Source organism: Castor canadensis, chromosome 19, assembly GCF_047511655.1.
Source record: "Castor canadensis chromosome 19, mCasCan1.hap1v2, whole genome shotgun sequence".
Classification (NCBI taxonomy): Eukaryota; Metazoa; Chordata; class Mammalia; order Rodentia; family Castoridae; genus Castor; species Castor canadensis.
This window is the reverse complement of record NC_133404.1, coordinates 21,437,657-21,509,745: the sequence shown is the minus strand read 5'-3', so window position 1 is coordinate 21,509,745 and position 72,089 is coordinate 21,437,657.

Here is a 72,089-nt window from a genome sequence, read left to right as displayed (position 1 = left end):
CATTCTCTACATGACTTTGCCAGAGAACTAAATCTGTTATTAATGAAAGAATTCTGTTTTCCACCAAAATAAAAGTACTCAATGAAGAATAATAGTATCTCTCATGCATGTATAATCCATGGATAAATGCAAAGTGGCATTCTTTTTAAAGTAAAACAGATTAAATTCAGAATGACTAGAGATATATTTGTACTACTACTCAAGTGTTACAGTTGCACCATGCAGTGTGTTTTCTGTATGCCAATTACATAGGAAAGATGAAAGGAGATCTTCATATTATCAAAAATTACACAGATGTATTTTTTTCTATTAAGTGAAAAAGTAGATATATTATAAAATCAGAACCCCATTTTTCCTCCTTAAAATAATTAAATTTCATTTCTATAACAATAAATATAGACTGATAGGGGGGTGAATTCATCTGATATATTGTAAAAACTTTGTAAATGTCACAATATACCCTAGCACAATAATAAAAATAAAAATAAAAAAAAGTTTAATTGCAATTGGCATTTTTCCCATGAATTTTGTTGTTTTGCTCTTCTTGACATGTCTTTAATTAATGGAGTTTATTTTTTGTAAAAATAAGATCATGATTTTATTGTGTTTTCCACATTGTGAGTCAATTATTTTGATATTATTTACAAAATAATTCTGTATTAGTCTTCTATATTTTTTCCATTTTTATTAGGATTTATTCATTGTATAGGGAGGATTCATTGTGATAATTTTGAATAGTCTTAGATTGTACATTGGTTAGATGGCTCCCACAATACCCCCCCTCAACCTGCTCCCCAATCCACTTAAAGCAAATGCAAGCGGTTTCATCATTCTATTTCGTATGTGAATATGAAGTCCATCAGCCAAATTCCCTTCTCTTCATCTCTTCCATTCCCCATCCCCACTGTACCTGTTTTACAGTCCTGTCTTTCATTATTAATTCAAAAGTCAAAGGGGTTTCTCAATGAATCCCCACTGTGAGTCTACTTTACTATGGTTTTTCAACCCCTTCCCTTCAAAGCCATTAATTTCTTTCATTAAAGACAACTAAATTAATCTTTCCATATTGGATGCTACAAAACCCAAAGTAGTTTCAAGAGATACATATTATTTGAAGGAAAAGTATATTTAGAGAAAAAAAAACTATAATCTCATATATGAACATTAAATATTAAGTATTTGATTCCTAATTTCTTTTCCTTATTGAAATTATGATAAAATTTTCTATAAATTATCTTTTTTTGAGACAGGGCCTTACTACATAGCCCAGACTGACCTCAAATTATCAATTATCCTGACTCAGGCTCCTGAGTGCTGGAATTATACATGTGCATAACCACACTAGGTTTCTCTTTTGCCCATTACTAATAATTACAAACTCCATACTGTGTAGGCCAAAAAACACACCCTATCTTAATCCCTGGAACCTGAGAGAGTAATAGGTGCTTAAAAGCTGCTTTTGTGAGAAGCACTGACTCCTTACCCAGACCATGAATTAACTAAAAGCAAGATAAAAGCTTGGTATCCCAACCCCCTCTTTTGTTTCCATGACTTTTGCTCTGAGTCGTTTCCTCCTGCAGCCACCTTGTAAACCAAGAACAAGACTGATTGTTAACATTTTTACAACAAGAGATGGAGGAACTGCCTCCAAGAAAAGAAATAGCAGAGCCTCTGTAAGACAGACCAACTGCCATGGGTCAATGACTCTTTTATATATAAATATATATAATGTATCTTTTTAATGTAGCACTGGGGATACAGTGTGGCATTTATAAAAGTTCTTAACAATATATCATACTTGAATTCACCCCCTCCATTATTCTCCTCTATCCTCCCTCACCCCCATTCCTGGAACAGTTGCAACAGGTCTCATTTTTCAATTTACATACATGTGTACACAGCATTTGGACCATATTCACCCTCCCACACCCTTTCCCCACATTCTCCTCTCTCCTACTGGTACCAACTCCTGAGAGACACGACCTGTTCTGCCCCCTGTTCTCTGATTTTGTAAAAGAAAAAAAAAATGACATTTTTGCTTGCTTAAGATAGCTATACAGGGAGTTGTGACATTTTCATGCATATATGTATTATCACGTGAATTCTTTCATCTCCTCTATTTTTCTCCTTTCTATCTTAGTCTCCTTCCTATGGTGATTTTGACAGGTTTAAAGATTCTATATTCATTCTTGTATAGAGAGTATATCAACCATGCTCACCTTCTTACTTCCCTCTTTTACCCTCCCCCTCTTGTATGTGACTTTCCCTTAACATGACCCATTTTTTATAATATTGCTGTATTTTTATTAGGCCTGTATTCCACATGTGAGAGAAAACATGTGACCTTTGGCTTTCTGAACCTAACTAACTTCACTTAAGATGATGTTTTCCAGTTCCATCCATTTACCTGCAAATGACAAAACTTCATTCTTTATGGCTGAGTAACATTCCATTGTACATAAATACATTTTCTAAATCCATTCATCAGTAGTGGGGCATCTTGGGCTGTTTCATAGCTTAGCAATTGTGAATAGTGCTGCAATAAACATGGGTGTACAGGTGCCTTTATCGTAATCTGACTTACATTCCTTTGGGTATATCCCTAGAAGTGGCATTCCTGCTACCTATCTCAATGACTTCTTGTAACGATCCTGAGATAATGAGTTAACAGACCACCTATGGCTGCTGCAAGTCACATCTGATCACCAGAATACACCTGTGACTGGGACTATGTAATAATTATGATACCTCTTCTCCTGCCCCAAATTCTTCCTCCTATTTAAACCTACAGTAAATGTCTGTTTGGGGAACATGGATTGAAACTCTAACCTTTCTCTTCTTGTGTCACCATTAATCATCTTTTGTATTTGACATGTTGGGGTGAGTAGCTAGACCTGGGTTTGGCTAGGGCCAAAAACATGCTGTATGTAACATACAAAATAAAAAATACCAAAACACATTACAAAATAGGAGTGATAAAGGTCTTGTGTGGAGAAGTTTATCCTGGATAATCACTTGTGACTTTATAAGAAGGAAGCAGAGGGCGTTCTATCTCCCACACTCTGAAAAGTGGCATGAATATGGAGCAGAGAGATTTGAACACCTTGAAGTTGAAGATTGGAGTGACCCAGCTGAGAGCCAAGGAATACCAGCAGCTACTGGAAACTGGAAGAGACAGGAAGGGTCCACCCCCAGTGCCTCTGGAGGAAGTGCAGCACGCTTAGCACTTGGATTTTAGCCCAGAGTCCTGGTTTTGGATTTCTGGACTCCAGAACCATGAGAGAGCAAATTTCTGTTGTCTTCAGTCACTAAGTTTGTAAGAGCAGCCACAGGGAAGGATGACTTCCTGGCACATTCTGTTAAGGATTGAAGGCTGCATTTACAGGGCATCTTGCTGTTCCTTTGTCTTACTGTTGAATGAAGAGTGGTGGGGGATTCACTCATAGACTGCGGCTGTCATTTAGGGAGAAGACCACTAAAAGGGCTGGTGTCATATTTTTGAGAGGGAACAGTGCTGCCTGGAAGTGACAGAGATGTCATGGTCTCTGACTCACACTGATTTCATCATTAACTGCTATTCACTTTCACAGGGCTGTTTCCCACTTAGGGAATTGGACATGGATAACTGCAGAGAACAAGATGGAGGTTGTGTCCTAGTGGCATTATTTTATTAATAAACTAATAAAAAGTAATCATAAAACATGTAACAAAGGGAGAGGTGCTGTGAAGAATCAAAGAGCAACATTATAGAGGGCTGGGGGGACAGGGTCTGGTACAGTAGGATGGGTCCTGGGTGAGGGGAACTCAATACAAAGATGACAGACTTTCCCCATGAAGGTCTAGGAGGAAAATAATTCCAGAAAAAGGTGACAAAAAGTGTAAAGGGCCTGAGGCTGGCACATGCTTTACCACATGTGTCTGGAGCACACAAAGTGAGAGGGATCAAGACTCCACGGGGGCAAAAAGGTGACTGGGGCCAGGTCCTGCTGTGCCTTTCAGTCTGTGACAGAGGTTTGTGTCATCTTTCCGGGGAGCAATTGAAGCACAGAAGTGGCATGTCTGCTTGGTGTTTTGAAAAAAGAGGATGACAGATGTGATACCCTGCACATTAGTAATTCCTGTTTGGCTTGACAGGTCACTGAAGGAGGCAAAGGATTCTCTCTCCTTCATGGTGTGTGCCACCAATGTGCTCCTAGTGTGTGCCACCTGGGCACCAAGTTAGAGGAGCTGAGACTATGAGGCTTAAACACACAGCATACCCAAAATCCTGTGGACGTGACCTTTTGGAAAGTAATTGTCTTCTTTGGATTAGATTTTTGGAAGACCAATAGATCATTCACTGGCTAGTGTTTTCCTGGAAGCTAGGAGCAACAGTCAACACTTACACCTGTCTCTTGAGAGTCCCCTATTTTAAAACAGACCAGAAAATAGGTTCTTTCAATTCTTCATGCCCTCGGGTTTGAAGACCGGGCAGTCTTTCAAGAAAACACCTTTCTTTGATCTAAGAGATGTAAACAATTTTAGGGTTTTCTGTTGTAACATTCCTCAAACTTTTCTATGCATAACACAGGGCTGTTGTTAAAATAGAGATTCTGACTCAGACAAGGTGGAAGAGAGGGAGGGTGGTGCTTCAGGTGGGGCTGATGTTGCTGGCTCTGGTGATGGGTCCAAGTCCATTTCTACAGCAGGGAAAGTTCTTTCTGAAAATATGTAAAGAGTGGTTGCTATTTTGTGAACTGTGTTCTTTATGCCTTTACAATCTTTTTGTTGCTTCTTTCTCTTGTTTTCTATTGAGCTATTGTGTTGCTTTGCCACAGGGATTCCTTTCCTTTTGTTTGGGTTCATTGTTTATACATATTTTTGACAACTACACAAATTTGCTGTTTTATAAAAGGAGGTAGAGAAATGTTCTATGAAGAACATGAATAATGAAAGCTGATGGACACATTTCTTATATTCACAATATGAACCAGGTATCAGAAAGGGCTGTGAGTTTGTTTATATTGTGTATGTAATGGGGGCTTAAAACTGCTTTTGCTGAGGAGCACTGACTCCTTATTTGGGCCCAGGAAGTAACTAAAGGCAGGAAACAGATTATTGCAATGTCTCTTTTCCTTAGAAATGGAAGGAAAAGATTGATAGCTGGAAAATGTTACCAGGGCTACAAAAGAAAAAAAAAAACCAACTTTTGGAGTAGCCAGCATGTGTACTGGCCAATTAATTCTGCTTGCTAATTAAACTGACATTTTTCCCCTTTTTGTCTATGTGCTGGAGAGCCCAAGGTTGTCTCCCTCTTCTATTCAATTAAACCAGGCAGTCTTCTACTCCTTATTTCTCTCTGACCACCAGAGATATAAATCTGTCAACAAAGACATACATTGTCATACATGTGTCACCAGACCACTGGAGAATCAAGGCAGGCACCTGTTGTGCAACATGCATTTTGTCAAGCAGTCAAGTTGAGCCCCTGTGCTCCCCTTTAAAAGGTGGACGTTTTCTCTCAGAAGTGGGACAACAGAGCTTTGAGAGGCTGACTCTCCCTGTCCCCCTCTTTGTCTAATGAATAATAAATCTTATTTCCTTTCCTTCAAAACCCTGCTCTTTTTATTTGTGGATTGGCATAGAGGCCATGGGGCTGACATTCTGGTAATATATGTTTATATGTATTTTTACAATTTTTACTGCTCAACTTTTACTGTAAAGTTTTTTTACTTTAAATTTTTACAAGTAAACTTTGAAACTTTTTTTTAAATGAAAACCTCTCATTTGGTGATGTTGGGGTCCGAGGCTGACCACCCCTCAGAGGAACAAAAGACACTCACGATAATGTAAGCTACAAAGCAAGGTTTATTTCCAGCCAGCTGGGGTCCAGGTATCCGCCCGACGCAGTGGATTTCAACACGGACCCTGTATAGAAAGTTCAGGCTGCTTTTATATTTTTTAGACATTAGTCATGGTTACACAGCAATTTTTATGGTCCCTGGGGCCACATATTTCTGATATCTCCCACATCCTGGTGGTGGGGCCAGATTACTTGAAGATTATTTATCAGGAATTTGGTAAACACCAGGTGTCTGAACTCATTGACTCACATACCGTTTTAGCAAGATTAACCAGAAACAGTCCCTGTCCCCGGAAACCGTCCCACCTCCCTTAGTTCCAGTAAGTGGTGGCTTGGGTCATGTTAGCCATGGCGGGTTTCAGTCTGAATGGGCTGCAAGCCTCAAAGGTACCCTAACATTTGTACCCTAACATTCCCCCCTTTAGTTGTTCATAATGAGGAATCACGCTCATCTGGGCAACGAGCATAAACATCCTCAAGGCTAGGTAACTGTTCATATTGCTGCCTCAGGACCATTAGTTGGACTGTACTAACTCGATCTTTCATGAAGGTCACTAGCTTATTCAGAATATAAGGACAAAAGGTTAAGATAAGCAGTAGTATGACCAGAGGGCCCACCAGGGTAGAGACCAAGGTAGTGAACCAGGGGGACCTATTGAACCAAGCTTCAAACCAATTTTCTTGGGCTTCCCTTTCCTGTTTCCTTTTTGCCAGTCTTTCCCTCACTTTAGACATAGAATCCCTAACTACCCCTGAATGGTCAGCATAAAAACAACATTCCTCCCCTAAGGGGACACATATTCCCCCTGCTGAAGGAACAATAAGTCTAGGCCCCATCGGTTCTGAAGCACTACCTCAGATAGAGAGGTAAGGGATTTTTCTAGGTGACTAATGGAGGCTTCTATCCTCTCTATATCCTCGTCTATGCCTGCGCGTAGTGAGGACATCCCTTTATGTTGAATAGCCAGGGAGGCTATGCCAGTTCCTGCCCCAGCCACCCCTAGGCTAAGTAGGGTAGCAAGGGTTAATGCAGAAATAGGCTCTCTCTTCTTTCTCTCACCTATTCCTGTATTCCAGTATGAATATAGGCTCTCCTCAGAATGATAGATGATGCGGGGCAGCACAGCCACTAGGACACAGAATACTTTAGAGCCGTTAAACACATTAGTTGATAGGCAAGGGGTGAGCCCGGACTGTGAGCATATCCACCATCCATTGCCTTTTGGAATTACCCACTTAATACCATCGCCCCAGGTGGGGTTGTTTTCTACAACAGCACATAGGTCCTGTTTTCCCACCGGCACCTTCCCTAAGCAGGTTCCTTGCCTGCTCACTTGTTGTATGGTCAGACCTCTCTTACGGTCTCCCCAGGAACATTGAGCGGGGTTTTCACTAGTCGAGATATCGTAGGTGACATTTAGCCCTATTGCCTTATAGAATGGGGGCCTCACATCATAGCACAGCCAGCAGGAGGTAGTCATATTAGGGTTGGTGTGGTTCAATGTTAGGAATGCAGCATTAACCAGATTCCAGAGGGGGTCTGTGGATGCGGTCACGAGACTGGGCTTCACCAAGGGAGGGCCGGTGCCTAATGGTCCTGGAGTTTTAATACTAGCCTTTGTGTGAGGCTGGGTAGGGACTGGGGTTGTGCAAGGTCGGAGAGGTGGCTCTACATAGGGCGGCTTAAGTACTTTGTTGGGGCCTACCATTTTGGATGGTGGCCCCATGGGCTCAACTTTTAATCTGATTACTACGGTCGAGCCAGAATGTCCACCATATTTATAAAACACAAGTCCCCACACCTTACCTTGTATCACCCAGGGGTGTCATCTTTGCCACTGTCAGTGAAAGTGACCTTGATTCTATCTGTATCTGTGGGCTGGCATTCATGTGTGGGTGACGGAATTCTGTGTCCCCAGGGTACCCCATTTACAAAGGCAAATTTGACTAGGTCCGGTTTTGATATCCCCCACTTCCATTCACCATCGTTGGATGTGACACATGCCCATGACTTACAGAAGGAGTGTTGTATCCCCCCACAGTCCTTGTTCTTTCTGTGGCCAGAGCAAGCATAAAAACCATAATGTCAGGCTGACTCCGGGGCAGTAGACTTGTAGGCAGGATTGATGTCTCTGAAGCAGAATTGAAGCTCCGGCCACCAAGTTCCTACGGGGGCAGTGCGAGTAGTCTCGTTAAGGGTGGTATGAGTCTCCCTATTGGTGAGTATCCAGGTTTGCTTATAGGGCTGGAGAGGGTTGGTTTCTGCGAGGCTCCTGCTCTGGGCATTGAGCAAGATGAGAGCGACCAGCCAACCCATCCGTGGCTGCTCCTGAAGACTCTGCGTGTTCCCGGGGTCGCAAAAGCTTCAGCTTCAATGGGTTATCTGGGTGCCGATGTGCAGTCCACTCTCTAGCCCCTTCCTGTTCCTGATGATTGGCTTGACGCACGTGGGAGTGATGGACCCAAGGCCCCATGCCGTCAACCTTAAGAGCAGTGGGGGTAACCAGAATGACCAGGTAAGGGCCTTTCCATCTTTCTTCCAGAGTGCAGGCTCTGTGCCTCTTTACCCATACCCAAACCCCTGGGACAATGCCATGTTCCGGGTTCGATGTGTCCTTTGTCTCATACAAGGCGCGCACTATGGGCCAGATTTCACGTTGGACTTCCTGTAGTGCTTTTAAGCTGGCCAAGTAATTTGGGACCATACTGGGGTCTTGGTCCGGTAGGGTTCATACAATAATGGGGGGCGGAGCCCCGTATAGAATTTCAAAAGGTGTCAATCCATGTACATATGGTGAATTTCGAGCCCAGAAGTTGGCATAGGGTAGGAGGGCCACCCAGTCTCTGCCAGTCTTGATGGCTAATTTAGATAAGGTCTCCTTATCTAAAGAATCTCCGATTCATTCTTTCTACCTGCCCTGAGCTCTGGGGGTTATATTCACAATGCGGTTTCCAATTAGTCCCCACTGCCTGGGCCAGCCCTTGTAGGACATTACTGATGAAAGCCGGACCGTTATCAGAGCCTAGAGTTTCGGAGATGCCATATCTGGGTATGATTTCCTCCAGCAAAACCTTAGCTACAACCTGAGCAGTCTCTCATTTTGTAGGAAAAGCCTCCACCCAGCCTGAGAAGGTATCTATCAGAACCAACAAATACCTATACCCATACCTTCCCGGCTTCACCTCAGTGAAATCCACTTCCCAGCTCCGTCCTGGTGCCCTCCCCCATACCCATGTACCTGTATGTAGGAGTCCCCTTTTGCTGGGTTTCATAGCCTGGCACCCAGTACATTGGCCCACAATCTTTTGAATCTGGGCTGTTTGATGTGGGAACCGGAGGCGGGCCAACTCGAGAAGGGTGAGTAGTTTCTTCTTGCCTAAATGGTTGGCTTGATGTAAATTGGAGAAGAGAAACAGTCCTAACTTTTCAGGAAGGATCAGCCGCCCTTCGATATCACGATACCAGCCTTGCTGATTGGGCTCTGGGCATCGGTGATCTTGGATCCACTCTTTGTCATCCAGGGTATACTTGGGTCGCGGTGGCAAGCATGGAAGCTCGGGCACGGGTAAGGTCAACGCTAGGATCATGGAGGCCAAAGTAGCATTTCGGGCTGCTGTGTCCGCTCACTGGTTCACCATAGCTTCTGGAGTCTGGGCAGATTGGTGACCAGGAACATGTACTACCGCCACAGCTTGGGGCTTCTGCACCGCAGTCAGTAGTCTCTGGATCTCTGGGAGGTTATGTAACTCCTTTCCTTCCACTGTAATGAAACCCCTTTCCCGGTAGATGGCGCCATGTACATGGACGGTGCTGAAAGCATAACGGCTGTCAGTATAAACAGTCACTCGTTTTCCCTCAGCCTGCTCGAGTGCCTCTGCCAGTGCGATCAGTTCGGCCTCTGGGCTGAGGTCCCCGGGGGCAGCGGGGCACTCCATATTATGTTCCCACCTTGGTCCACCACCACTGCGCCCGCCTTACACACCCCATCCGAGACGAAACTACTCCCATCTGTATACCATACCAGCTCACTGTTGGGTAGGGTTGAGTCCTGGAGATCGGGGCGCATTTGGGTGATTTCAGCTATAATCTCCTGACAGTCATGTAGAGGGGCTTCCAGGTCCAGATTTGGCAGCAAGGTGGCTGGATTTAGAGAAACCGGGTCAGAGAAGAGGATTCGGGGAGCATCCAGCAAGAGCCCTTGGTAATGAGTCAGTCGGACGTTGGTCATCCATCTACCTGGAGGATGCTTTAGGACTCCCTCTACTGCATGGGGGGTTACCACCTTCAGATATTGCCCAAAAAGTGAGCTTATCTGCGTCCTTTACCATTAGGGCAACTGCCACTATGATCCGCAGGCATGGGGGCCAGCGCACTGCAACTGGGTCTAACCTTTTGGATAGATAAGAAACTGGCCACTTCCAGGGCCCTAGGCACTGCATTAGTACCCCTTTCACTATCCCCCTTCTTTTGTCTACAAAGAGGGTGAAGGGCTGTAGAGGGTCTGGCAGCGCCAGGGCCGGGGCTCTCAGTAGGGAGGTCTTGAGCTCCTCAAAGGCCTTTTGTTGATCTGGTCCCCAGGCCCAAGGGGCCTTGTCCTTAGTTGCCTCGTACAAGGGTGTTGCCAGTTCAGCATACCCCAATATCCACAGCCAGCAGTAGCCTGCCATCCCCAGGAACTCGCAGACTTCTCGAGCCGAGGTTGGGGACAGGGAGTCTGAGGATAGTTTCTTTCATAGCATTCATTAACCATCTGGTTCCCTCTTTTAGTTCATACCCCAGGTAGGTGACTGTTTGTCTACAAATTTGAGCCTTCTTTGCACTGGCCCAATAGCCCAACTTCCCCAGCTCCTGGAGGAGGTCTCCAGTGGTTTGCTGGCACTCAGCTTCAGATGCAGCTGCCAGAAGCAAGTCATCTACATACTGCAAAAGTGTGACGGAACTGTGGCTCTGGCAATATGAGTCCAGATCCTGATTAAGAGCCTCATTGAACAGAGTAGGGGAGTTTTTGAAACCTTGTGGAAGTCTAGTCCATGTTAGCTGTCTGGGGGTTCCCATATTTTCATCATGCCATTCAAAGCAAAAATGTGTTGAGTATTGGGTGCCAGGGCTATGCTAAAAAAAGCATCTTTCAAGTCCAAAGTGGTATACCAAACATGGGAGGGGGGCAAATGGCTCAGCAAGGTATAGGGGTTGGGGACTGTGGGGTGGATGTCCTCAACCCTCTTGTTTACTTCCCTTAAATCTTGGACTGGCCTATAGTCTTTTCCCCCAGGTTTCTTAACGGGGAGGGGTGGAGTGTTCCAAGCAGAACGGCAGGGTCATAATATTCCAGCCTCCAGGAGACGGTTTATGTGAGGTGCAATGCCCCTCCGTGCCTCGGAAGACATGGGATACTGACGGACTCGGATGGGCTGAGCCGAAGCCTTGATCTCTACTATACTAGGGCTCGATGTTCCGCCAGCCCCACACCTGCTATTTCTGCCCAAGCCTGGGGGTAGGTTTGAATCCAATAAGCCATTTCAGGGGACCACTCAATAGGTTTCGGGGGAGGGTCCCACAAGGAGAACAAGCGATGTTCATCCTTGAGAGACATGTTCAAGACTTGGAAGGGCTGTCCTTGTCCATCTGTCACTTTGAGACCATCTGGCTCAAAGTGAATATGAGCCCTCACCTTAGTTAGCAGATCGCATCCCAGAAGGGGGCAGGGCACTCAGGAATGACCAGAAAGGAATGGGTCACCTGATGTCGGCCCAAATCCACCTGACGTTTGCTAGTCCATTGATATGCCTTGGATCCAGTGGCTCCCTGCACAAGGCTAATTTTCTGGGACAGTGGCTCAGTAGGTTTATTAAGGACTGAATATTGGGCCCCTGTGTCCACCATGCATCTCACGGGCTTCCCCTCCACATATATGGTTACCCAAGACCCGGGGAGGGGGTCCGAGTCCCGTGCCCTCTAGTCACTGTCCATTCCGGCTAACAGGACTCGGGCATCATTATTAGGGCTGCTATTTGGTACCAGGCGACCCTGGAGTTTGGGACATTCCTTCTTCCAGTGTCCATATTCCTTACAATAGGCACATTGTCCCTGGTCCAGCCTGGGTCGATCTCTTCGGGGACGTGTGGGGCCGGTCTGTCCAGAACTCGGTCTGGCCAGACCCTGGACTCCTGCTAGCAATATCTTAGCCATCTCTTTTTGCTGTTTCTTGTTTTCCTTACTCTGGTGTTCCCTGTCCTCCTTCCGAATCCTTTCTTGTAGTTCCTGATTCTCCTTCCTGATTCTATCCTCTCATTCTTCCGGGGTTTCTTGGGTGTTAAAAACCCTTTCAGTTACTTTCATCAGATCCCAGGTAGTCATCTCCCCAAGCCCTTCTTGCTTATATAGTTTCTTCATAATATCAGGGGCAGCCTGATTTATGAAGGACATTATCCCAGCTGACTGATTCACCTCTGCTAGTGGGTCTAGGGGGGTATACTGTCTGTATACATCGTAAAGATGCTCAAGGAACGCGGCCGGGCTTTCATTTTCCCCCTGCATTATTGCCTTTACCTTAGCCAAATTGGTAGGGCGGTGGGCTGCCGCCCGGAGGCCTGCCATAAGAGTCTGGCGTTAGACCCGGAGACACTCCCTACCTTCTGCAGTCCCATAGTCACAGTCGGGTCTGTTTAAAGGAAAACGATCATCAATCAGGTTTGGCAGGGTGGTCGGTCGCCCATTGTCACCGGGGACATTCTTTCTGGGTTCAGTGAGACTGAACCTCAGTCTTGGTGGTAAATATGGTCCAAAGGAGCTGCTGACAGTCATCCCATGTGGGACTGTGAGTATGCAAAATGGACTCAAACAGATCAGTCAGGCCTCTAGGGTCCTCAGAAAAAGGAGGATTCTGGGCTTTCCAGTTGTACAGGTCACTACTTGAAAAAGGCCAATACTGATAGGTGCGTCCCCCATCAGGACCAGCACCACCCAGGGCCCGCACCGGGAGGATGGGGGGTCCAGTGGAAGTGGAGAAGGGCTCCTCCTCTGGGGTTTCTTCTCGTTGCCTACAGGGCCTGAGTCCCCTCGCCGGTCTGGAGACTGGGGCAGGGGGTGCAGACGGGGAGGCTGATGAATGGGGAGGCTCAGAGGAGCCATCTGCCTCTGGCTGGACTGGCACGGCAACGGCATATGGCAGGGGATTTACTTCACAATCTAAGTCTATCAAGGATGGATGGAGAGTTTGGTCTTCCTGCAGAATAGGCTTCTTAGGGGAATTAATGGGAGTGGGGGTGTTCCGTGACATGGCCAGTATTGCCGGCCGGTCTATAGGTGCTCCATGGATAAATGGCCGCAGCCAGGAAGAGGGGTCTTCTACTAAGGTCTGCCACATAGGACGTAGGGATATTGATCAGGGTGGCCATGAAGACCGGGTCTATTAATGACATCTCGGACCTTCTTAATCATGTCCAAGGAGAAGGTACCTTGAGGAGGCCAGCCTACATTAAAGGTTGGCCATTCAGCTGAGCAAAGGGTGTCAAACATACCTTTCTTAATTTTCATGCCATAATTGTGTCCCTTAGCATGGAGTTCTGAAAAATGACTCAGAAGAAGGGTCTTAGGATTTACCTGAGCCTGTCCCATGATGATCAGGAGAGAGGGACAGAGGAGATAGCAAAGAACAAAAGAGTCAATTCCAGCATACAAACAAATTTGCACAGGACTCTCTAACATATACAAATACCAGCTGGTCAACCAGACTACTCTCACAGGCGCAATTCCATTCACACCAGATTTAGGATCCTTACCCAAAAACCGCCCAAACGGCGTACACTGAGGACGCCGGCGTGGCTCCTGACTGTTGGGGATGTCTCCCACCACTTCCAATAGTGAAGCCTTCAGGGCTGTAACCCCTTCCTTCCACTCAATGAGAATTCTCAACCAAATTCAGATGGGGACTCTAAGTCCCTCCAAACGGAGGTGGCCAATCCTCCTTCCGCGGTCTTTCTCAACTAAACCTCGGTATCGGAGGCCGTTTGTTCCTCTCAGGGAGGGGCTGAGATCTCAGTGGAACCTCCAGATGTTGGGGTCCAAGGTTGACCACCCCTCAGAGGAACAAAAGATACTCACGATAATGTAAGCCACAAAGCGAGGTTTATTTCCAGCCAGCTGGGGTCCAGGTATCCGCCCGATGCAGTGGGTTTCAACATGGACCCCGAATAGAAAGTTCAGGCTGCTTTTATATTTTTTAGACATTAGTCATGGTCACACAGCAATTTTTATGGCCCCTGGGGTCACATATTTCTGATATCACCCACATGTTGGTGGTGGGGCAAGATTACTTGAAGATTATTTATCACGAATTTGGTAAACACCAGGTGTCTTAACTCATTGACTCAAATACCGTTTTAGCAAGATTAACCAGAAACAGTCCCTGTTCCCAGAAACCATCCCACCCCCCTTAGTTCCAATAAGTGGTGGCTTGGGTCATGTTAGCCATGGCCGATTTCAGGCTGAGTGGGCTGCAAGCCTCAAAGGTACCCTAGCATTTGTACCCTAACAGTGATTAATGAAAATGAAAATGTATGCCATGGCTAAGACAAGAGAATCAACAGCCTCTAGTGATCTCTGCTCATTGAGAGTTGGGTCAGATTTATTATGGTACCATGATGTAACCTATCCTGACAATACAGTGAGCCTGGCCTTGTTCGTCGGCTTATTATGCATGGTTTTGACCAAGCGTGGTCAAATAAATAAGTAAATAGAAATTTAAAAAACAAAAACTTTAAATTCTAATGCATGTGTTATACTGCTCAGTGGATGTGGAGAGGTTCTCAGTCAGTCCTGCATTATTGTCAGTTATGTTTTAAATCATCGTGTGATCTGTTGAGTGTTTCCTTATTCTTAATTTTGTGAAAATCTGCCTCCCCAAAAAACAAATGGTACCCATAAAAAAGTTAATGTGCTTAACTGAAATGATAAAGTGAATGTTTGAGATTTGTTGGAAGGTGGCATGTCTTTGGTAGAAGTTGGGTGGAGGCATTAGGGGAAAAGGAATCAAGCATCTGCAGTACAGCACTGAACTCTGCAAATTGTGCATTCATGGTTTTTCCTCGTCGGTGGTCTGATTGGAACCATACACCCACAGATACTAGGGTGTCACAGATACTGAGGATGCGACAGGCAGTGAGGATTCTGATGCGAGAAGTCTTGAAAAGGGCTCTCCTGGCTAGGCATCGTGGCACAAGTCCATCCTCTCAGCACTCAGGAGGAAGCTGAGGCAGGAGGATCGCTAGTTCTAAGCCAACTTGGGCTGCATAGAAAGACCCTGCCACAAGAAATAAAATGAAACAAAAAACTAGACAAAACAAAATGCTCTCATTATGCAGTGGCAAAATATTTGTTAAAATCCTCACTTGCCGTAGCTAAGGATGAAGTTATATCCAGTGGACCTAATGGACCACATAATTCAGTAGCATTGTTAATTGCTAAACAAAGCTGTCAGCTTTGTTTCGGAAGGTATTACAAGATAAGGAAAGAATTGAGCAGTTTTCAACCCAAGTAAAAAGAAATATAGAGCATCCAAAACTTCAAGGTAGACAAAAATGTTCTTGACATTATAGGAAAAGATTGAGAAAGCATTCAGATTGAAATGCCAGAGAAAATCTCTTGACCATTCAAAATGCTTCAAGGAAAGGATGAAAAGTAGAATGTGGCAAGATGTTTTTGCAGTTGGATTAAAGTCAGGCGAGAGTGTAAACACAGCCTTTGTGGCCTTCTAGACACACGCTATGTGGGCTCAGAGTCTCTGTGACTAGATTCAGAGTTCCCTCAAAGGAAAGAAACCAAAGAATACAGATGCTTCTCAACTTACAGTGGCATTGTGTCCTAACAAACCCATGGTAAGTTGAAAATACTGTAAATGGAAAATGCATTTACTAAACGTAAACTATAGACCATCATTGCTTAGCTACATCCCCTGACACATGCTCCGACCACTCACATTAGCCACAGCTGGGCAAACTTGACGAACACGTGGCTATTTTGTAAGAGACATGACTGTATCATGTGACTCATTGACTTCTACGCTGAAAGTGAAAAACACAATAGGTGCATAGGTGTACTTTCAAATTATTATAAAATTTAAAAAAATTGTAAATTGAACCAAGAAAGTTGGGGAATATCTGTACACAGCTCTAGAGACCATCTGAAAAGGATTGAGAGGGTGGCTGCTGACACACACTATTTTCTGGAATCAAACAGAACTGGTTACATTTTTGACAAAGGAACCACTTGGTTGAGCTAGTTCCAGTTGTAAGATTAGTCTAGTGGACATCACCATTCCAACAGGCTGTAACCCATCCCTCACCTCCTCCCTCCTGAGGCGGCTTACCCCCTAGCAACTTCTTCAGCTGTGGTTCAGTAAGACACACCATGCTGAAGCCAGGAAAGCTGGACATAAGAGACTGTTTTGAAGACAGGGGTGGAGAGCCCTTCCTGGGAGAGGAGTTAAGATAGGCTCAACCTCCCCATTCATGGATCTCTTCTGTGGCCTGCCCAGTGGAGTTCAGAGGTGCTCTGGACCAGTGACTGGGTGATTCCTATTCTTTCCCCTTTGTAAAGGGGGAGAAAGGACCACGGGGCCTATCCTTGTATCAGTGTGTAGTCATAGTTCAGGGGAGAGTCTGTTTCTTCAGCTCATCGATTTTTGTATCATCCACATCTGATGAGGACACTACTGTGTGCCATTGTGATGATGCACAATGAGACTTAGTAAAGAGATGTCAACTAACTGCATGTGGAGAGAAGCGTAAACAAAGCTGTGGGCTGTGGTAGACAGTGAGCTATGATTGATTTTCTCCTCCTCCGTCTCTTGAGGTTAGGGTTGGCCTTGCTACTTTTTTGATTAATAAAATGTGAACTAAAGAAGTGTGTCACCTCCAAGGGATGTTCTTAAGAACCAGCGTTCCACACCATCTCCCCTCAATATGGTGAGCCCTGAAGCCTGAGTTGAGGTAGTAGGTGAATCTCTGCTAGCCTATGTACCCAAGCGACAATCAATGACATCAGCAGAGACCTCGTGTGAGTGACAAGTATTTGTTTTTGTAAGTCATTTGGGTCTTGAATTATTTGCTATTGCAGCGTGACCTCACTGGACTAATCCAGCACTCATAGAGTGTGGGTCATAGCAACTTGTCAAAGCCTATCCTAAATTCCTAGGAATCCAGCTTAAAATGTGAAATGTCAGAAATAAGTATTTACTTCCGAAGAGCTTTGAGGTCTGTGACATTCATTTGGTATTGAGCCCACACAATTTTAACTTTCAGTTCAATTTTTCACTATATATTCTATCTTGTCAATTGCTATGTAAGTATCTTGTGTGGGTTTTTACAGCATGCTTAAAAAAACTTAATAAAGCTTAATAAAAAACTTCATTATACAAAGCTGCAAGCATCATCCTCATTAAAAAAAAAGAAATCAGGGGAATTTAAGGAAATCCTAAGTACTTTCTTATAGAGGATTTTTCAAACAAAGATAGCAATAAAACAAATATTTGAAATTGAGATTCATAGAACTGAGATGGAAAATTCTTCTACTATAGCTCACAGAGTTTTGGGCGTGCAGGGGCTACAGGTGACATGGGTCACGTTGTAAGTACTGGTTCACATGTAAATTCCCCACTAGACTCTGAGATCTTGGAGCTGTGGAAGTGTGCCTCCCCTGTGTGTCCCCATTACCTGGCACATTCTATATCACAGACTCCCAGAACTGCACCAGGAGCTCACGTTACTACCTCACTTGCTCCTCACCATAGCCTTGCAATGTAGGAAATGTCCCCACATGACAAAGATGGACACCTAGGCTCGGAGAGTTGAGGTCCTTGTCCAGAATTAAATCACAATAGAGTGAGAGAACCAAAATTTTTGCTTAGGAATGTCTCACTTTAAAGTTCTGATCATTTATTTTTCTAAGAACTGAATGTTCTTATCATTTATGATTCAAAATTGATGAATGAATAACTGTGGTAGATAGAAAACATAGTTTATAGGAAAGCAAGGAAAAGGCAGGAGGAAGTTCCTTAATTGTAAAGATCTAAAAAGGACACTGTTTTAGTATTTTATTTTTGAAGCCATGATGGCTTTGAACTCAAGATCCTCCTGGTTTTGCCTGCCTCCTGAGTGCTGGGATTATAGACATGACCCACCATGCCTGGCTAAGATGGAGGCTCTTTGGTTAAGCTTAACTAAACTTAAACAATATTTCCATTAATACAGATTGCCTCCCAACTTGACTTCTTTATTAATGAGTGACCTGGTGCAAGGAGAGGTCTGCAATCACTGCATGAGTGCTGATGTCTCCTCTTGACAATGCCATGTTCTTTGCTCCTCTATACTTGTTGTGCATTCTTTTCTGGAGAGACAGATCTTTTCAGGCAAGCAGAATGCCCTCCATCAAGGGCTCTGGACATGCAAATGTTTAAATTGGGGGACATAGGTCATTTACAAGAAGAGGACAAGTATTTCTGGCAACATTTAGAATGCATTGTGATGAGTCAAGGCTAACGCAAGGTGAACCCTTGCCTTCACCATCCTCTCTGCACAGCTACATTAGCTCAACTGTGTATTAAACATTGGGCCTCTTGGACAGTTAGTTGGCAATTTGATCATGTATAAAACCACAAAAGAGATCTATTTCAGTGCACACTGCTTTTCACTTCAACTTCCCGTGAATGGGTTGGATTGTATTGTAAAATGCCAGACATATGTTCAAACAATAATAATGAAAATCCAACACAGTATTCATTTTCATTACCATTAGCCAGATTTGTCAATAGTCAGACTATGTGAAGAGTGGCTCCCTTTCACTGGATTGATTTGCTATGTTGTCATCTTGAGAAGCAAATATATTCATATAAGATGCTCATTTTATTTTTCTTTTTGCATATTTCCTCCTCTATCAATCTTAACATCTATGAAATGGGCTGTTTCCAAGCCACCTGGGACAAAGGGTCTTTTTTAAGCTGTTGTGCCTTTTTGGAAGCAAGCCTGTATGGAAAGAAACAATGTGGACCATGGCGTCCCTGTGACGCCCTCCCACCTCATTCTCTATTAATTCACCAAGTTTGCCACAGCCACCATTCCCGTCCACCCCACAGGCCACCCCTGGAAAGCACCTTGGATCCTTTGTTCCCCAGAATCATCACCCGTGATGAGTGAGGAGAAACCTCTCAATCAAACGTGCCCTTCTCTACTTTAAGGACTTCCAGAAGGTAACAGCTTCTTCCTTGTTTATTGAAAGTCTGTTAAGGGTCATGATATCACAGCGATGTTATGATGATACAAAGAGAAAAAAGAAGGAGAGATCTATTTTAAATTAAATCCTTTGTCTGTTAAGAAACTCCCAGAAGAGTTTGTTTTCAAATCTTTATCATAGATGAAGACAATGATCATATTAATTTCTATTATTATGCTCTTAGATTTCATAAGAGCATAATATTCAGAGAGGAACACTCTCAATTCTCCTCCAGCTTGTGGGGGTGGAGGGAGAAGACTGAGTAACTATGGAGGCAATAGGTTAAGGTGTGGATGGGGTTAAGGAGGTATTTGCTTGATGATATAGGAGCAACCCCATTATAAAGTTGCATTATCCTGGAAGCTGGAATGGGATGTGCCATCTAATTTGAGGATAATGTCCAAATGGGAGCAATTTTATATACAAGTTAGTGTTCTTTTTCTCATCCTTCAATGATTCATCCATATCCATTGTTACTGATTCCTAGAAGCTTGGTTAGCCAATATAAGAAATTCAGACCAATTGTCTGTGTTTGTCATATTAGAGGTACCTCCAACTATACTTCCATTTCTAGAATATTTTACATCTTCCTTCACAAGAGGATTTTTGCTTGTTCTTACATCTGCCATAACCCCCTTCATTTTCTTAGAATGAAATTATCCAAGAATCTTATGAAGAGTTCTCTATCCCCTCAGAATTCATTTCTTCCACTCTTAGCAGACCAATAGTAGATATTTTGTAACTTTGTGTGTGATACTTTGATCCCATTTGTGTTCAGTTTTATGGGTTTGGTTCTTAATTGGGATGCACATTAGAATGAACAGGGCAACTAAAACACACAATTGTCTGGGTCAGACTCCAGAACAACTGAATCAGACTCTGAGGTGGGGCCAAGGCAATGAGTTTAAAAAAAGGCAATAATGACAAAAAATCAAAATCTCCCTGGGTAATTCTAATGTGTGCCCAAGATCAAGCTAGTTCAGTTATAATGTTAATAGACCAAATGTTAACACCCATACATCTCATTTATTTTTAAACAGCAACAATCTAATCCATTGTTTTTTTTCAAAAAAAAAAAAAGCCCTTATGAAATGTCCTATAATGAGAGCCATTTGTCACAAGGCAGAATAGGCACATACAATAGAATTGTTTACTATTACTGGGTACAGCAAGGTCCTCCTATGCCAGATCAGAATTCTTTTCATGTGTAAAGCTCTTCTAGTTTACCAAGTCATAGATTTGGTTATTAGAAGTGTGAGTCAGATTGTAGACAGCTCAAACCAATAGTTTGGGCAGAAGTTGGGATCATGAAAAATTACTCACAGGAATGACTAAGGGTGGGTTGTGTTTGGGTCAGACCTTTAAGGACATAAGATCTGAAACTGCACAGTCAGCTCAAGATAGGAAGGAAAGGTAAGTTGTGAAGATCAATGTGAAGTCTCATTCAAACAAAGATCCAGGATTGGTCATCAGAGGTGAGTAATGGAGACTTAAGCAGTAGAAGTTCAGCTTTCAGCAGGTAGGCAACACATGTCAGGCAAGTCAAGTGACCTTTGAAGAAGATCTGAACACCATCCATGGAAGGACTGGCTTTGAGGTTGAGCTGATCACATACAAGATGTCCAGGTAAATTTGAATTTCAGATTAAAACCAACTTTTTGTATATCCCAAATATGGCATGAAATCTGCTGCCATGATTAGGGTGTTTGTGGAATGGGAGGAACTGTTCAGCTAAATCACTCCTGGTGGACAAGTCCTTCCTGCAGAGAGCGCCCTTCTTCTCCCATGCCCCACTTCCAGCTGGCTGTACCATCTCCCAGTTGCTTCCCATTAAATCAATTCAAATATCATAGGAATGTTGTTGTAACAGATGGGCTTGAACACTTCATTGTGGGAGTCTAGATTCAATTTTCCAATAGAAGAAGTAAAAAAAAACTGAGCTTAAATCAGTTCTGGCTGCATGTCTAAAATTCACTTAAGCAAATTTTTATAATTCTGCAGGAAAAAAAAACATTAATTTTTTTCCCCAAATTTCCATGTGTAAATGTGAGGAAATATGTGCTTTAAATTTCTAATAGTGGTTTAGCCTTTTAAGTCTCAGGTCTCTAATTAATAAAGATTGATAGAAATAATTTTTAACTTTCTATTGATTTAGCATAAAATTGCCTTCTAATCAAAGCTCTTGGGAGTATAACTTTAACCTCTTTCAGTCATTTATGAGTAAATCCCAGACTCCTAGAGAAATGTTGATACAAGGAATGCTGGAAAGGTACAAGGTGTCTTAAAATGAGAAAGCTTTCACATGCTGATGGGGACACTGCAAAAGTACCTAGGAGTTCTGTTAGAGTAGAAAGGAACACATTTTATCAATGAAACACACAAGTTCATTGAATTCAGGAAAGAGAATGCCAGAACAAAATGATTAAAATTCACACTACTGCTTCAGAAAGTGCTGTCTTTATCTCACTTTTCTGATTGGAACTATAGGTGAGGTGGCCAAATTACCTTACGTATAAAGAAAGCTTTTTGTTGTATGTGAAAGCAGCAAACAGTGATAGGAATTAAATGATATAATTAGGAAAATCACTCTTATGATACCCCTCAGGGCAAGGATTATTAAGTGACGTTAAAACCATTCTGTATATCATTCATGGGGAACTGTGTGTTTGTACCAAAGTTATCACACAGAGATTCTAACAGTACATGCAGTGGTCAACTGTTTACCCTATCCAGTTCTCCATGATCAGTGACATCATGCCTCTGGCATGATACTATATGAAGTACCTAGCATCACAGAGATGGGTGTGAACCAATAATGTTTTGCACAAATCTGTCAACTTCAGATCTGACTGCCAGTTTGTAGAACCTACAGGAGATAGAGGTCAAACTGAAAAAGACCACAGGGGACATACCACACAAATCCAGGAGGTGAAATATTGTCCTCAGGACTTTTTTTTTTTCAATAAGTTTTTTTTTTTTTCAGTAAGTTGGTGTTGTGAAAAAAGAAGGAAGAGCAGGAGGTAGATTGTGCCAAATGAAAAGTAGAACTGGATACTGATTTGATTAAAACAATTGCAAACAACAGTTGTGAGACAACTGAGGAAATTTGTTATTACTTAGAGAATGTATTTTATGTAAAAAGTACATTGTTAGCATTAAAATATTTACAGCATGACTTCATTTTGGTATAACTGTAATGGTGTATGTGTGCATATGTGTAAAGAAATGTAGGCATATCCACTGGGGGACCAACATCACCATCTGTCTCTGTGTGGAAGAACACTACACCACTTTCTTAGTGTTGTTTTTTTTTTTTTCCTAGTCTTGTTAATCTCTGTTTTCTATTTTTATATAGGCATCACACAGCTTTTCAAATGATGAAAGCTTTAATTAAAAAGTTAAAATTAATTATTCTATTTTACTTCCCAGAAGTTTGAGGTAGATTTTGAGCTGAGTGCATTCTCTTTAGAGTTCCTGAAACTCTAAAAAACATGTTCCCTTTCCTTTTGATTTCACAAAGTTTCCCAACCTAGCCTAGAAGAAACCCTTTCTAAATCTTTTGAGAAAACTCCATTTTCACTGAACTTTTGATCCCACCAGAAGCAATATTTGTAAAGTGAAATCTGTTGCTTCTCCTTACAAATTCAGTCTGATGTTAGATCAAAGAAATTCTGATAAATATTGGGGCGATAAGTTTCAAGTTCAAGATAAATTTCTAATTTAAACTTCTAAAGAAGTTTTGAAGCTTTGACACAACTATAACAAGAACTTCGGAAAACAGAATAAAAGACAAGTTTAATAATAACAGGAATAACATTTGTAAATGTAGCCAAAACTTTTATCAACTTGATTAACATGCTTAATGATGACTTGGAACTGAGGCAAAAAGCCAAATGGATTCAGAAATATGTGAGTGAATCACAGATTTTCAGATCAACATAAACATTTTGGGGGGGAGGTAATAATTTTTTAGTGCCTGTGTAGTCAATAGTATTCATCTTCTAACAATAGCTAGAACAAAGTGCCTCAAGGAGGATGTACTCAATACATAGTCAGTGAGTTTGTTGGGGTCCAAAGTTGACCACCGCTCAGAGGAACAAAAAGACACTCACGATAATGTAAGCCACAAAGCAAGGTTTATTTCCAGCCAGCTGGGGTCCAGGTATCCGCCCTACGCAGTGGGTTTCAACACGGACCCCGAATAGAAAGTTCAGGCTGCTTTTATATTTTTTAGACATAAGTCATGGTTACACAGCAATTTTTATGGTCCTGGGGTCACATATTTCTGATATCTCCCACATCCTGGTGGTGGGGCAAGATTACTTGAAGATTATTTGTCAGGAATTTGGTAAACACCAGATGTCTCAACTCATTGACTCACATACCATTTTAGCAAGATTAACCAGAAACAGTCCCACCTCCCTTTGTTCCAGTAAGTGGTGGCTTGGGTCATGTTAGCCATGGCGGGTTTCAGTCTGAATGGGCTGCAAGCCTCAAAGGTACCCTAACATTTGTACCCTAACATTCCCCCCTTTAGTTGTTCATAATGAGGAATCACGCTCATCTGGGCAACGAGCATAAACATCCTCAAGGCTAGGTAACTGTTCATATTGCTGCCTCAGGACCATTAGTTGGACTGTACTAACTCGATCTTTCACGAAGGTCACTAGCTTATTCAGAATATAAGGACAAAAGGTTAAGATAAGCAGTAGTATGACCAGAGGGCCCACCAGGGTAGAGACCAAGGTAGTGAACCAGGGGGACCTATTGAACCAAGCTTCAAACCAATTTTCTTGGGCTTCCCTTTCCTGTTTCCTTTTTGCCTGTCCTTCCCTCACTTTAGACATAGAATCCCTAACTACCCCTGAATGGTCAGCATAAAAACAACATTCCTCCCCTAAGGGGGCACATATTCCCCCTGCTGAAGGAACAATAAGTCTAGGCCCCGTCGGTTCTGAAGCACTACCTCAGATAGAGAGGTAAGGGATATTTTTAGGTGACTAATGGAGGCTTCTTTCCTCTCTATATCCTCATCTATGCCTGCGCGTAGTGAGGACATCCCTTTATGTTGAATAGCCAGGGAGGCTATGCCAGTTCCTGCCCCAGCCACCCCTAGGCTAAGTAAGGTAGCAAGGGTTAATGCAGAAATAGGCTCTCTCTTCTTTCTCTCACCTGTTCCTGTATTCCAGTATGAATATAGGCTCTCCTCAGAATGATAGATGATGTGGGGCAGCACAGCCACTAGGACACAGAATACTTTAGAGCCGTTAAACACATTAGTTGATAGGCAAGGGGTGAGCCCGGACTGTGAGCATATCCACCATCCATTGCCTTTTGGAATTACCCACTTAATACCATCGCCCCAGGTGGGGTTGTTTTCTACAACAGCACATAGGTCCTGTTTTCCCACCGGCACCTTCCCTAAGCAGGTTCCTTGGCTGCTCACTTGTTGTATGGTCAGACCTCTCTTACGGTCTCCCCAGGAACATTGAGCGGGGTTTTCACTAGTCGAGATATCGTAGGTGACATTTAGCCCTATTGCCTCATAGAATGGGGGCCTCACATCATAGCACAGCCAGCAGGAGGTAGTCATATTAGGGTTGGTGTGGTTCAATGTTAGGAATGCAGCATTAACCAGATTCCAGAGGGGGTCTGTGGATGCGGTCACGAGACTGGGCTTCACCAAGGGAGGGCCGGTGCCTAATGGTCCTGGAGTTTTAATACTAGCCTTTGTGTGAGGCTGGGTAGGGACTGGGGTTGTGCGAGGTCGGAGAGGTGGCTCTACATAGGGCGGCTTAAGTACTTTGTTGGGGCCTACCATTTTGGATGGTGGCCCCATGGGCTCAACTTCTAATCTGATTACTACGGTCGAGCCAGAATGTCCACCATATTTATAAAACACAAGTCCCCACACCTTACCTTGTATCCACCCAGTGGTGTCATCTTTGCCACTGTCAGTGAAGGTGACCTTGATTCTATCTGTATCTGTGGGCTGGCATTCATGTGTGGGTGACGGAATTCTGCGTCCCCAGGGTACCCCGTTTACAAAGGCAAATTTTACTAGGTCCGGTTTTGATATCCCCCACTTCCATTCACCATCGTTGGATGTGACACATGCCCATGACTTACAGAAGGAGTGTTGTATCCCCCCACAGTCCTTGTTCTTTTTGTGGCCAGAGCAAGCATAAAAACCATAATGTCAGGCTGACTCCGGGGCAGTAGACTTGTAGGCAGGATTGATGTCTCTGAAGCAGAATTGAAGCTCCGGCCACCAAGTTCCTACGGGGGCAGTGCGAGTAGTCTCGTTAAGGGTGGTATGAGTCTCCCTATTGGTGAGTATCCAGGTTTGCTTATAGGGCTGGTGAGGGTTGGTTTCTGTGAGGCTCCTGCTCTGGGCATTGAGCAAGATCAGAGCGACCAGCCAACCCATCCGTGGCTGCTCCTGAAGACTCTGCATGTTCCCGGGGTCGCAAAAGCTTCAGCTTCAATGGGTTATCTGGGTGCCGATGTGCAGTCCACTCTCTAGCCCCTTCCTGTTCCTGATGATTGGCTTGACGCACATGGGAGTGATGGACCGAAGGCCCGATGCCGTCAACCTTAAGAGCAGTGGGGGTAACCAGAATGACCAGGTAAGGGCCTTTCCATCTTTCTTCCAGAGTGTGGGCTCTGTGCCTCTTTACCCAAACCCAATCCCCTGGGACGATGCCATGTTCCGGGTTCGATGTGTCCTTTGTCTCATACAAGGCGTGCACTATGGGCCAGATTTCACGTTGGACCTCCTGTAGTGCTTTTAAGCTGGCCAAGTAATTTGGGACTGTACTGGGTCTTGGTCTGGTAGGGTTCAGACAATAATGGGGGGTGGAGCCCCATATAGAATTTCAAAAGGTGTCAATCCATGTACATATGGTGAATTTCGAGCCCGGAAGTTGGCATAGGGTAGGAGGGCCACCCAGTCTCCATCAGTCTCGATGACTAATTTAGATAAGGTCTCCTTTAGGGTCCGATTCATTCTTTCTACCTGCCCTGAGCTCTGGGGGTTATATTCACAATGCGGTTTCCAATTAATCCCCACTGCCTGGGCCAGCCCTTGTAGGACATTACTGATGAAAGCCGGACCGTTATCAGAGCCTTGAGTTTCGGAGATGCCATATCTGGGTATGATTTCCTTCGGCAAAACCTTAGCTACAACCTGAGCAGTCTCTTGTCTTATAGGAAAGGCCTCCACCCAGCCTGAGAAGGTGTCTATCAGAACCAACAAATACCTATACCCATACCTTCCTGGCTTCACCTCAGTGAAATCCACTTCCCAGCTCCGTCCTGGCGACCTCTCCCATACCCGTGTACCTATATGTAGGAGTCCCCTTTTGCTGGGTTTCATAGCCTGGCACCCAGTACATTGGCCCACAATCTTTTGAATATGGGCTGTTTGATGCGGGAACCGGAGGCGGGCCACTCAAGAAGGGTGAGTAGTTTCTTCTTGCCTAAATGGTTGGCTCGATGTAAATTGGAGAAGAGAAAGAGTCCTAACTTTTCAGGAAGGATCAGCCGCCCTATGATATCATGATACCAGCCTTGCTGATTGGGCTCTGGGCACCCGTGATCTTGGATCCATTGTTTGTCTTCCAGAGTGTACTCGGGTCACGGTGGCAAGCATGGAAGCTCGGGCACAGGTAAGGTCAACGCTAGGGTCGTGGAGGCCAAAGCAGCATTTTGGGCTGCTGTGTCCACACGCCGGTTCCCCGTAGCTTCTGGAGTCTGGGCAGATTGGTGACCAGGAACATGTACTACCGCCACAGCTTGGGGCTTCTGCACCACAGTCAGTAGTCTCTGGATCTCTGGGAGGTTATGTAACTCCTTTCCTTCCACTGTAATGAAACCCCTTTCCCGGTAGATGGCGCCATGTACATGGACGGTGCTGAAAGCATAACGGCTGTCAGTATAAACAGTCACTCGTTTTCCCTCAGCCTGCTCGAGTGCCTCTGCCAGCGCGATCAGTTCGGCCTTCTGGGCTGAGGTCCGCGGGGGCAGCGGGGCACTCCATATTATGTTCCCACCTTGGTCCACCACCACTGCGCCCGCCTTACACACCCCATCCGAGACGAAACTACTCCCATCTGTATACCATACCAGCTCACTGTTGGGTAGGGTTGAGTCCTGGAGATAGGGGCGCATTTGGGTGATTTCAGCTATAATCTCCTGACAGTCATGTAGAGGGGCTTCCAGGTCCAGATTTGGCAGCAAGGTGGCTGGATTTAGAGAAACCGGGTCGGAGAAGAGGATTCGGGGAGCATCCAGCAAGAGCCCTTGGTAATGAGTCAGTCGGACGTTGGTCATCCATCTACCTGGAGGATGCTTTAGGACTCCCTCTACTGCATGGGGGGTTACCACCTTCAGATGTTGCCCAAAAAGTGAGCTTATCTGCGTCCTTTACCATTAGGGCAACTGCCACTATGATCCGCAGGCATAGGGGCCAGCCCGCTGCAACTGGGTCTAACCTTTTGGATAGATAAGAAACTGGCCACTTCCAGGGCCCTAGGCACTGCATTAGTACCCCTTTCACTAACCCCCTTCTTTTGTCTACAAAAAGGGTGAAGGGCTGTAGAGGGTTTGGCAGCGCCAGGGCCGGGGCTCTCAGTAGGGAGGTCTTGAGCTCCTCAAAGGCCTTTTGTTGATCTGGTCCCCAGGCCCAAGGGGCCTTGTCCTTAGTTGCCTCGTACAAGGGTGTTGCTAGTTCAGCACACCCCAATATCCACAGCCAGCAGTAGCCCACCATCCCCAGGAACTCACGGACTTCTCGAGCCGAGGTTGGGGACAGGGAGTCTGAGGATAGTTTCTTTCATAGCATTCATTAACCATCTGGTTCCCTCTTTTAGTTCATACCACAGGTAGGTGACTGTTTGTCTACAAATTTGAGCCTTCTTTGCACTGGCCCGATAGCCCAACTTCCCCAGCTCCTGGAGGAGGTCTCCAGTGGTTTGCCGGCACTCAGCTTCAGATGCAGCTGCCAGAAGCAAGTCATCTACATACTGCAAAAGTGTGACGGAACTGTGGCTCTGGCGATATGAGTCCAGATCCTGATTAAGAGCCTCATTGAACAGAGTAGGGCAGTTTTTGAAACCTTGTGGAAGTCTAGTCCATGTTAGCTGTCTGGGGGTTCCCATATTTTCATCATGCTATTCAAAGCAAAAATGTGTTGAGTATTGGGTGCCAGGGCTATGCTAAAAAAAGCATCTTTTAAGTTCAAAGTGGTATACCAAACATGGGAGGGGGGCAAATGGCTCAGCAAGGTATAGGGGTTGGGGACTGTGGGGTGGATGTCCTCAACCCTCTTGTTTACTTCCCTTAAATCTTGGACTGGCCTATAGTCTTTTCCCCCAGGTTTCTTAACAGGGAGGGGTGGAGTGTTCCAAGCAGAACGGCAGGGTCATAATATTCCAGCCTCCAGGAGACGGTTTATGTGAGGTGCAATGCCCCTCCGTGCCTCGGAAGACATGGGATACTGACGGACTCGGATGGGCTGAGCCGAAGCCTTGATCTCTACTATACTAGGGCTCGATGTTCCGCCAGCCCCACACCTGCTATTTCTGCCCAAGCCTGGGGGTAGGTTTGAATCCAATAAGCCATTTCAGGGGACCACTCAATAGGTTTCGGGGGAGGGTCCCACAAGGAGAACAAGCGATGTTCATCCTTGAGAGACATGTTCAAGACTTGGAAGGGCTGTCCTTGTCCATCTGTCACTTTGAGACCATCTGGCTCAAAGTGAATGTGAGCCCTCACCTTAGTTAGCAGATCGCATCCCAGAAGGGGAGCAGGGCACTCAGGAATGACCAGAAAGGAATGGGTCACCTGATGTCGGCCCAAATCCACCTGACGTTTGCTAGTCCATTGATATGCCTTGGATCCAGTGGCTCCCTGCACAAGGCTAATTTTCTGGGACAGTGGCTCAGTAGGTTTATTAAGGACTGAATATTGGGCCCCTGTGTCCACCATGCATCTCACGGGCTTCCCCTCCACATATATGGTTACCCAAGACCCGGGGAGGGGGTCCGAGTCCCGTGCCCTCTAGTCACTGTCCATTCCGGCTAACAGGACTCGGGCATCATTATTAGGGCTGCTATTTGGTACCAGGCGACCCTGGAGTTTGGGACATTCCTTCTTCCAGTGTCCATACAATAGGCACATTGTCCTTGGTCCAGCCTGGGTCGATCTCTTCGGGGACGTGTGAGGCCGGTCCATCCAGAACTCGGTCCGGCCAGACCCTGGACTCCTGCTAGCAATATCTTAGCCATCTCTTTTTGCTGTTTCTTGTTTTCCTTACTCTGGTGTTCCCTGTCCTCCTTCCGAATCCTTTCTTGTAGTTCCTGATTCTCCTTCCTGATTCTATCCTCTCGTTCTTCCGGGGTTTCTCGGGTGTTAAAAACCCTTTCAGCTACTTTCATCAGATCCCAGGTAGTCATCTCCCCAAGCCCTTCTTGCTTATATAGTTTCTTCCTAATATCAGGGGCAGCCTGATTTATGAAGGACATTATCCCAGCTGACTGATTCACCTCTGCTAGTGGGTCTAGGGGGGTATACTGTCTGTATGCATCATAAAGATGCTCAAGGAACGCGGCCGGGCTTTCATTTTCTCCCTGCATTATTGCCTTTACCTTAACCAAATTGGTAGGGCAGCGGGCTGCCGCCCGGAGGCCTGCCATAAGAGTCTGGCGGTAGACCCGGAGACACTTCCTACCTTCTGCAGTCCCATAGTCCCAGTCGGGTCTGTTTAAAGGAAAACGATCATCAATCAGGTTTGGCAGGGTGGTCGGTCGCCCATTGTCGCCGAGGACATTCTTTCTGGCTTCAGTGAGAATCTGCTTCCGTTCCTCGGTGGTAAATATGGTCCAAAGGAGCTGCTGACAGTCATCCCATGTGGGACTGTGAGTATGCAAAATGGACTCAAACAGATCAGTCAGGCCTCTAGGGTCCTCAGAAAAAGGAGGATTCTGGGCTTTCCAGTTGTACAGGTCACTACTTGAAAAAGGCCAATACTGATAGGTGCGTCCCCCATCAGGACCAGCACCACCCAGGGCCCGCACCGGGAGGATGGGGGGTCCAGTGGAAGTGGAGGAGGGCTCCTCCTCTGGGGTTTCTTCTTTCTGCCTAAGGGGCCTGAGTCCCCTCGCCGGTCTGGAGGCTGGAGCGGGGGGTGCAGATGGGGAGGCTGATGAATGGGGAGGCTCAGAGGAGCCATCTGCCTCTGGCTGGAGTGGCGTGGCTGCGGCATATGGCAGGGGATTTACTTCACAATCTAAGTCTATCAAGGATGGATGGAGAGTTTGGTCTTCCTGCAGAATAGGCTTCTTAGGGGAATTAACGGGACTGGGGGTGTTCCCCAACACGGCCAGTATTGCGGGGCCGGTCTGTAGGTGCTCCATGGATAAATGGCCGCAGCCAGGAAGGGGGGTCTTCTACTAAGGTCTGCCACATAAGGACGTAGGGATATTGATCAGGGTGGCCATGAAGACCCTGTCTATTAATGACATCTCGGACCTTCTTAATCGTGTCCAAGGAGAAGGTACCTTGAGGAGGCCAGCCTACATTAAAGGTTGGCCATTAAGCTGAGCAAAGGGTGTCAAACATACCTTTCTTAATTTTCACACCATAATTGTGTCCCTTAGCGTGGAGTTCTGAAAAATGACTCAGAAGAAGGGTCTTAGGATTTACCTGAGCCTGTCCCATGATGATCAGAAGAGAGGGACAGAGGAGATAGCAAAGAACAAAAGAGACAATTCCAGCATACAAACAAATGTGCACAGGACTCTCTAACATATACAAGTACCGGCCGGTCAACCAGACTACTCTCACAGGCGCAATTCCATTCACACCAGATTTAGGATCCTTACCCAAAGACCGCCCAAACGGCGTACACTGAGGACGCCGGCGTGGCTCCTGACTGTTGGGGATGTCTCCCACCACTTCCAATAGTGAAGCCTCCAGGGCTGTAACCCCTTCCTTCCACTCAATGAGAATTCTCAACCAAATTCAGATGGGGACTCTAAGTCCCTCCAAACGGAGGTGGCCAATCCTCCTTCCGCGGTCTTTCTCAACTAAACCTCGGTATTGGAGGCCGTTTGTTCCTCTCAGGGAGGGGCTGAGATCTCGGTGGAACCTCCAGATGTTGGAGTCCAAGGTTGACCACCCCTCAGAGGAACAAAAGACACTCACGATAATGTAAGCCACAAAGCGAGGTTTATTTCCAACCAGGTGGGGTCCAGGTATCCACCCGATGCAGTGGGTTTCAACACGGACCCCGAATAGAAAGTTCAGGCTGCTTTTATATTTTTTAGACATTAGTCATGGTCACACAGCAATTTTTATGGCCCCTGGGGTCACATATTTCTGATATCTCCCACTTCCTGGTGGTGGGGCCAGATTACTTGAAGATTATTTATCAGGAATTTGGTAAACACCAGGTGTCTCAACTCATTGACTCACATACCATTTTAGCAAGATTAACCAGAAACAGTCCCTGTTCCCAGAAACCTTCCCACCTCCCTTTGTTCCAGTAAGTGATGGCTTGGGTCATGTTAGCCATGGCGGGTTTCAGGCTAAGTGGGCTGCAAGCCTCAAAGGTACCCTAACATTTGTACCCTAACAAGTTCATTCCAAGTAAACAAAGGGAATTTTCCATATTGCATATTAAAGCTGTTTCTAGCCAACCATTCAAGTATAAAAAGCCTGTAGTCAGGCAGTGTTCTTGTCTGAAAACTGCTCACAACTACTTTTACATTTTTTATGGATTCATTCACAAAATTGAGTACTTCTTGCGGTAGCATGTAGATAACATTTTAATGTAGCCTTGCAGACAACTGAATCTTGATATATAAATTATTGCCACAATCTATAAGTCTTTTGTATAGTTTATACAAAAGTCTATAGTCACATATATTTGGAAATTAGAAATTCTGAATGAAAGTAACATGGTGCATATAGCCATGTACATAGCACCCTAAGTGTAAGAGAATATCATGCAATTAAATGTATTAATGTTTCTGTTTATCCAACTGGAACTGGTGAAGCCTTCAAATATATTTCCATTAGTTCAGATCAACTTTGGCTGGCTGGTGAGTTTTGATGCCTAATTGAAAAACAGCTTTGAGTTTTCTAAACCTTGAGGACCTCAGAGTTGCACATTGGTACTGGTATTATGGACTAGTATCATCAGTCACTAATATGCTAAAAGGTGGGGCTGGCGGTATGGCTCAAGTGGTAGAGCACCCACTGAGTAAGGGTCTGAGTTCAAACTCTAGTGTTAGGTCCCTGGCATTCTTGGGGTGGGCGGAAGGACTCGAGGCTACACCTTAAAACCAGACCCCCTGATTTATGACCGCTTGTTTCTCCCTGCCTGATTGTTTCTCGGATTGCAAAACAACTCAGGAACTTCCAGTTACTCAACTAGCCGAGCATGTCAACCTGTTCCATCTGGTGATCGCAGATAATCGGAGACCAAAGACTCTTTCCCCCCACCATGGCTTGGCCCCTCCTATAAAGCCCACTACCCAATTCAGCCAAGTTGCTCCCTGATGGGGGGTGGGGGGACGCAGCCCTGTGGTCTGGATATTTAAGAAATCTTTCCTTTCCACATGTGGCGTGGTCTTAATTCGGCAGTACCTTACACCTAGTACTGCCAAAAATACACAAATAAATAGATAAATATGTAATTAAGTAAAAGATAAAGGCTAATCCCTTCCTTTTGAGCAGAAATATACAGAATTGTTATTTCAGTACTTGGATAAAATTTAGGACATATTTTAATAATAACCATATTTTCCTTATTGCAGTTGGTTCTTGTGTATTGCTCTTTAATAAAGTTAGAGAGGTGATGATCAGGGAGGGAGTGTTCTGACCAAAGGATTCAAAAGAGTCCAGTCAGTGAAGGTTTTGAACTGAGAAGGCAACAGGGCAGCCCGGGTCTTCCTTGTTCTGTCACAAACCACCTGCTGGTTCCTGAAAGTAGACAGAGAGCTGACCTATCTCAACTGGACCAATCTGCCTTTTGTCATATTTACTCACAAGTAAATGGGCAATTTGTTACTACTAGAATAATTAAAATAAAGTACTTCCATAGATAATGATTGTCTTTGAAGAACAAATATTCTGTATATTATCTTGGTTATTGAGATCTGGTTTATTTTTTTAATGAGACTGGGATTTGAACTCAGGACTTTGAGCTTGCAAAGCAGGTGCTCTACCACTTGAGCCACACCTCCAATCCAGTTATTGAGATCTGTATTGGGTATAAAGGTTTGCTATGTGAGACAAATTAATTCACTTGCTGAAACCCAAATTATATAAATATTAACCACTTTTGCTGTTTTTGAGATACGTCCTCACTATGTAGCCTAGGCTGGCCTCGAACTTGTGACCTTCATGCCTCAGTCTTCTGAGAGCTGGAATTATAGTGGGATTACCACACCTGGCTAACATTTGTCACTTTTAAATGGAGCTAAAAGTGATGACATTTAATTCCTTGAAACTGTAATTTCCCTGATAAAAAGAATTCCTTTCCTAACCTATGAATACAACCTATGTTGTATTTCACAAACTTCAGCTTTTCTCCATACATTGGATAAAAGATCAAAGTGAAGGGTAGGACCCAAAACAAACCTTGAAATAGAAAATGAAAAAAGAGGTAAACTGAGAGATAGGAAAACTGTGAAAGAAGTAAAGAAGTCTTCTGCCCAGGGAATGGGTTGAGAGAGACTGTATCCTTTTCCAAACCATCCAAGTGAGATGGGTAAAGAGCTGATGTGGAGGGACATAGGGACCCCGAGCCTGAGATGTCCTTGCAGTGGGGGTGTCCTTCTTGGGAAGTCAGCCTTTGTTCTGCAGAAACAGGGATAACCCAGGAGGATTCCACTCCAGCTTCAGGCATGTGATCTTCCCACATTTAATCAGGTCAGGATAGAAGCTTTTGTCAGAATAAATCACATGATTTCCATGAAGGTCCTTTGTACTTCAGAGACTGTGCTTCTGCATTTTAATGGGGCTATGCTGGGTGACACAGCAAGGCCTCCATACAGATATGGATCAGGAGATTGTACCTACTGTTTCTATTATCTTTTTGTAGATTTAAGAAATAGTAATAAAGCATGGGAAATGTATGAGATTCAGTAAAATAGGAGTTACAAAAGAGATTTAAATGTTGATTCTCTCTCCTTCCTTCATACAGCTTCAACATACACGACTGAAAAGATACACAAACAAATGAGCAGGACATGTAAGGGAATAGCAATTTAAGCACATCTCAATCATGAAACCCCTGCCCTAGGCATTGAGGAGTGGCTAGGCTAAGATGAAGGGTTGCTCACTATTGCAGGAGTTTCTGGGACTATAAAGGATTCCCTCCCCCTCCCCCAACTGTATTGGAACTTTGTAGAATTAACCTACTTGTTTGAGAATTAGAGTTGTTTTCCACAGTCTGGCTTGAAGTGCTTTGTTGTATTTAGCATTTGGCATATTCTTGTGAGTTTGGTTCTTCAGTGTCTTTATATTTTGGCCTCATCCAGAACCAGACTTCCTAATAGCACCACAGAGGAAGGACTTCAAGTTTCACTTGCAGAGGCTTTAAAATGGTGTCACTTCTTGATGAAAATCAGTACTTTATCTATTTTCCTCAAACTTACCATTTCAGGACTTTACTCTTTGCCAAAGTCACTCAAAATATGACCACAGACTCAAACTTTTAAATTAAGATGCTGTCATTTACTATGGATCTGAATGTAGTAAGGGGAGTTGTTAGGTAAACATAGGGCAGTTACATTAGGACTAGACCTCCTTCCCCTCTTGGGTGCCTTACTGGAAACCCTCTACCTGGCCCTAAAGAATAACAAATATCACCTTTAGCCACTTACTAGAAACTCTCCATCTGGCCTCCAAGAATGACCTACCCTTAATTCATTATCTTGGGAGGGTCAGAAGACAGATTGAAGGTTTTTCTGTCCAGCAACATTTCTGGGACTTCTCCACCAACCTCCAATATCTACCCCCTGTCTCTAAGTGGCAGTGGGCTCTGGTGTCAGCTGAAGTCCCTCTCCACAGGGTCCTTCTCCTTACTAAAACCTGTGCTGATATACTGAACCTCTCCTGCCTATCCTTCCATGCCTTTTTTTTTTATTCAGTCTAACAAGAGTGTGGAACAAGGGAGCACAAGAGCAAGGGAAAGAAAACACCATCAAATTCAGGCAAAGCTCAGGCAAACTCCCCTCTCCTGCTCAGTGGCTCTGTGAAGTGGCCCATGTCCTTTTATGTGGAACACATGGTGAGGAGGCCTGGCACTTTGAGCATGATGTCAAGGGCAATTGCCCAAGAACATCTTTTCCCCATGGTTGAGAGAGGGATTTGATTTCCCAGTGTTTCTCCTATATCTGTGCTCCCTGATCCTTTTCACCAAAGGGGACTGTTAGAGAGAAGTATGTTGTGGTACAGGGCTTATTGACTCTGAAAAGAGCAGGGTTAGTGGGCTCTTCCTTAAATTATTCATTAAATTTGTTGAGACATTCTAAATTTTGTGTTCATAAAAAATTGTGGTTTCTAGTGACATGATGTTTTTATCATAGTGTGGAGTCTCTGAGGTATACTGAGGAGGGGAGGGGTCCTGGGGGGTGCAGAAATCTCAACTTGGGCTGTGATAGTCCATGATTTCACTACAGAAAATAAGGTAGGCTATGTTTTCTCTCACATCTGGAAGATAGATTCAAAAGATAAACATATACACAAAAAAAACATGATCATATACAAACTTAAATGAAGAACATGCTTGTAATGGAGCTTGTATGGAACTTGGGGGAGGAGGGAAAGGAAAAGAGAACGATAGTCAACAATGTTGAAATACATTACATCTGTGCAGATGAGGATACAATGATATGTATTGAAAGCTGTTGAATAGTGGTGTTAAAAAAAATGATCTTTTCTATCAAAGTATGTGTCACCCTCTTAGATTACTTAAAATTCTTCAGGTCACCATGTTATCTGACTTGCATTGTTTAAAGGGTTCCTGTTTCTTCCTCCAGATTCTTGTACAGCCCCATTGCCCACGAAAATTGCCTGCTAAATTATGTGCCCTAACCCATCCCCTAAGCCTTTTAGCCAATCAAGAAAAATTGTGAACCTTTGACCTGGACAAATCCCAGGTAAGGAGCAGCTACAACTTTGTCAGGGACATAAGGAGAAGCCACTGTCAACCATTTTGTGCTTACAAGTCCATTCAGCTGAAGTGAATATGTGCTTGCACACTTTTGAGTAAAAGAAACTGCCTGGTCAAGAGTTTCTCTGTCTCTCGTGTGTCTGTTTTTGGCATCAGAGAGTCTTTAATTCCAACAATTGGGGGCTTGGTCCAGGATTTTACATTCTGCCCAGAAAGGGTGCCCTGGCCCTTTCCTGGGTAGATGTGTCCTGCTGCCTGGTTGCAGCAGCCCTGAGGTTCAGCTGATGGTGACAGTGTTCCAGATATGCAAATGAACTTGGACTCCAGAATTTCTTGATAACGCGGGTAAAAGAGCTCTGAAGACAGGGACTGCAGCAACCATGTGAATTTTGTGCACAAACCAAGACAAAAAATGTCACAGGGGTGAGCAAAGTAATGTTTTGGTGGTTGAGATATTGGAGGCTGTGTAATGTGTGAATGAGACATGTTGGGTAACACAAAGGGAAAGTAAAGTCCTGATCTGTAGTTCTGAGGTGACCTCATACTGTTAAAAGCAGAATTAGATTCTTGAATCTAATCCAGGTCAACAGCTTATACTGATGCAGGCTACCAATAGGTGCCTCAAGCTCCCACAAGGGATGCAGCTGGAGACCAGCAAAGCAAAAGAAAATCAGAGTGCAAGAAACCTCCAAGGCAAAGGGGGGTTGAGCTCCAGATAGACAGAGCACAGTTGACCAGAAGAGGGAAATGAGAAATGAAAGCAGCAAAGAGGGAGGCCAACAAACAAAGGTCCAGGATAAAATACCTTCTGAGAGCCCCCTAGGAAAGATGTTAAAATATTGGGATGATAGCCCCATACTAAAGGGAAAAAGAAACAAAGAGTGGTCAAATATTGTTGTTTTATCTGGACCCAAGAACCAATCTTAAAGCCTTTTTTTTTTTTTAATCAGAATTTGGGTCTGACAAGGACTGGGTCTGCCAACTATTAATTCAACATGTAAATGACAAGAGCCCAGTTACTCAAGAGGAGATGAAATATGCCCTCTGTTGGAGACAGAGTCCTGTAGTCTTGTTTCCACTTCAAAAAACAAAAACCAAAAATTGAAACTCCTTCTAACTGGGATTTACTCTCCTCCCTTCCACCCCTCCTTCCCCTGCCCCTGCCTGTAACACTTCTGCTCCTCTGGCTCAGGCACCAGAGCTGACCCCAGGTTCCTGCTTCCCCACCTCCCCCTTCCAGTTAGAAAAATTCAAGTTAAACCCCCACATGTGCCTCATCCAGTAGCTGGATGATTCACTTCTGTCAGGGGATAACCAGGGGGAGGTGATTAACACAACTATTAGTTTTATAAGTTTCCTGGGAAACCCAGGACTTTGTATTTCAAAGAATAAGTTACAATTTGCTGAGACTGGCATAAAATATCTAGGGCATTTGATCAGTAAGGGTCAATAAAGGACTGGTCCAGAAAGAATAGATGAAGTCACTGGTCTCCCACTCCCAGGAGCAAAACAAATATTAAGAAAGTTCCTTGGCTTAGTGGGATACTGCTGGTTGTGGATAGACTCATATGCCCTTAACACTAAATCTTTATATCTCAAATTGACCCAAGAGGCTCCAGACCCCCTTTTTTGGACCCCCAAGAAGATAAAACAAGTAGTTGAGCTAAAACAAGCCCTATCACAGCCCTGGTGCTAGTCTTACCCTCTCTTGAGCAGCCTTTTCACCTCTTTGTAAATGTAAACAAGGGAGTTGCCCTTGGGGTGCTAGCCCAAAAACATGGGAGTCAACCTGTGACCTTCTTATCTAAATTCCTAGATCTGTCACCCAAGATTGGCCTGAGTGCAATCAGACAATAGCGGCTACATCCATTCTAACTGAAGAAAGTAGAAAAATCACCTTTGGGGGAAGTCTAGTTATTGTCATTCCCCACTAAGTTACAACAATCTTAAACCAAAAGGTGGGTAGATGGCTTACAGATTCCAGGATCCTAAAGTATGAGGCTGTCTTGCTAGAAAAGGATGACCTGACTTTAACTACTGATAAGGCCCTAAATCCAGCCACTTTCTTGGCAGGGAAGCAGGAGGAAAGAGCCCCCAAACATGAATGTTTAGATATTATTGAATACCAAATGAAAGTGAGGCCAGACCTTGGGGAAACTCCTTTCCAGAGCAGGCTCCATTTCTTTGTGGATGGATCCTCTCAGGTAATTGAGGGAAAAAGACATAATAGCTATTTCTATTGTAGATGGGGAGGCCAAGTGTATAACAGAATCAGGCCACTCCCTAACAATTGGTCAGCACATACTTGTGACTTGTTTACTCTAAATCAGGCCTTAAAACCCTTAAAGGACAAAGAAGGGACCATATATATTGATCAAAACATGCATTTGGTGTGGTCCACATGTTTGGAAAAATCTGGATGGAACAGGGTTTAATCAACAGCAGGGCCAAGACTTGGTACATGGGGAATTAATTCAACAAATACTATAAAGCCTAAAACTACCTGAAGAAATAGCCATAGTCCATGTGCAAGGTAACAAAAGGGGGTAAACTTTGAGGCTCAGGGAAATTCTTTCACAGATGAGACAGCAAAACAGGCTGCTCTCACCTCCGAGGTCTCAGTCTTCTGTCATATCCCGCACCTTCCTGCTCCTCCCATTACCCTTGTCTTTATCCCTCCCAAGGATGAACAACTAAAAAAACTTGGGACAATCAGGACCAAACAGGGAAAGTGGGTTCTCCCTGATGGGAGGGAAATGATCTCAAAGCCCCTAAAGAGAGAACTCCTTACCTATCTCCATCAAGGGGGCCATGGGGTACCCCAGGCCATGTGTGACTCAGTTTTGTAAGCCTTTGGGTATATAGGGACCTATACACTAGCCAAACAAGTATCAAAAGTGTGTCTCACTTGTCAAAAAATGAACAAGCAAGCCCTGAGACAGAAACCAGCTGGAGAAAGAAACCCTGGGTTGTAACCTTTCCAAAGCATTCAGGTATATTACACTGAGATGCCCAAAATAGGTCACCTTAAATACCTCCTGGTTATTGTAGACCATCTCATTTACTGCAAGGCCATCCCTCTCCCAGGGGCCACTGCTATGAATGTAATTAGGGCATTACTAGAACACATCATCCCAAGATTTGGAATTGTAGAAAATGTAGACTCAGACAATGGGAGTCACTTCACTGCCGACATCCTTAAGGGATTTATGGAGGCTCTAGAGGGCAAATGGGGATACCATGCTCCCTGGTGTCCCCATTCCTCAGGGAGGGTTGAAAGAATGCATCAGACTCTTAAAAATCAGCTCACTAAATTAGTTTAGAGACCAGATTACCCTGGATTAAATGCCTTCCCATAGCAGTACTCAGGATTAAGACGGCCTCTTGGAAGGACATTTGCTTCTCCCCTTATGAAATGCTTTATGGGCTTCCTTCCTTAGTTCTGTTACTGATGTGCCCACGTTTGAAATCAAAGACTATTTCCTAAAAAAATTATATACTTGGATTGTCTTCCACCTTACTTTCTTTGAGGAAAAAGGGGTTGTTAGCATAGGCTCCTCCACTTGACTTTCCTGTTTGCCTGCACCAGCCTGGCAATTATGTGCTGATCAAGACCTGAAAAGAAAATAAGCTTGAGCCAGCTTGGGAAGGACACTTCCTGGTCTGCTGATCACGGAAACAACCATCCAGACCGTGGAGAGGGGGTGGACTCATCACACAAGGGTAAAGAAGGCACCCCCCCCCCATCAGAAGGATCAATAGACCATGCCCTCACATCCAGGTGAAACCAGAGTAATCATAAAAAGACTATAGTGAAATTATTCTTTCTCTTTCATTTGGGAAATGGTATGTTTATTATTAATGTAACTCAAAGTACTTTTCCCTTAGCTGTTGAATTAGATGCATGCCAGATCCTTCCTTGTGGAGAACTTATGTCTGAACTCAAGCTCCAAGGATACACTTCTCCCTTTTATGACAACCCTAAGAGCTGGATCAGACCCTGAGGCACTGATAAGACTCCAATTTCCACCATCGACAGTCTTTTAACAGACTACAGTCGAAATTACAGTTGTTTCAAACATATCCTTCTCCTTCTTGCAAAGATAAACAGTGTAACCCACTTAGATTGGTCACAGAAAGCTATGACAAAAGAACAATCCATATTTTATAAATATGGGTTGGGGCCAGGTGTCCTAGGAACAGACCCTCTAGGTGCCTTTGAGCTCTGTCTAGCTCCCAAATTCTCTCAAGAGACACCCAGTTCTGCCTCTGCTCCAATGTTACCTCCATGTTTATACAACAATTGAACTCAGGTAACCATAGTAGAAGTCAAGGACCTAAAACAAATTGTGGCTACTGAAATCAGGCACAGGGATACAAATGCTTGGATGGAATGGGTAAAATATTCTGTCTGCACATGAAGAAAGATTGATTATTACATTTGTACTATTGGGAGGTCAGAGTCTCATGTGGTTTCATTTCTGTTAGGATGGTCCTCCGATCCAGATGGAATGTATTGCATGTGGGCTCTGTTTCAGGATGCCATGGCTTGGGGTAACGAATCCTGCTGGACGTTATCACTACTGTTCCCAGAGGACAGAGGTCCTGTGGGTCAGCCCCTGAGGACTGTTAAACCACCCACTCGAGATGTGAATTATCCCTCATGTCTTACCAGGTTGGGGGACGATTAACAAATGTGGAAAACCTAATGGGATACAGTCTAACAAACCAATTCACACTATCTGTGGGCAGAGCTGATGTTTGATGGTATTGTGGAAGACCTTTACTTGAGACTGTCCCAAGTAACTGGGCAGGTACCTGTGCTTTGGTGCAGTTGGCAATCCCTTTCATCCCAGCATTTAGATTCCCAGCCCTGGCCACAACACCTAGGAAAAGGAGGAACATAGGCACAGAGAGCCAGAGGCTCCTTGGATCCCAGGTTTACATTGATGCTATTGGGATTTCTAGAGGGGTGCCAAACAAATTTAAAGCCAGAAATCAAATTGCAACAGGATTTGAATCAGTACCCTTTTAGTGGTCCACCATAAATAAAAATGTTGATTTATTGTATTTATTATAACCAACAAAGGTTTGTTAACCATACCAGGGATGCTATCAAAAGAATAGCAGAGCAATTGGGACCAACTAGTCAGATGGCTTGGGAGAACAGACTAGCATTAGATAGGATGTTGGCTGAAAACGGAGGAGTTCACATATATACCAAATAATACAGCCTCCCCACCCACAGGACTATTAGTAAGGCCCTACAGGGATTAACTACACTATCCAATGAGCTAGCTGAAAATTCAGGTATAAATGATCCCTTCACTAACTTAATGGAGAAATGGTTTGGGAGAAGGAAGGGCTGGATGACCTCAATCTTAACCTCCTTGGTCATAGTGGCCAGAGTTTTAATTTTAGTAGGATGCAACACAATTCTTTGTGCCTGAGGACTAATACAGTGGTTGAGACAGCCCTCCCCAAACAATCACCCTGCCCTACCCAAATAATTTGTTCCTATTAGAAACACAGAAACATGAGAGCCAAAGGCTCCTAAATGAGTTTGAAGAAAAGAATTTAAATTAAAAGTTGTGGAAATTGTAAGAAAAATGATCTTCTAGATAACTTAAAATTTCTCAGGTCAGCATCTTAGGTGACTTGTGTTGTTTAAAGGGTTCCTGTTTCTTATTCTGGATTCTTGTACAGCCCCATTGCCCACGAAAATTGCCCACCAAATGACATGCCCTAACCATCCCACAAGCCTTTTAGCCAACCAAGAAAGATTGTGAACCTTTGACCTGGACAAATCCCAGGTGAGGGGCAGGTACAACTGCATCAGGGACATAAGGAGGAGCCACTGTCAGCCATTTTGTGCTTGCAAGTCTGCTCAGCTGGAGTGAATATGTACTTGCACTTTTTTGATCAAAAGAAATTACCTGGTCAGGATTCTCTCTCATGTGTCTTTTTCAGCACTGGAGGGTCTTTAATGCCAACAATAGGTGGGGGTGGAAGGGAATGGGTAAGGGAAAGTAATGGAAGGGGTTGAATGGACCAAAGTAAAGTATACTCACAGCAGGGATACATCAAGGAACCCTTTGGAAATTGACTTTGGAATTAATAGTGAAAAATAGGTCTGTAAAATAGGTACAGTGTGTGTGTGGGGGGGTACTGATGCAAGGGGGTGCTGCATGGAGCTGATGAAGATGAGGGAATATGGTTGATGTGAGATATATATATATATTTCATATGTACATATATGAAATAGAATAATGAAACCTCTTCCAAGTGCTTTAAGTGGGGTGGGGAAAGAATGAAGTGGAGATGGCATACAATGTATGCCTATTTGAAATTGTCACAATGAATCTCCCCTGTACAATGAATATATCTTAATAGAAATGAAAAAAAAAAAAATGAGGCCGACTAAGCTAGGGAGAGACCAGTACTCTTTATGACCTAATTTTTAGATTGAACATTTTTCTCTCTCTCATAGCACCTCTCTTTTAATTGCAAAAAAATTTTAATAGCTGTCAAGTCTCCTTTCAATTGCAAATAAGTACAGATTGTGTTCATACCTAGTCCAAATCACCACCATAGCTCAGGGACAGCCTGAGCAGGACACCAAAATCCTCCCTCACTCACAGATTACAGGTGACAAGAACTGTCTATATTTTGCCCCTGCCATAGGTTAGCATAGGTTTTAAAAGCATCTGGATACAGTAAAGCTCTCTCTGCTTCTGCCTCACACCTGGCCCTTGTGGTTGTTTGTTACTTTTTCCCTAACATTTAATAAACTTTCATTATCACCTGCTACATCTGCCTGGATGCATCCACGTGGGATATCAGGACCTGTATTTTCTGTGTATCAATGACTACAATAAAAAGAAGTTACGGACAAGTCAGATAGGACTCATTTAAGCAGATTTATTAGGAATAGAGAAGAGTACACCATCAAAGGGGTAGAGAGCAGGCAGGAAAGAGATGCACTTAGACACCTTTGACAAGTCATAGTTTTTGGGGGGTAGGCTACTTATGATTCTGATCTCCACTGGGTCTCTTTGTACTGACCACGTGGATATTCAATCACTTTCTTTGTACTGACCATTTGGCTAATCAGTCACTTGCATTGACTATTCTCATAGATTCTTTTCTGCGTATTCCTGTTGTGTTGTGTGACTTCAAATAGTGAGAGGGTCAAACTAGAGGGTATGTAATTCTTCACTGTCTTTCTACAGGAACACAATTGATGACAGAGACCCTGTGTTTTTACTGACACTTAAACATGTGTTTTCCTTTAGGGTCCAGTATGCGAGTTAGTAGGGCTATTTATGGTCCTCTTGTTAATGGTACTGGTGCAGTCTGTGATCAGAAGACTTCCAAATTCTTTGTGTCCCCAGAAAGAATCCATCACAGGACACATGGGTATAAAAGGAGTTTATTAAAAGTAAGGGAAGAGAAATATGAAGGGAAGTATGGTGGGGTTCAGATGGAGTCTGGAGGCTGAGAGAGCGTACTTTTCTTTCTCAGGTGCTTTTAAAACCTATGATAACCTTTGGGAAGGGAGGAATCAGGTGATTTCCATCCATTCATTAATGAGTGGGGAAGGGAATGGGTGGTTCCCGAGTCAGGTGAGATGTATCATTACCTGGCTCCCTTGACCTTTGAGCCAGGGGAAGAAGCTGGGAAGACTCCTGTTTACACCTGCGTTAATTTTCAGGTGCCCCACCCATAAGGGAAGAAGTTCTCATTACTTTTAACTTATTGTAATTACAATGGAACTCTTAAGTCATGTCAGGGAGGAGTCTCAGTTCCAAACTTTCCCGAATTCTAGCCTGCCTTACTCTGTGGGATTCCTATGTAAAATCAGAACTCTGTGTACAGGAATGAGCATGACATAACGTTCAAAGTTTCATTTTTAACGTTCTTCTTGTTTTTCTCTCCCTTTTCTTGTCTTCTCCATTTCCTTATCTCAATGCCCACAGGAACCTTTTGGTTAGAGTTCTGAAATCTTGGATGTATCCAGGCCACATGAACTCAAACTGGACCTAAGGACCCTGGTTCTCCAGCAGAGCGCATCCAGAAAGGGTCAGGAAATGTCTACAAAGCAAAGTCCTGTCAGTGGAAAAGCCACCTAGAGTACATATCAAAAGGCTTCATCCTGTTTGAAGAGCATTCTGGAAGACACAAACGGTGTGGAATTTGTGGACTTCCTGTGGAAGCAGAGAAGATGTCTGCTACACTTTGTAAATAGGTCTTTGTTATTATTTCTATTTTAATGAGAAAAGTAAAAATACCAATCCAGACTGAAACTGGGTATTCTTGTGAGATAAGGTGTCTACTCTGTTGGCTAAATTTACAACTCTTTTTAGCTTAGGGGTAGAAGGTTTCCAAAAGCTGAGGTCTTTGTCTCATGAGTACGATGGCTGCAATTCACGGACAACAGAGAATGAGGACATAGATAAGCAGCTTGTTAAAAGAAAGGACAAAACTCCCATGTGAGACAGGGAGGGGGCCAGAGCACCTGGGAGTTGACCAGGTCTAAGGTTTTTAACCTGTTCGCTCCTGGGGATAGTCCATTCTTTATGATAATTAGGGTGGAAAGCAGCATTCTGGTTGGCTGTGCAAGCTTTTTCAGACCATGGTCTTAACTGTTCTCATGTAGGTCATTACCACCTTTCTTTTCCCCACCTTCCTGAGTTCTGTGTTGGGGGATGGGTAGTGGGGGTGGTGGTGGAAGGGTAGGGGATTTGGGGGATGTTGCTAAGGAAGTGGGTTATTAAGCAAGGATGGTATTGAGTTTGTGGGCAGCTCAAGTTACAGTGGAAGTTTCCAGGGAGCCCTTGGTTCTAACTGCACCTGCCTGATTTCTGCTAACTACGTAGCCTATTCTTTCACTACTACAGAATATTAGGTACCACATGACTTTTTAAGTCATAGAAATGGGTAGCCATTCTCACTTCACAGGATGGAGCCACCATTCTCAAAGATTCTTTTGATTGTCCTATGGATTAGGTCATCTGTGTGGGCTGTTTTTTCAAACATCTGTATTCCTGTTTTGTCTTTTTGTTTTTTAATTGATACATAAAAATTGTACATATGTGTGAGTCACCCAATGTGATGCTTCAGTACATGTGTACATTGTGTAATGTTCAAATCCAGGTAAACATCTCTTTAAATATTTATCATTTCTTTGTGAAAAAAACGTTCAAAACCCTCTTCTCTAACTTTTTTATTTGAAATATTCTTACATTATCACCATCTACGGTTGCCCTATTGTGCAATAAGCACACCTGAACTTATTTCCTTCCTCTAACTGTAACTTCATACCTGTACCTGTACTTAGGAACTTCCCTACCCCGTGTTCTCCCCTGCCTCTAGTAACCACATTCTATTCTCAACTTCTATGAGATCAACTTAAAAACATTTCATGTGTGAGTAGAATTTTATAGTATTTGGCTTTCTATGTCTGCTTTATTTCACTTAATACATATCTCAATTATTTGACAGAAAAATGTTTCATTTTCATTCCAGTTCTTTGATCGTCAATGAGTTGGCTATTTTTAATGCCTAAGAAATTATATTTCTACTTTTGTCAGTTTTCCATATGTGTCTTCTGCAAATTTATCTATAGAGTAATACATTTCTTCTGTCAATCAAAATAAGTCCTTAATGTTGTGAGAGACATTTAGCTTGGTTCATTCAATACCTGTTTGAATTCCCTTCTCAGAGTCCTCTTAGAGAAGCTGAAAAACTAAAATTCACCTTCTAGACTCTCTTATACTTATGAATAGCCAGTAATGCATTTCAAGTCAGTGAGATGCAAGCAGACCCTCCTGTGCTATATATCAAATGCTGCTTGGAGATGTAATAGCAATGAATAAATATGGTAGAAGAGAAAAGTTAAAAAAGAAAAATCTCGCTTCTTAGTGGCAAGAACTGAATTACAATACCAGAAATGCACCACCTGACTTCTCATTGCATGAAGCAAGCTCTCCTTGTTTACTGATATTTCCTTGACCACTGACTTTTATAACTGACCTTCTGTTGCCCAGAGCTTCTGTGGAAGTCTTGTCTATGGCCAGATATGTTGAAGGGCAATCCACAACAAATGCTGCCTAACCAGTGATATTTTTAAAACAAAATAATTCTTAAAAGCTTCCAAAACAAAGATTATCAGGGGGAAGAGACTGTTCCGTAAACATCTGGTATGCCCTCGCCTTATGTCACATGAAGGCAGAGAATGAAGATGAATGATAGCTACTCATTTCCTTGGAAGGTCCAAGGTTGTTTTGCATCGATGAAAGATGCCTACATGGAAGGGAAAAGGTAGCAAGAGGCAAATATCATCAAGAGATAATATTTCAGGGAAAGTGTTCTATTATGATGGTTTTGTCCAGTAATAGAGATCGCCATAAGATTGCACACATACCTAGAAGTATGGCTTTTGGCAGGAGGATAAGGAAAGTAAATTTCCAGGAAAATTTCCTAAGTATTAGGATGCTTTGATAACAATTGACATAATTATATAGTGGCCACAATTCCAGGTGGGCAAAGCAGCAATGCTGGATGTTAGCAGCACTGGAAATGTGTCATTTGCTGGATAGTTATGCCTCTTCTGTAACTGCCATGACCACAGCTGTGAAGGTGTTCCACCAGTTCCAAGGTGAGAATCTCAAACATTCCAGAGATGTTTGTTTCCTTTGAAGTGAAAACTCTGTTATCCTAATGATCCATAACACCCTCTGTGCCTGGTAAGTCATCAGTGCTGCACATTTTAACATAATGTGTGGTTTCCTTTGTTGTTTATTCTTCCCACATTCTGGACTCTTTCCGTTGAAAACTATATATATGAAAGGATGCAAAGGGATCTGAATGGCATTGGCTTACTGGATTTCAGAGGTCTAACCTAAAATTCCTGTTAATTAACCACAAATATAGAGCATCTAGCCATTAAACTTCAAAAAGCTATCAACAAGTTTGTATTCTGGGTCTCATTGCAACACTCAATATTTCCCTCCACCTCTTTTTCTTCCAACTCCTTCAACTCCTCATATCAACCACACTCTGGAAGGCTTCTTAGTGTTCATAAATGAGTGTCTATACTAATAACAAGGAGAAAGAAAAAGCCAAACTCCAAAGTCCCCTAGTCACAACTCCTTTGCCAATTTGTAGACATAATCATAGCTCACCTCAAGGAAGAGCCAAGATGGCGCTGGCTCATTCCCTCAGGGGACCCATGTTCCACTTGAAATAATTACTGGAAAGTTTTTCTGTAAATAAACTTTTCAAAGGCTCCAATTTGTAGACATGGAGAAATCCCTCGATCCCTGACAGGGATGTGGCTCAGAAAGGCCAAGAGTAAAGAGCAAAGACAAGAAGACAAATGGAAAGAATAAAGCCACTTGCCTCAGTAGTAATTCTTCAGAGAAGTCCAACTTCCTATCTGCCAAGCTGCCTATAGATGAGAATTCTCTCCTTGCAAATTCTTGGCAGTGGGTTGCTGGGCTTCTGGGCTCTAGAAGTTGGCAGGATAGTCTCAATTTCTGTTTCTATTTCAAACAATTTTTTAATTCAGGAAATGGAATATTCTGTACAGAATTATGTTACTCATGTTTCATAAATGGAATCTTTCCAGCAACCATGGAAATCCACAGAAGAGCCCAAACTCTTAACATTGAGTAGGTTTCTGTCCAAAATATCTTGAGATGGCAATTCTCTGTAGGTTAAGTTGATGTGGCCTAGTTTTGGTTAAGTCAAACAATCTTGATGTATTTTTCCTCCTTTTAAAATTTAATCTTTAATTATACAATGGGCAATGTTTTTTAGATTACTGTGCCACAATTGGCAAACTACAATACAAACAGAATGTGTATTTAGAAAGGAAAAGTAAGAATGAAGTATTTTTTTTGGTCATTATATAGGATGGCTAACAGCCATCAAAAACCCTCTATTTCAGCTTCCTTTCTCATTAAAAATCTTTCTGGCTCACAGGTACCCTGTCTATTGAAAAGCTCCCAAAGAAAATGCTGGTTGTCCTGAAAGCCTACAATTACAATTTTTAGCCTAGGAAGTATATTAGAGTTTAAACATCAATATTTCCCTTCTTCCCTGTTGAGTAAGGTGTAGTAACCTGAGAGTAGGTGAGAAAGCAGGCCAGAGTCAGGAGCACAGCAGCCTGGAACAGCAGAATCATACACTGCAGGTTGGAGGCAGCAATGTTTTCTCATTCCTTTCTGTTACATTACAGATTGAGAGCCTGGATCATGCTTCTGATGAATGATCAAGTGTAATGGAGTTACAGTCACACTATTCTTACTCTCCTAATATTAGTTGGAATGTGACAGAGTATAGAGAAGACTTACCTGAGAGGTGTGGGACCACTGACATGATGTTGGAAGCCCAGAAATGGCATTTGGAGGTGGTCCCAATCCTCTGCAGAAACTTGGGCATTGAAACAAGCTTCTGAAAAGATGAGGGAGGCAGACCCCTGAGCTCTCACAATTAGCTGACATAAATCTGTATCTAATTAGACATTTCTCTAAAGAAGAAATACAAATGGCTAATAAAACAAAACCACTTAAACATCATTAGCATTAGCCATCAGAGAAATGCAAATCAAAACCACAATGAGATAACACTTCATTCCAGTTAGAATGGCTATAATGAAGATAATAATAATGATAATAATAATAAATATTGGTGAGAATGTGAAGAAAAAGGAACTCTTATACATTGTTGATTGTTGGTAGGAATGGAAATTGGTACAGCCATTATGGGGCACAGAATGGTGATTCCTCAAAACACTAAAAAAAGATCTACCATATGATCCAACCATCCCATCTATGAGTGTATATCCAAAGGAAATGAAATCAGCATAAAAAAAAGATATCTGCAAATTGATGTTTATTGGCACTATTCATGATAACTAAGATAAGGCCTTGGTGCCAATCAGAAGATGAATGAATAAATAAAATATGGTATACATATACACAATAGAGTTGTAAACAATAATTAAATCCTGTCATTTGCAGCATAGTGGATAGGACTAGAGAATATTAAGCAAAATAAGCCACACAACGGAAAAAGACATGCCCTGCATATTCTTTCTCTTGTACGAAAGCTAAAAATTGTCAATCTGAATTTGTACTAGAATTACTAGGGGTTTGGAATTGGGGAAAGTAGATAAAGGGAATCTGGATTAATCAGTGAATGCTGTATGCTTGTGTTGAAATAGTACATTGAACTTCATTAATATGTACAATATATGTTAATCAAATATTAAAAATTTGTCTATCAATCACCTGTCTTTTATCATCCTCTACCTGTCATCTCTCTCTCTCTCTCTCTCTCTCTATCACCTAAAGAGCTGCTTAGAGAGTTGGCCCACTGGTTGATTGCTTAAACCAAGGAAAGTTCATGATGAGGGAGCTGTGTGAGATGAATCTTACCAACCATGATCAAGTAACCAAAGGGAAATATTTTCAACCTTTGATTAAAAAGTGCCAGGAAGGGATTTGCATGTCTAATGATCGATTTAACTACCTCTGGCCTTGACAGGGGTATGGAGATAATGGGAAAAGGGGAACAGAGGTGCAGAGACTGTTGAGGTCTTCATCCTGTGACAGAGTAGCACTACACCTCTGTAACTTTTGTCATTCCCATCTCCAGGCCACCCCTAATTAAACTGTGCTCCAACAATTTCTTATAATATGGAATATATATTTCCCTAAGCAATAATGGATTTTGATGGTGATGGCATTTGTAGAATTTTTCTTTTGTTGGGTGGCATCATACCCAGTGTGCTATGGACCAGTCCACCATCAAAAGCTGCATTGTCTTATGGCTGTTTTTCCATAGAGGTCATGACCTCTGTGCAAGTAGAGTGCTTGGTGCTTCTTCAGTCTGAAGAACCAGAGGGAGATATACATAATACTCTTATAAGAAAATGTTACTTTTCTTAATAAACTAATACTAGCTGACATGAATTTAGGTATTTTGCATTATATACACATCTGAGTACTTTTATATACTATTTATTAAATTTCTTTAACTTCTTATAGTTCTGTGAATTGAGTGTTGGCTTAGTCAATCCAGGAGGCTATAACAAATTACCCTAGACTACTAGGCATATAAGCAACATAATTTTTTTTCTCACAGTTCTGGAGGCCGGAAGTCTGAAATCAGGAGCCAGCATGGTTGGGTTCTGGTGAGGGTTCTCTTCTGAGTTGTGATGGACAACTTCTTGTTGTACCTTTACATAGTGGGTCTAAAGCACAACTAGAAATCTTACTAACTGCTGATGCCCTATGTCAAAAAGATGAGGTGCTCACATATGACATGAGAAAAAATTAAAGAAAAAAAAAGCCTACTGGTTGGTTCTCTTCTCATCTTGATGTAATCTTAATTTAGGTGCAAAAAGTCAGGAAGCACCAGAGAAAGCAATTTGGATAGATGACCGCATGATTGCTGAGGTGGGAGAAGGCCTAAGATAAGAAAGGTCAAAAGCATTACACTCTACATGCATTTCATAACAACCAGACATGTTACTGAGTGGTCCAGATGACCCTTGAACTAAAGACTCATTTTTCCTAGTGGGGGACATGGCTTTATATAGAGGAGAAAGTAGAGAAGAGTGAACAGAGGATAGGAAACTTTTTCCCTAGGAAATATACATAACTATATACATTTACCATTGAGGCCTCTCTTTCAGATTGTTTCTATGTGTTCACTACATTCAGGGACATGAGAAATACTCTGCCCAGCCAAGTACTGTGTCTCACATCTGTAATCTCAGCTCACTGGGGAGGCTGTAGTCATGGTTTGATGCTGTCTGGGTAGGTGTATGGATGGGGGATCAAAACCTGATTAGAAAAACAACTAAAAGAAATTTAGGGTTTGGGGTGTGGCTCAAGTGGTAGAGCACTTGAGGCCCTGAGTTCAAACTCCAGTACCACCAATAAATAAATAGAAAAAAAAATTCTGCCCACCCCTCTCCCAACACAACAAAAGAGTACATTTACAGCACAAAATGATTTAATTAGCTCTGGGTTCATTCTTCTTCTGCCTGGCAAAGAGAAACCCCTGACTGATGTCCAATGTTTCTTGCAACTCAGAAGAAAACGCTAATTGCCACAAAAAGCTAGGGAACAAAGTTAAGGTCATGTTCACAGAAGGAACTTTCTCTCCTTATATGAGAACACCATGTTTGGGAGACAAGTGCATGCTCTGGTTTTGCAGTGTACACTTCCCCTTCTGTCATTATAGTACCTACAGTGTCTCTGTAAGGACCCCAACTTCAGTCATCACAGGCCACAGTGGCTCTCTGGTCAGAGCGTGCTGGGTGCCAGAAATGGTGGGAGGGGAAAACTTTTCTAGCCTATAGCTGAAGCCTGGAGAGTTTGAATTTTCAAGAATAAGACACTTAAGCTGGGAACAAAGTCTTCCCCTTGGAGGAATTTTCTACAGGAGAGGGAGGAATAGGTCTGGCCGTCTTCCTGATTCTTCAGTAGAGAAATTTTTATACCACAGGTCTCTTCTGAGATGTGTTGGCTTAACAGGAAAACACTTGGAAGAGTAACCAGCCCATAACCACCTCAATTCCATGGCAGCAGGGCACTGGTGGGGACAAGGCTGGAAAGGTACAGCCTCCTTCCTGTTGCACCCAAGGACTGAAGACTCAGCAACTCCCAAGAACAACTAGTGCTCTCCCACCCCTCCATCTTCCGAAACCAGCACTTTGCATAGTCAATTCTGCTCAGTTCACGCAAACCTCATTCTTCTGCTTGCTCAGGATAAACACTTGGGAATAACTTTTGTCTCCTTTTGAGGCAGGGTAGGTCAGGGATAGTCTGGGACTGTGTGACCTCTTGGCTCAAGGGCTCCTCCTCCTAGCCCACAGGTGAGAGGAGCCAAGTGATGACATACTGTCTCCTCACCTTCAAGTTCAAGGTGGTATAAAAATGACCTACTAAAAGACCCTGGCCTTCTTCTTCCCTTTCCTCACCTGGCAGAATGGGTGACTCCCCTTCCCTCAACGCTATTCTACCTCACCCATCCACGTGCTCTGCTTGGCTTCTTCCATTTGGAGCGTAAGGACCAAGATCTTCTGAGAACAACTGCTGATAACACACTCTATACTCACATTCCACATCTAATTCATCAGAAATACCACCATTGGGATACAAGTTGTTTCGTCTGCAGAGCTTCATGCAATCCAGGGTGAATTTCATTTCCTTGCTTCAGTCCATGGTCAACAAAACAGCCAGAGAACTTGTTGAAATTAAGTAAATTCACTCCCTGCTTAAAACCTTCCCTGGGGCCAGGTTAAGTGAGATCTCCATAGCCTAGCACATGAAATTTGCCATGTCACTCACTTGTAGCTCTCTGTGGTTCGGTGACACTCCAGCAATGTTCCCTTTTATCCTACAGCCATGTCTTCTGGAACACACAGATTCATGGAAGAAAGGACGTGGGACATTTGTGCCCTGGTATGTTTGTTCATGAGTGACATCCTTCCCTTCTACTGTCTTCTACTGGACATAACTGATCTTGTAGGAGGCACTCAAATTACTTTTGCTGAAAAGTACTGACTCCTTATTTGGGCCCAGGGATGAACTAAAAATAGGAGAGGCTTAGCATTCCTGCCTCTATTTTGTGTCTGTCTTTGCTCTAGGTCATTCATTTTGCAGTCACTTTGCAGTCACCTTGGTTTCCAGAAAGGACAGAACTGATACCAACTTTCTGAAAAGGAACTAAAATTTCTCATAAGGAACAGCAGAAACTTGCAGGACAGACACCCCTCCAAATGAGGACAATTACCTATAGTGATGAGGCTGCATGCTGGAGCAGGAGCAATCATCTCACAAGAACCAGATGGCTCCCCTCAAGAAATGACAACGATAACATCTTCTCTGGAACCTCTCTAGGAACCCTCGAACTGAGATAACGGTCAGCCAGAACACACCTGTTTAACTATGCATACCTTTGTCCCCCATCCCAGGTTCTTTTGTCTACTTAAACCTATAGCTCATGTGTGTACCCTGAAGATGGCTGAAGATGAGCTGAGTGCTTACTCTGCTCTTCCCATGGCATGTCCTGAGCCATGTAATAAATCTTTCTCTGCATTCACCATGCCTCTTTGTTTGGCACTTAGGGGTAGGTGGATGGACCTGGCATCTGGAATCATAGGCGTTTGGGTCCAAAGCTCTGGATTCAATCTTTTAGACCTGTCCATTCAGGGGGTGCTGAGAAATGTGGTGAGAGCATATGTTACTGGAAGAGGGCTGAGGAGTTCCCACAGTTTCCCAGTGTCCACACAAAATCACAGGTACTTGAAATCCACAGACATGAAAAGAATTTCAAGGTGTCTCCTGACAAGGAGTCTCACAAGGTGGAAGTTTTAGGAAACATTTAGAACAGGATAAAGTAGGGAGAAGTGGAGGAAAAGGGGGAGACACATGTCCTGCTGCCCAGGCAGGAAAAGACTCCAAATGGTAGATCTTATTTGTAATCTTTGTACTTTCTGAGCTGGGGGAATACTGTGGTCACATTGTATAGCAATCTCTAATCATTAGACAAGAAATCTGGGTGCCCAAGATAGGTGTTGTTTATTATTTTAAGATATGGAAAAGCCATGTACTCCTACCTAAAAGACAAGGGCAACAGGTGAGTTTTGGGACATCCCTTTGCAAGACAGTTCGTTCATTTTTCTGTCCCTCTACCCATTCAAGGAGCCTTGCAGCTTTTTAACATTTCAGAAGAATGCAGATGCAGACAGCTCCTTGATGTCTCCCTGTTGTTGTAACTTAACATCTAATAAGAAATGGGAGGGCACTAGCTGCTCTGCCTTTCAGTTTTTACTTCCTTGTTCCATGTCTAAGTCTGGTCCTTTTGATATTTATTAAAAAGTGTATAATTTTCCTGTCTTCTCATCTGTCTAGCCCACCCCCCATGCATATTAAGACAGCATTAAATGTCTCTGCTGCACTCTCCAATTGCTTCCTCTCTCCTTCAGAATTAAAACAGAATCTTAGCCATGGGCACAGTCTACTCTTTCTTCAGGACCTTCGTATTAGCTGTTAATCCTGCCTACTATGCCTTCCTGGTGTTTTCCCATACACCCAGTGTATTTATCTTCATGACAACTATTACGATTTAACCTTCTAGATTTTGGGGGGGGTGTTGGGTTTTTGTTTGTTTTTCTGTTTGGTTTGGTCATTTTGAGATAGGGTCTTACCATGTAGCCCACACTGGTCTCAAACTCTTGATTCTCTTGCCTCATCCTCCCGAGTTATGCTCCACAATACCAGACTCTATACAATTTATAAATTGGAATTTTTATTGATATTGTAGATGCATATGAAGTTGTGAGAATATAGAGAGATCTTATTTGTCCAGTTTCTCCCCACTCATCACATTTGCAGAAACAGTATATCACAACCATGATGTGGATATCCGATTGTATACAATCTACCAGTTAATCAGATTTCTCGTTTTACTTATCCTCACCTGTGAGTATGTCGTTTATTTCTATACAATTTTATCACATTTCCACCACCACAGTTAAAGACACAGACCATTTTTTAAATTAGACTTATTTTTAAATGATACATAAAAACTTAAAAGCTGTGCACACTACTGGGGTGACGTGGGATGTTTGGGTACACACATACAGAACCTTCTCTTTGCCATAAAGATCCTCCTGGTTCTCTTTCACAGCCCCTCTCCCCCTCCTGTCACTGCCCCTCCATCATGGCGGTGCCCTTGACAGTCACTAATCTACTTTCATTTCTAAAACTGTCATTTCATGAATGTCACATAAAAGGAATCATACAGTTGTGTGGCCACCCTGAGGCTAGTCATGTGTGTATCTCAGCTTTTTTTTCAGTACAGGGTTTGAACTCAGGCCTTCACCTTTTTTTTTTTTTTTTTTTTGAGATAGGGTCTCGAGAACTATTTGCCTGAGCTCTGCCTTCTGAGTATCTAGGATTATAGGTGTGAGCCAGTGGCACCTGATTGTATCTCTACTTTTTAAAGATAAATAATAACATTTAGGATTCCAAGGATCTTCTTAGGAGCTTCTGCGTCTACGTGTGCAAACTCAGTGTGAGGTTTAGAGGCTGCAGCAGCACCCTAGCTGTGCCTGGTTACACCTGTGATGCTTATGTTGGACCTGCGCAGTCCCTGGACAGCAGGCAGGAGCCCCTGGTGTCCTCTGCCTTTCATCTCACCATCTCCTCTCCCTTCCTAGTGACTCCTTTTATTATGTTAAGATGGACGTCATTGCTGGAATTAGAAAGGAAAATACCAGCTGCTTCTGTCCTGCAGGAAGCACTGAACAGCAGGAGCTGCCCTGATCCCAGGCGGCAGTGAACGTGTGCAGACTAATTTCCAGCCTGCTGCCTCCAGCCCTGAGCCTCAGACTGCAGCACTGCCAAGCCGAAGTATTTTTAGGAGCTGGAATTTCCCCCTGGCCCGTGTCTTGCTTTTGATGCCTTCATTACACATCCGCTTTTGCAGTAGCTTTCATGCTGGCCCCTGATATCTAGCCAATCTCTCTTGCACAAAACAGCCAAGTTCATCTCCTTAAAATGTAGCTCTAATTGTGTAAATTCCTCACTCCAAAATTGTCAGCACAAGCACTGTGCTGCATGTAAACTATAGTCCGGGATCCTCCATCCAATCCTAAGGGCTCTGGATGCCTTCTCTAAGGGGGACCTGATCTCAGGTTTCCAGTCCCAAGGTCATGCTGATCTCTGCAGCCTCCTCACTTGGAGGCAGCTCAGGCCGCCATTCAAACACCTGCTCATTCAATTACCATGTTAGCTTCAGAGGTAGAAACCATACCTGGGATAGGCCATGTGGTTGGAATGTCTGTGTCCCACAAATTCATGTGTTGAAATCCTTCCTGTAGTATTAGGTAGCAGTTAGCCATGAGAGATGGGTGAGGCAGGACAGATAGATGAGGAGACAGGGAGCTATATTATTTAATAAATATTAAAAGAGCCAGACTCAAACATTGAAACTAGAAAGTAAAAACTAAAAAGTCAGAGCAGTTAACCATCCCTTCCCATCACCTTTTAGATACTTAAGATTCAAGAACAGGGCTATCTATATCCCATTGCCTTTCTCCTTGAGATGTTAACAAGCTCCAAGGCTCACTGGATGAGTGGAGGAACAGAAAGAAGGATGTATCTAGCAAATGGAAGCCCTAAAGCATACCTTTTGTCCTTGTGATTTTTGTTAACAGCAATTATGCAGTCTATAATCAGATTTCCAAATTCTTTGTGTCCCACATGGAAGAATCCGTGGCAGGACACATGGGTACAATAAAGTTCATTAAAGGTTGGGGAGGGAAATATAAAAGGATAAGGTAGGACATGGTGGAAGCTAGAAGCAGAGAGAGCATCATTCTGCTTTTCAGGCGCATTTTAAAACTTAGGCTAACCTATGAGAAGGGAAGAACCTGGTGATTCCCAACCAATAATCAATGAGTGGGGAAGGGCATGGGTGGTCCTTGGGCCAGGTGAAGGTGATTTGAGTTGTCCCTGAGCTAGGGTGTGGATAACCTACACACATTTATAACTGAAGAGAAAGCTCAGGGAAAGAGGAATGTTTAACCTGCAAACCAAATATTAATTCTTATGTGTTCTAAGAACCCTGGAACTTTCCCTAATTCTTGCCTGCCTCAATTTGAGTAGGCCTGAATGACATCTCCCTGTTTTAGCACCAGTCTTAGTCACCTAGAACCTGTCTGGATCAGAAAGTGTAAGACTAAGAGATGAGGACACCATTTTGAGTCTTTACTCCCATTTCCTGCATGGGAAGCAGGAAGTAGTTCTCCATTTTTCCCTGCTTTTATCTTATTAAACTAAATTCCTTTCCCAATAAACTTTACTATTACTTTTACTAGATTTTCTCATCTTGCCTGAAGTTTTCTCTTGCTGGATGGTATTCACGAGCACCAAACTTTCTGAGGCAGGTTAGAATTAGGGAAAGTCGGAGACTGAGCTCTTTCCCTGATTTAAGACCTCCATTTTAACTACAGTAAATTAGAAAGAGTGGCTCCTCCCTTCTGTAGGTTAGCATAAGTGTTAACAACACCTGCAAAGAGATGCATAATCTGTCTCCAGATTCCACCTAGAACCACTGTGCTCCTTTTTGTATTTCCCTTCCCTAATTTTTAATAAACTCCATTTACACACGTGTCCTGCCATGGAAGTCTGATCACAGACTCCACCGCTGCTGCCAACCCTTCCAGTAACATCAGGAGGTGGGGCCTTTGGAAGGTATTAGGTTATAAAGGTGGCATCCTCATGACAGAGCTTTCACCTTATACCATGTAAGGATTCAGAGAAAAGGTGTTGTATGTGAACCGGGAAGCAGCTGTCTCCAGACACCAACTCTGTCCATATCTTGATCTCAGACTTTCAACTGCAAGGACTGTGAGGGAGAAATTTCTGCTGTTTAGAAGTTTGCCATAGTAGGCAAACATATTGAGACATCAATCAATAAAATAAAATTTCCCCAGTATGTTGATAGGCTATAGCAGCACTTTAAAACCCTGCTCAGCCAGGATTAAGGAGTGCTGTTGTCCAAGGAAAAGTCTATCATAGGCAGGAAGTTCCATCGTTAGGCTTGAATCAGGTGTGTGGTAAGTCCATAGCAGGTACCTCTCCTCCAGCAATAACTTTCACCACAGCCTGGTCCATTCCTCATCATGGCAATTCATTTTGCCTCCTTACCTGTTAAGACTTACATCCTCGTAAGGCAAAGTAGACATTAGAGAACGTTCAGGACTTTTAAAAACTGTATAGCATGATTTAGAGTACCTCGGGTTAGACTCCTCTCTCACTCATTCCTCTGAGCTCAGACAGCAACTTTTCAATTACAAATCTTTTGTAAGGTAAAAGAGTAGAAATTCCCTCATGCACTTAGGGTACCTAAAAGTTAGCATAAGTGTATGTGTGAGTTTTCTCCCCACCTCCAATTTAAGGGTAGTATAAAATGACCTAAGATAACAAATTTCTGTTTCCTGTACACAGCTTCTCCATTCCACCTGGCAGAGACCACACCTATAATTCCCTTCCCTTGCACCTATAATAAACTGCGTTATTTTCCTTTCTATATTCGTGTATTGGATTCTTCCCCACCAGAACACAAGAACTAAAGTCATCTTCTTACAATTATCAGCGACTACAACACTCCCTCTAACTTTGACCTTGATCTGACAGGCTGCCTCCTGCATTCCTAGAATGGAGTCCTGCCCATCATTACTAAGTGTGTTTTGCATACTACTACAGGCCAAACTGCACCTCAGTTTCCCCCATCTGTCTCTGCTTCCACCTTCTGATTGCTCATGAGACACCCCCTGAGTTTCCCAAGTGAAAATGCTAATACGTGGATGTGAATAGGCAGGAAGCTGATGTGCCCGCTGGGTCAGAGGTGAGAGTAGGGGCCACTCTGCAGATGGTTGTTAGGAGTAACCACAGGAATCCCTGGGGAACACAATCTGAATTGCAGCTGAAGATGTCTTCAGGGATGGGAATGTCTTAAGAATCCTCAAAAGCTACTAGATGTTGGGAGTAACTTCATCTGTAGGTCTTCAGACAACTAAAATGGTACCATGTTGCTAGCTGGCTAGCATGGAGGGTAGATCATGCCCAAGCAAGGTCCCTACCCTACCCCCCACCTACCTAGTGCAACAATGTCAGCTGGCCCAGGCTGGCTTCATCCTTCCCAAGATGCTCTTCCACACTCAGAAATGCACACCAATTTAAAACCACAATCTGGACTCAACATTAAACGGAAGAGACCAATCATCAAAAATGAAAGAGTGCCTCCCAAACTCTGTCTTCCTTGGGGAGGCCCAGGGATAGCTGGAGAGGAGGGAGGCGCGGGCTGGCTGTAGGCTTCAGGTGAGGGGCCAAGTTTTGCTGAATGCCAGGAACGGGCTCCTGACGGGTGAACTAAAGTAGGCCGCCATTGCCTGAAGCTGTGTGATCAAGTCAACGGACCCTGCCTTCTCGTGTTGACTCAGATGACACTGCTTCTTCCACTGGACACGCCTCCAAGAAGTAGTGGACGCCTCCTTTGCCATCTCTGTGTCTTAAGCTCACAGACGCTTAGTCAACACCCCAACACTAGCACTTCCTCCTGAGTACAACAGACTGATTTCATTGCTTTTCCTTTCCTCAAGGGCTTTCGTTCTTGACTTTTTCATTTTCACTCACATCCGCCTGTGATCTACTTTTAATCTCTAATATTCTGCCACCCCACGGCTCTAGACACTACCACTCAAGCAGCAACCTGCAGAACAGCAACAGACAAGCACCAGGTGCTATGCCAAGAACCACACTGACCTTATTGCCAAACCCCCAAACAAAACTTCTGAGTCAGCTCAGCCTGTGTATTTTATTTTATAGACAGGAAGGCAGAGGCATAGAGAGGCTAATTAACTTTAGAAAGTAGTATCGCCAGGGAACACACGGCACATTGTGGGGCTCCATGAAGCCTTGTTGAGTGAATAGATAACGTCTGGCTCTAATCTAGCTAGTTAAATAAGCACGCAGAAGTCCTTTCTAGCACTAACCAGTTACATCTTTTTAAAAAAATTAAACAACCTAGGAAAAGGGATACAATTCAGTGGTAGAGCACATACCTAGCATATACAAGGCCCTGGATTTGATCCCCAGTAATACAAAAATTAAAAATGAGCAACCATTTTCATTTCTGATCCCCATCCATCTCTTTAAGCTAAATTAAGGTTTTTGTGTCATCTTTCCAAAATTTTTAATTAAAAAAATTTTTTAATGATTGGTTTGAGGTTGACATTATAGTTTTGCTCTGAAGAATTTTCTAGCTATTTCTGATAAAGTATGTCAAACAATGCCTTTTAAATTTTAATTTTTGCAAAAAAGTTTCCTGAGGAGCTTGTTAAAATGTAGGTTCTGATGCAGGTCAGATGGGGATTGAGACTCCATTTCCTACAGACTTCCAGGTGATCCAATTCTGCTCATCTGAGGTTAAACTCTACTAGAACTTCACTCACTTAATTATAAAAGTAAAGTATAAACTGCTTGATTCTTACCCTCAAGGATGAACGATTTCTCTAGAGTAGAACCAAGGGGACTGCCATGGGTTGGATTATAATCCCCAAGAAGTCCTAACCTTCAGTATCTCAGAATGTGCCCTTATTTGGAAATAGGGTCATTGCAGATGTAATCTGTTAAGATCAGGTCATGCTGGAATAGGGTGGGTCCTAGTCCAATGTGACTAGTGTCCTTATGAAAAGGGGAGATTTAAAGGTAAATGTGCAGACATGGAGAACACGTAAACACGAAGGCAGAGATGGGGTGATACAGCCACAAGCCAAGGGGCACAAAAGATCACCAACACAACCCCAGAATTTGAGGAGAGGCCTGGGACAGATTCTCCCTCACACCTTTCAGCAGCAACCCACCCCATCAATACCCTGAGCTTGGACTTCCAGTCCTAGAACTGTCAGAGAATCAGTGTCTGTTATTTAAGCCACCTAGTCTATGTACTTTGTTGCGGCAGCCAAGCAGACTAATATAAGGCTAATAATGCATGCTCACACTAAAGCAATATGGCAAAATCCACCCATGAAAAGCACAGGAAGCATCCGTCTCACTTCATTAATGAGAAGCTCAGCGTGAAACAGCAGGTGGGACAGGAAACATCACTCATTACTACTAATACTTACCTTGTCACTTTTTCCTTTACTTAGCTTTACTTGAGGATGTCTCTGCTCCATGACAGCCTGCTGTGACCATTCTTGTTCACAGGGTGCAATGCTCTCTGACCTCAGCACCTGTTTATTCTCCTCTCACTTGAAATACCCGAGGCACCTTTCCTCAGCTGTGCCTCTAGCCTCTCAGTTATTCCAGGCTTATGTCTGAGTCTTTTCCCCCACAAGGCTCCTTTGGTCACTTGTGTGTGCACATTTTAGCTCTTGGTTTTACGCCTTTTGTGATCATCATAGTTTCCGGGGGTGGGGGGGAATGTCTGCACTTTCTCTTATTTTCTTCATTGTTTTTATTTTTTTTTCTTTTTCATTTTTCATTGTTGTGCTGGATGGGGATACATTGTGGCATTTACAAAAGTTCTTACAATATATCAAATTTATTATATTTGAATTCACCCCCTCCACTGCTCTCCCCATTCCTGGAATAGTTTCAACAGGTCACATTTTTCCATTTACATACATGGGTACAAAGTATTTGCACCATATTCAGCTTCCTACACCCTTTCCCCACCTCCTCCCTGCCTCCCACTAGTACCAATACCCCCTAGATAGGACCTGTTCTGCCCTCTTATTCTGATTTTGTAAAAGAAAACTAAAATGATATTTTTGTTTGTTTGAGGTAGGTAAACAGAGTCTCCTTGTGACATTTCCATTTATATATGTATTATTGCTCAAATTGGTTCATCTCCTCTATTTTTCTTCTTTCTACCTTAGTCCCCTTCTTACAGTGGCTTCAACAGGTTTAAAAATTCTATATTCATTCTTGTATAGAGAGTACATTAACTATATTCACCTTATTTCTAAAGATGGCCTCCCAAGATTCTGACCCCTGGCTGTTCAATCTGATGCTAGCCTAGGGTTTGCTGTGAAGGGATTTTGTAGATGTGTGTATTATTGCAAGTTGATTGAATCTATGATAGTATTTGGGATATTACATGAATGGACCTCACCTAATCAGCTGAGTCTTTTAAAAACCAAACATTTTCTTCAGCTGGTAACAGGAGAGGAAACTGGAGAGTCAGAATCTAAGCATGAAAAGAATCTGGCATGCATTGCTGGCTTGAAGATTTGCAGGGAGGACATAAGTCAAGGAATGTAGGTGGCCTCCAGAAGCTGAAAGTAGCGCCTGACTGGCAGCCTGCAGGAAGAGAGGACCTTCACCCTTCAACATCCTACCACAGAAATGAATGAGTTTAGGAGCAGATTCCTCTCAGAGACGCTTGGGTTCCCACAGAGGCCTGCTTGAACTTCCTACCACAGAACTGTGCAATTATGTTATTATTTCAGTTGCAGCAGCAATTAATTATGCACAGTAGACGTCTAACACACTTCCCAGTCTGAAAAAGCTTGGAAGGGGAGGGGCTGCTCCCTTCTACCTTCCCCACTGACCCCTGCTGGGCATGGAGCTCAACTGGGCCTTCCCTCCTCCTGACCTAACTCAATGGTGCTGCCTTCGACCGCAGGCTGGTGGTTGCTATAGTTTTTCTGTATCTGGCAAGGGAAAGGCTGCCACACAAACAGATGCCCACAGTGCTGGCAGGACTAGGGTCTCCTATTTAGTTGAAAATAGGTGAGACCCGGTGAATGTCTATCATCTGAAATTAGCTTAGTTGCAATCAAATTAAATGACTCTCAGATGTGAAAAAAAACTGCCTGGAAGAAAACTTAAAACTGAGGCGAGCCATCTTCCTGCTGCTAATACCGGAGCCCGCCTGAGGAGTTTTACGTGGTTGTGTGTCCCTTGCACAAAACAGCAGTGTGAGGAACATGCTTCCATTCTTCCCACAGCAACTACTCCGAGTCTTAGTCCGTTCTGGCAGCTGTAACAAAACGCCACGCACCGCATGGTCTATAAACAGTGAAAGTTATTCCTCACGACTTTGAAGGCTGAGAAGTCCAAGTTCAAGACACTGGCAGATTTGGTATCTGGAGAAGCCTGCTCTGTGAGTCACAGATGACATCTTTGTCTCTGTGTCCCCATATGGTTGAAGGGGTGAACGAGTTTTCTGGGGCTCCTTAGATGAGGGCACTAATCCCATTCCACCTTCATGACCTAATCACCTCCCAAAGGCCCTACCTCCTAATGCCATCGCCTCCAGGACTAAATTCCAATATATGCATTTTGAGTAGCAAATATTCAGACCAGAGCATCGAATGACTCATTACTTTTTAAAAACTTATAAATAACAGATATTTACTTCTCACGGTTCTAGCGTCTGAGCAGTTCAGAATCAAAGTGCTAGCAGACTCAGTGTCTGGGGAGGGCTCCCTCTCTTATGCATTCCAGATGTCACTCAGTTCTTCAGACACAACATCTAAGATTAAGCTGCTGCCCCGGGTGCAGCGAAGGAACCACACAGAGCAGGGAGATAGCAAGGCATGGTTTACCAGTAAAGTGAAATACACTGAGGCATGAAGTGAGCAGTTCAGGGAAGGACCAACCTCCACGCTTTTGGGGCTTGGAGTGTTTGTTATCCAATAGAATGGGGATACCAGTTGTGAAAAATGAGGGTCCTTCTCTTGTATCCCCTCCCCAAATGGTTTGGTGACTGAACAGTGGCTGCCCAGGTATGGGAAGCCATAATCCTAGTTGTTAGTCCAGGGTGCAGGCCATCTTGGGTTTTATGATTCCACCTCTGAAAAGGGGAATGGAACCTTGCAGCCTGGGACATTCCTTGTTCCTCCTCATGTCCTCCTAGCTGCCTCCATTAACAACTGTACTTCCTTGGTACATCCTTCAGAGGGTGCTGACCGTAACAGCTGGATGACTCCTGAGTTACAGGCTTTTTGATTTGCCTTTTTACTTACCTTGGTATGCTTCATATGAAGGGAAGTAGAAAGTTTCTAAAACCCTCTAACAGTCTCAAAGCATAGGGTTTCCTTCATTGTGGCCTTATTATTGCCTCCTTAGCTCTTCTTTGCACCAGGGCCTTTGTAAGCAGCACAGGATAAGACATCTGATTATCTGTGAGTTCTTTCTAGAAAAATGGCTCACACCTTCCTTCTCCCGTGCTCAACTGTCTGCGGTCAGACCTCAGCCCCTGAGAGTCCACAGACTGTCCTCAACAAGTGACATCCGAAATTGCAAAATTCAAAGGTCCTTTCATGGCTTTTATGTGACTTAATTTCTCTGCAACATTTTCAACACATATACATTTTAAGACCTTGTCCTCACTCACCTCCAGTGAGGGCATTTCCTTGGTTTTTCTCCTGTCCTCTCCTCCTTGAGGCCATGATAAGCTAAGGCAGGTTCTATCTATTACTGGCTCTCAAGATTCAATTGTGATGTTTTCAGTAATGTTGCCAGGCAGTTGATGTCATATTGGTGGTTTGACAATAGCTATGGTGGGGTATTAACAACACATGGAAAACAGCAAGTGCTACAGTTTGGGGTTTTTTATTCTCTTTTCCCATAGAGCTGGTGTTAAATGGATACCAACACACCAGTGTTTAAGGGATGGTCTTTATGTCTACCTCTTAAATACTGGATTTCATTACATTTCTGTCTTGAGGTTTATTCTTATTTATATGCTTTCCCATGATTGATTTATTCTGCGCTTCCCTTCTACAAACTGTTGCATGCTGATGACTTGCAAGTCTACTTTCCTTTCTCTAAACTCTAGACTTAAATAATCAACTGAGTATGGTATCTTTGTTCTCTGGGTGTCCAGATGCAATCCATAATGCCGTATATGGAGATCTGCCCTTTGTCATTTTCTTCTTTTGGAAATGATACCAAACCTGTGGGAAAACAAGAGTATACATCCTTCCACTACTTTGTCTGTGGTTCTGAGGTTTGAACTCAGGGCTTTGTGCTTGCAAAGCAGGAGTTTCACTGCTTGAACCACACCTCCAGTCCATTTTGCTCTGATTACTTTTATTACTATTATTATTGGTGGCACTGGAGTTTGAACTCGGGGCCTCACGTTTGCTAGGCAGCTACTCTGCCAGCCCTTTTAATATGATGAGATTTTTCAAGATAGGGTCTCAAGAACTACTTAGCCAGGCCTGGCTCTGAACCATGATCCTCCTGATCTCTGCCTCCTGAGTAGCTAGGATTACAGGTGTGAGCCCCTGGTGCCCAGCTTGACCCTTCACTTCTGTCCTAATATTTAACTGCCACTTCTACCATTTCTACTTTCTGAAGTGTTTTTGAAACTCTCTACTTTTCTCCATCTTCCTGCCAATATCCTAGTTCAGGTCACCATGACTCCTCACCTACACCAGTCTTCTACACAGTCCATTCTTACCCACTCTTGGCCTCTGCTATAGTTTAGACATTACATGTCTTCCAAATGCCCATGTGTGGAGGGCTTGGTCCCCAGCCTGTGGTACTATTGGAAGGTTTGGAACCTTCAGGAAGTGGGGCCTAGTGGGAGGAAGTTAGGTCACTGGGAATGTGCCCTCGGAGGGGATATTGGGACCTTGACCCTGTCATCTCTCTCTGTTTGCTTCCTGGCTGCCTTGAAGTAATAGTTTCCTCTGCCATATGCATCCTGCCATGATCTGCCTCACCACAGGCCCAAATCCAACAGGCCAACTGGACTGAAACCTTGAAACCATGACCTCTTTGCAAGTTTATTTGTATCAGGGATTTTGTCACATAGAAAAATGACAGCTTTTAGTACCTTATACAAAGGGAATCATACAGTATTTGTCTTTTGTGACTGGCTTACTTCACTTTGTAAAATATCCTAAAGGTTCATCAATGGTGAAGCACGTATCAGAATTTCTTCCTTGTGAAGGCTGAGTGACATTCCACTGTATGCATAAAACACACTTGTTTCTATCTATCTATCTGTCAGTGGACTCTGGGTTGCTTCCATGTCTTGACTACTGTGACTACCACTATCATGAGCATGGGTGTGAAAATGTCACTTTGACATCCTGTCGTCAACTCTTTGGGTACACATGAAGAAGTGGATGGCTGTATCATAATTCTATTTGTAAGATTTTTATGAACTATCACACTATATTCCATGGTGGTGACATTATTTCACATTTCCAAGAATAGTGCACAAGGGTCATAATTTCTCTGCATCTTCACTAACATTTATTTTCTGTTTTTTAAAATAATAACTCTTAAAGAGTGTGTGATACAACCTCATTGTAGTTTTAATTTGCCTATCCTTAAGGATTAATTATTTTGAGCATCTTTTCATATAATTTATTATCTATCTATCTACTGTCACCTGTCTGTCTATTTATTGCAGTCCAGGAGATCAAGGTAGGACGTGGTGAGTGCTAGGCAAGTGCTCTACCACTAAGTTATATCCCCATCCCAGCTCATGTAACCATGGTCCATTTGTATATCTTTGGAGAAATGTCTGTTCAAGTCCTTTGCCAATTTTTGAAATTTTTAAAGTTGAATTTCAGAAATTATTCTACATATTCTGGATATTAATCCATTACTAGATACATGATTTGAAAATGTTATTCCATTCCGTGAATTGCCTTTTTATTACATTGATATTGTCTTCTGGTGTACAAATTTTGAAATGTTTTCATGAAGTCCGATTTATTTGTTTTTTCTTTGGATGACTGTGCCCTTGATATCACATCCAAGAAATCATTGGCAAATCTGATAGGCTCTTGTGTGACCCATGTTTTCTTCTAAAAGTTTTAGGTCTTGTATTTAGATTCATTATCTGTTTTGAGTTTTTGTGTGTGTGTTGTACTAAGTTTGGGTCTGATTCCATTCTTTTGCATGAAAACATCCAGTTTTATCAGCACCACTTGGTGCAGACTGTTCTTTCACCGTTGAATGTCCTTGGTACTCTTGTCACCTATCACTTGACCACACAGGACATGGTGGTCTACACCCGTAATTCTAGCACTCAGATGGTTAAGGTAGGATGATCACAAGTTGGAGAACAGCCTGGGCTATATACAAGACCCTGTTTCAAGCAAACAAAAATGACTTGTTCATATAAGTGTGGGTTTATTTCTGTGATTTCTATTCTGTTCCATTGGTCTGCACATCTTTCTTCATGCCAGGTCTGCTATTTGTAGTAATTTTTTTTTTTCAGTACTGGGGTTTGAACTCAGAGCTTTCACTTTGACCAATCTATCAGCCCTATTTTTGTGATGGGTATTTTTCAAGATAGGGTTTTGTGAACTACTTGCCCAGGCTGGCTTCAAACGACAATCCTCCTGATCTCTGCTTCCTGAGTAGCTAGGATTATAGGCGTGAGGCACCGGTGGCCAGCTTATAGTAAGTTTTGAAAACAGTAAGTGTTAAGTGCTCTAGTTTTCTTCTTTTTTAAGACTGTTTTGCCATTGAAATTCTTTTGGGGGAGCAGAAATTCTGGGGTTTAAACTCAGGGCTTGTGGTTGCTTAGGAAAGTGCTCTACCATTTGAGCCATACCCACAGTCTTTTTTTGCTTTTAGTTATTTTTTAGATAGGGTCTCATGCTTTTTGCTAGCCTTGGACTGCAATGCTCTTACCTATGCTGCCTTGTAGCTGGAATTATAGGAGTGTACCACCACACCCAGCACCCTTTGAGTTTTATATGAATTTGGGGTCAGTTTTTCTATTTCTGTAAGAAATATCTTTGAAGTGTGTGTGTGTATGGTACTGGGGACTGAACTCAGGGCCTGTGCTTTCTAGGAAGGTGCTCTGCTACCTGGGCCACACCTCTTGTCCTCTCTGCTTTGGTTAATTTTTTGAGATAGGGTCTTGTGTTTATGCCTGGACCATGATCCTCCTAAGTATACTTCCTACATAACTGGGATGGCAGGCACATATCACTGCACCGAACCTTTTATTGGTTGAGATGAGGTCTAGCAAAGTTTTTGCCCAGGCTGGCCTCGAACCTTGATTCTCCTGACTCTACCTCTCAGGTAGCTAGGATTAAAGGTGTAAGCCACTGCCCCTGACCTCTTTGAAATCTTAGTAGGAATTGCATTGAATCTATAGATCAGTTTGGATAGTTTTGACATTTTAACAATGTTAAGTCTTCTATGTGTTTCCAATTATTTTTGTCTTCTTAAATTTCTTTCAACAATGCTCTGTAGTTTTCATTGAGCTTTGACTTCCTTGGTTAATTCCTAAGTATTTTATTATTTTGATGCTATTATATATGAAATTATTTGCATAATTTTCTTTTCAGATTTTTTGTTGGTGTACAGCAATGCACCTAAGTTTTGTATGTTGACTTTGTATCCTGAATTGATTTATTAGTTTTAAAATAGATATAATGTGTGTGTGTGTCTATGTGTATGTGTACATGTTTTCTACATATAAGATCATGTCACCTGCAAATAGGGAGAGTTTTATTTCTTTCTTTGGTGACATTTATTTATTTTTCTTGCCTTACTGCTCTGGTAAGATCTCCTAATACTACATTGAAGAGAAGTAATGAGAAGAGGCATTCTTGCCTTTTTCTTAATCTTATGGGAAGTTTTCAGTCTTTCACCATTGAGTGGGATGCTCTCTTTAGGTTTTTCATATATAATTTTTATTATATTGAGGTAGTTTTCTTCTATTTTTAGTTCACTGTATGCTTTTTCTTTCATAAAAGTGCACTGAGTTCTGTCAAACAGTTTTCAGCATCAATTGAGATGATCATTCAGTTTTCCTTCAATCTTTTTCTTTTTGTGGTACTGGGGTTTGAACTCAGGGCCACACACTTGCTGGGTAGGCACTCGACCACTTGAGCTACATCCCAGCCTTTCTTCTTAATGGCTTTGGTTATTGTGTGTGTTTTGTATTTTAGTGTGGTGTATTGCAATGATAAATTCCTTACATTCTAGGAATATATGCCTCTTGGTCATGGTGAATGAGTCATCCAATATAGAGTTGACTTAGGTTTCCTAGTGCTTTAATGTTGGTATTTGCATCGATGTTCAAAAGGATATTGATCTGTAGTTTTTCTTATAGTGTCTTTGTCTGACTTTGTCATCAGGCAATGCTGGCCACATAGAATGAGACAGAGATGCTCCCTCCTCTTCAATTTTTCCTTCTTTCTTTCATTTTTTTTGATTCTTTAAATGTTTGGTAAAACTCACCAGGGAAGTCATCAGGACCAGGACCTTCCTTTCTTAGGAGAGTTGTGATTGCTGATTTGGTCTTTGTACTTTTTATATGTTTATTCAAACTCTCTTTTTCATCATGATTTGGTTTTCATAGGTTTTGTGTTTCTAAGAATTTTTCCATTATCCAGTTTGCTGGTGTACAATTATTCATAATACTCTTTTTACAATATTTTTATTAACTGTAAAATAGTAATGTCTTCATTTTCATTTCTGATTTTAGTAATTTGAGCTTTCCCTCTTTTTTTTTTTTTTAAAGCTTATCTTGCTACAGGTTTGTCAATTTGTTGATCTTGTAAGAGATCTTACTTTGGGTTCTTCAAGCTTTCTCTACTGCTTTGTGTTCTTTGTTTACCTCTGTTTGAATCTTTATTATTGTCATTTTTCTCTTTTCATTATTGCCTTTCTTCAAAGTTAGGGGCTAGACATGGTCTCTGTCTCTTGAGAGGCAGAGAGCAGGAGGATCATAGTTTGAGGCCAACTCAGGCAAAAAGTTAGTAAGATACCTCATCTCAACCAATAATCTGGGTGTAGTGGTACATGCCTGCCATCCCAGCTATGCAGGAGGTGTAAACAGTAGGATTGTGATTCAGACTGGTCTGGGGAAAAACATGAGGCCCTATTAAAAAAAAAATCATTAAAGTGAAAAGGCTTGGTGGTGTGGCAGAAGTAGTAGAATGCCTGTGTAGCAAGTGCAAGGCCCTGCATTATACAAACCCCAGTCCTGCACCTCCCCACCAAAAATAGTCATAAAGTTAGGTTAAGGTCTTTCTTGTTTATTTGTTTGATTTTGAGACAGAATCTGGCTATGTAACTCGGGCTGGCCTAGAATTTGTGATCCTCCTGTGTCACCCTCCCAAGGGCTGAAATTACCACAAGGTATCACCATGACTGCCCCTTCTCTTGTTTTTAAATGAAAGTGTTAATAGCTACTCATTTCTCCCTTATCCCTGTTTTCACTATTCCTCTAAGCTTTTGGATACATTGTATTTTCATTTTCATTCATCTCTAAGTATTTAAAAAATTTTTCCTTGTGATTTCGTCTTTGATCCATTGGTTTTCAAAGAGTGTGTTGTGTAATTCACAAGTGAAATTTCCAATTTTATTTCTGTTATTGATCTATTTTCATCACATTGTGGTCAGAGAAGATACTTTGTATGATATCTAGCTAGCTTCTTAAATCTACTGAAAATTAATTGTGGTCTAACATATGGACTATTATGAAAAATGTCCATGTGCATTTAAGAAGAATGTATATGCTACTGTTTTGGGGTGTTCTGTATATGTATATGCCTTTTAGATCTAGTTGGTATATTGTATTATTTAAATCCTCCATCTCCTACTTATCTTTTGTATGGTCATTCTATTTATGATTGAAACTGCGTATTGAGCTCTATTCTCCCTTCAGTTCTTCCTGTTTCTGCTTTAAGTATTCTGATGGCTTGTTATTGGGTGTTTAAATGTTTATCAATATTATATATTCTTGCTGTAGTTTTTATTAACATATAATATCCCTCATTGTCTCTTGTAAACTTTTTTGACTTGAAGTCTACTTTGTCACCTTTTCTCTCTTTTTGTTACTATCTGCATTTATCTTTTTCCACTTTTTCACTTTCAAAGTATTTGTGTTTTGGGATTAAAAGTGAGTCTCTTATAGACATCTTATTATTGGATGACTTTTAACACATTCTGTCAATCTATCTTTTGATTGGAGGGTTTAATCCATTTACATTTAAATTATTTACTGAAAAGGAGGGACATTTCTGTCAGTTTGCTGATTGCTTTTTATATGCCTTCTAGCTTTTTTTGTCCTTGATTTCAGGTGTGTTACTGTCTTCTTTTCTGTGCAGTTGATTTTAAAATGAAACATTTTAAAACATTTTTTAAAATGAAACATTTAAGTTTCTTTCTTGTTGCCTTTTTTCATATCTTCTGCAGCTGTTTTGTTTATGAGATTACATTTATCCAAGTTATAACACTCTAATTTGAATCCCTACCAGCTTCGCTCGAATAACATAAAAAATTCCTCTTCAACAGTTCCTTAAAATTCCTGTCCTCACTTCTTTCAATTGTTGAAGTCTCATAACTGTTGGGGCTTGTGGAATGGCTCAAGTGATAGAGAGCCTGCATAGCAAACATTAGGTCCTGAGTTTGAGCCCCAGCACCACAAAAAATAGTTCAAAATTGTATCTTTATACATCATGCACTCTAAATGTAAGTTAATGATTTTTAAAAATCCACCAGTCTCTTAAATTTTATAGAAAACAAAATGTGAAGTTACAAACCAAAGTTATAATTATTTTTAAGGTATTGGTCTCAAATACTATAGAAAATAAAAATTAGAGTTACAAAGATAGAATAATACTAGCTTTGGTGATTGACTATGTATTTCAAATACCTTTGAGTTATGGTCAAATGTCTTTAATCTCACCCTGAAGGAGCCCCTTGAGCATTTCTTACAGGGCAGGTGTGAGGGATGGTTGCAATGAACTCTCTATTTGTGTTCATCTGGGGAATGTCTTGGCTGTCTTGTTGTTTGTTGTTGTCCTTTGGATATATCAGCCTACTGCCTCTGATTCCCAAGTTTCTAATGAAAAATCTACTGACGGTCTTACTGAAATTTCCTCCATGGAGCTAGTTGTTTCTCTCTTGCTGCTTTCGAGACTATATTTCTTTGTTTGGCTATTGAAAGTTTGATTGTAATCTGTCTCATTGTGATTCTCTTTGAGTTCATCTTATTTGGAGCTCATGGAGCTTCATGGATGTTTATCTCCATGTCTTCTTCAACTAGTCTCTCTTTCCTTCCTCTGTATCTTCTCTTTCTGGAGCTTCCACCATGCATAAGTTAGTGTGCATTATAGTGTCTCACAGGTCCCTTAAGATGTATTCACTTTTCATCAACCTTATTTCTTTCTGTTCCTCAGACTTGATAATTTTTATTACCTATCTTCAAATTCACTGATTCTTTCCTCTACCTGCTCAAATCAGTATGAA